Source organism: Trachypithecus francoisi, unplaced genomic scaffold (assembly GCF_009764315.1).
Source record: "Trachypithecus francoisi isolate TF-2019V2 unplaced genomic scaffold, Tfra_2.0 Lachesis_group1, whole genome shotgun sequence".
Lineage (NCBI taxonomy): Eukaryota > Metazoa > Chordata > Mammalia > Primates > Cercopithecidae > Trachypithecus > Trachypithecus francoisi.
In genome coordinates, this window is record NW_022681454.1 from 59,785,876 (window position 1) to 59,857,964 (window position 72,089).

The 72,089-nt window shown below is 36.4% G+C and overlaps 1 protein-coding gene across 2 annotated transcripts; it reads left to right on the plus strand.

Moving 5' to 3' along the window:
- Nucleotides 1-9,799: 9,799 nt before the first annotated feature.
- RASSF6 (Ras association domain family member 6) lies at nt 9,800-58,500 on the plus strand. 2 transcript variants are annotated; one of them, XM_033214462.1, is made up of 11 exons: nt 9,800-10,049; nt 18,616-18,714; nt 31,282-31,360; nt 37,377-37,519; nt 43,369-43,463; nt 45,776-45,960; nt 48,889-48,990; nt 49,311-49,362; nt 53,326-53,444; nt 53,552-53,649; nt 53,748-58,500. In XM_033214462.1, the coding sequence occupies exons 1-11, from the start codon at nt 9,988-9,990 to the stop codon at nt 53,821-53,823; spliced, it is 1,110 nt and encodes a 369-aa protein (XP_033070353.1). In that variant the 5' UTR covers nt 9,800-9,987; the 3' UTR covers nt 53,824-58,500. The 2 variants fall into 2 exon arrangements, with proteins under 2 accessions (XP_033070353.1, XP_033070354.1); XM_033214463.1 differs by having other exon boundaries at nt 9,801-10,200.
- The last annotated feature ends 13,589 nt before the right edge of the window (nt 58,501-72,089 follow it).

A 72,089-nucleotide genomic window follows, 5' to 3' on the forward strand; every position in this document is an offset into this window, starting at 1 on the left:
TGGTGGCCTGCCATTCCTGAAACAAGCTGCTTCTACACCTTATCCTGTGGGGGCAAGTTGCTGTGCCCTACCCATCTCAGTTGCTGCTGCACTCTGCCCATCAGGCAGAAATTAAGCAACATGCTCCAGAACAATCAATGAGTCAAAGAAGAATTTCTTTTAAAAAATTGAAAAATATCTTGGAACAAACATTGGAAATACAACATAACAAAACCTACGAGATACAGCAAATTAAGTTATAAGAGGAAAGTTGATAGCAATAAATACCTACATTAAAGAAGAAAGATCCCAAATAAATAGCCTAGCTTTATCCTCAAGGAGCAAGCAAACAAGGGACAAATTGAACTGAAAGTTAGTAAAAGAAAAAAAATTAAGATAAGAGCAGATATATATAGAATAAACCATCTGATCTTTGACAAACATGGTAGAAACAAGCAATGGGAAGACAATAGATGTTGGCAAGGCTGTGGAGAAATAGGAATGCTTTTACACTGTTGGTGGGAATGTAAATTAGTTCAACCATTGTGGAAGACAGTATGGCAATTCCTCAAGGATCTAGAACCAGAAATACCACTTGACCCAGCAGTCCCATTACTGGGTATATACCCAAAGGAATATAAATCATTCTACTATAAAGACACATGCACATATATGTTTACTGCAGCACTATTTACAATAGCAAAGAGATGGAACCAACCCAAATGCCCATCAATGATATACTGGGTAAAGAAAATGTGGCACATATACACCACGGAATACTATGTAGCCATAAAAAGGAATGAGATCATGTCCTTTACAAGGACATGGATGAAGCTGGAAGCCATCATCCTCAGCAAACTAACACAGGAACACAAAACCAAATACCACATGTTCTCACTCATAAGTGGGAGCTGGACATTGAGAACACTTGGACACAGAGAGGGGAACATCACACACTGGGGCCCGTTGTGGGGTGGGGGATGAGGGGAGGGAACTTAGAGGACAGGTGAATAGGTGCAGCAAACCACCATGACACACGTATACCCATGTAACAAACCTGCACATTCTGCACATGTATCCCAGTTTTTTTTAGAAGAAATAACAAAAAGAAGAAGAAAAACCATAGGAAAAAGCAAAAAAACACAAAATTGATTCCTTGAAAAAGTTAACAAAACTGACAAACCTCTAGCTAGATTGAAAGAAAAAGAGGGAGAGAGAAGACTCAAATAGATAAAATCATAAATGTAAGTGAAGGCATTATTAAACATGCCTCAGATATAAAAAAGAATCATAAGTGACTATTATGAAAAATTATATGGCAACAAATTGGATTACCTAGAGGAAATAAATAAATACCTAGACAAATATAGCCTACCAAGATTGAATGAGGAAAAAATAAGGGGCTTGGACAGACAAAGAACAAATAAAGAGATTGAAGAAGTAATTAAAAACTTTCCAACAAAGAAAAGCCCAGGGTCAGATGACTTCGTGGATCAATTCTACCAAAAATTTAAAGAATTATTAGTGGTACTTCTTAAACTCTTCCAAAAAATAAAGGTAGAGGGGATACTTCCAAACACACATTTTAAAAGGCCAGCATCATTATGATACCTAAACCAGATAAAAACACCATAAGAAATGAAACCTATAAGCCAGTATCTCTGATGAACATTGATACAAAAATCCTCAATAAAATATTGGCAAATCAAATTTAACAACACATCAAAAAGATTATACATCATAATCAAGTGGGATTGATCCCTGGCATGAAAGTTGGTTTAACATAAACAAATTAATCACTGTGATAGGTCACATTAACGGACTGAAAGATTGAAACCACAATATCATGGCAAGTGATGCAGGAAAAGCATTTGACAAAGTTATGCATCATTTCTTGATTAAAAAAAAAACTCTTAATGGTTTAGATAGGGAAAGAAAATTTCTCAACATAATAAATGCCATTAACATCATAAGTAATGGGAAACAATTGAAAGCTTTTCAACTATGATCTAGTACAAGATAGGGATGTCCACTCTCACAACTTCTATTCCTAAGTGTAGAAAACCCCAAAGAGTCTCCAAAAATCTAATAAATGAATAAATGAATTTAGTAAAGTTGCAAGATACAAAATAACATACAAAAATCAAGTAGCATCTCTACAAATAAATAATGACCAGCTGAAAAAGAAATTTTTAAAAATATTGTAAGCAATAGCATCAAAAATAAAACACGTAGGAATAAATTTAACCAAGGAAGTGAAAGATTTGTACACTGAAAACCATCAATAAAATATTAATGAAAGAAATTGAAAAACACATGAATAAATGGAAGGATATGTCATGTTCATGGATGAAAAGAATTAACATTATTTATGTCTGTACTACTCAATGCGACATACAGATTTAACACATTCCCTATCAAAATTCCAATAGTCTTCTTCACAGAAATAGAAAAAAAATTCTAAAATTTGTATGGAACCTCAAAGAATCCTGAATAGCCAAATCAATACTGAGACAAAAACAAATTGGAAGCTACATATTTCCTGATTTAAATTTATATTACAGTTATAATATTCAAAACAATATGGCACTAGCATGGAAACAGAAACACATAGATCAGCATATGGAACCCAGAAATAAATCCAAACATATAAAGTCAACTAATTTTTGATAAGGGCACCAAGAGGACACAATAGGGAAATAGTCTCTTCAATTAATGGTGCTGGGAAAACTGGGTTTCCACATGAAAAAAAAATGAAATTGGGTCCTTATCTTACACCATACACAAAAATCAACTCAAAATGGATAAAACAGCTAAATGTAAGACCTGAAACCATAACATTTTTAGAAGAAAATATAGGGGGAAACTCCTTGCCATTGGCCTTGGCAATGAGTTTTTGTGCATCACACCAAAATCCCAGGCTATAAAAGCAAAAATAAATAAATAGAATTGTATTAAACAAAGTGAAGGAAACAAATCAACAAACTGGAAAGGAAACCTATAGATTGAGAAAAAATATTTGTAAACTACATGTTTGCTAATGGATTAATATTATAAAGAACTCTTAGAATTAATAGCTGAAAAGCAACCCAATTAAAAAATGGGTCAGAAACCTGAATAGACATTTCTCCAAATAAGACATAAAAAAGGCCAACACATATACGAAAAGTTGCTCACTGTCACTAATCATCAGGGAAATGCAAATTAAAACCATTATGAGATATTACCTCACACTCATAAGGATGGCTATTACCAAAAAGACAAGAGATGTCAAATGTTGGTAAAGGTGTCAAGAAAAGGAAAGCCCAGTATATTGTTGATAGGAATACAGATTAGTAGTGCCATTAGGAAAAGCAGAATGGAGATTCTTAAAGAAATTAAAAATAGAATTACCATGTGACCCAGCAATTTCCCTTCTGGGTATATAACCAAATAAGATGAAATCACCACTCCATAAAGATATCTGTACTTCCATGTTCAATGCAGAATTATTCATTATAGCCAAGATACGGAAACAATCTAATTCCTAATTGTCCATTAATACATGAATGGACAGAGAAATTGTTACATGTATACGTGTGTGTGTGAATATTATTCAGCCTTAAAATGGATATCCTGACACTTTTATCATCATGGATGTACCTGGAGGACCTTATGCTAAGTGAAATAAGCCAGACACAGATGGAAAAATATTGCATAATCTCACTATCTCACTTATATATAGAATCTAAAAAGGAAAAAATGGTCAAAATACAAAGAGAATAAAACAGTGGTTGCCAGGGACAGGAGGGGCAGGGCAGAGGGAATGGGAAGATGTAGGTCAAATAATACAAAGCAGTAGATATGTAAGATGAATGAGTCTAGAGATCTAACGTACAATTTGAGGACCATAGTTAATAGAATTGTATTATATTTGGAATTTTTGTTAAATAAGTATATTTTAGCTGTTCTTGTCACCAAAAAAGTCCCTGTGTAGGTTTGTTAACCATAGTAACTATTTTACTATCTGTATGTATCCCATAACATCATGTTGTAAACCTCAAATATACACAATAAAATGTAATTTTTGAAAAAAGAAATCAAACATGCAATAAGAAAATCAACAAAGTTTAAAAAGTCAAAATTGATTAAGTGTCATATTTTGAAAAATGGCAATCACTGTTACATTTAATTGGATTTCTTTATGTTTTATAGACAATAACCAATTTTAAAAGGCAGTAACTGTGGGGGTGGGAAAATGATTACTGCCCATTTCATTTTTTTGAAAATTGGTCTTCACATTTAAAAAAATAATAATTTCACTTTGTACCTATTAAAGTCTATCAAAACAACATTACAATCTGGGTTTCTTTCTGTCACTGAATTTTGAAAGTATGCATGCTTTTAAATTTCTTGTCTTGAGGTTGAGGATTGTCAGCTCCTTGAGAGAGGAGATTTTTGTCTTATTTGTCTTTGTATTACCATCTCTGCATCTGCTTGGAAAAGATTAATTTTCCAAGGAATTATTCAACTAGATTATTTCCACTCTCCATTATGTTATTGCAAAACAGTCTATATTGAAGATAAGAAACTGTCTCTTAGAGTTTCTTAGATAAGAAACTTTCTTAGAGAAGAAAAAGCTTTGGAAATAAAAATTAATTTCATTAATTAATGAAAATAATTTTCATTGTTGAAGTTGTAAAAATGGCTGTGTTGCACTTATCCCCATCATCATGACAAATCATGGCCTTACTCAAAAGTCACTGTTGAACCTTTTGATATATAACTTTGGAAAGGTGAGGCTTTTAAAAAATTCGTCAACTATCCAAAAGTTTTAAAATGATTTGTACATCAGTAAGAGCACTGTTTTAATTAAAGTTCTGTGTACATTTTTAAAGGAAATTTCTCCTCTCTTACTTTTCTCAACAAAGTTTTTTTTTTTTTTTTAATTAAACTTCTTGTCTGTTTTCACAGAAAAGCAGTACATGTTCCTCAGCTGAAACAGGAAGTGATGGTTTATTCTTCAAGTTCAAGATAAATGTTGGAATTTTCCAAAAATCTTAAACTGTTACAGTTGCTGTAGTTTACTAAAATCTTTATGGCAAAATTTCCAGTTGTAAAATATATTTATTTTAAGCTTTACATATTGGAAATGTAATTAACACATTGCCTCTTTGTGAAGGCCTGGCTTCCTCTTTAAGGCAATTTTCCAGCTAGGATTTTACTGGGAGTCCCCTCATTGTTTGGGGCTACACTGCTTCTGCTTCCTTTTTTCCTTCCCTAGCACACATTCTTTATTATTATTATTATTATTATTACTATACTTTAAGTTCTAGGGTACATTAGCAAACTATCACAAGAACAGAAAACCAAACACCGCATGTTCTCACTCATAGGTGGGAACTGAACAATGAGATCACTTGGACTCGGGAAGGGGAACATCACACACTGGGGCCTATCATGGGGAGGGGGGAGGGGGGAGGGATTGCATTGGGAGTTATATCTGATATAAATGACGAATTGATGGGTGCTGACGAGTTGATGGGTGCAGCACACCAACATGGCACAAGTATACATATGTAACAAACCTGCAAGTTAGCACACATTCTTTAAGTACAGCTTCAGATATGAAATGGAGTGTAAGGCAAAAAATATGTATGCCCTCAGTGTTTGATTAAAGTGTCATTTCAAATCAAGAAACTGTGTGATCTATATTTATTTACTCAACGCTTATTTATTGTTACTATTTTTTTCATGATCCAGTGTTTCTTGACCCTCAGGGGACCACACATTGTTCTAGACACTGAGCATAGAGAAGTGAACCCACAAGTCAAGGTTCCTGATCTCTTAGAGTTTATATTTTAATGACAGGAGGCATAAAATAAAGAGGTAACCCCAAACAATACAACACAATTAGCTAATGATAATTGCCACAAATACAATAAAACAGGGTGCTATAATAGAGAAAGATTGGAAGCCTTCTTCGGATAGAGTGGTCATAGGAAGCCTTTCTAAGGAGATAATGTTTGAGGAAAAAGACATAGTAATGAAAAGAAACTACCTATGACCAGGGCAGAGTTTTCTTAACTGAATCAATGCCAAATACAAAGGCAGTGAGACAGGAAGAAGTTTAGTCTGTTCCAGAAATAAAAATTAACCAGGGCAGCAAGTTGAAAGTTAGTACCAAGGAAGCAGAGAATCAAAAAGGTCAAAGAAGCAGGGATGAACCAGTCGTGTGGGGCATTGTAGGGCATGGTAAGCAGTTCAGATTTAGATTTTATTCCAGATATACAGTGCAACCACTAGAAAGCCTTTAAATCAAGAAAAACAGAAGTGGTATTGTAGTCTGGGTATCGCTTATAAAAGATTACGCTAGCTACAGGTGGAGAATGGACTGTAGTAGGATAAGAGTGCAGGCATAAAGCCCAGTTCGGAGGTCATTTGTGGTATCCAAGCAAGAGGTGATGCTGGCCTGATATAAGGTGGTAGCAGTGGAGATACAACATCAGGACTTGCTCATTTACTGGGCATGGAAAGAGGGAAAGAAAGAAATCAAGACTGCTAGTTAAACATTTAATCTGAGCAACCATGGGTCTGCCAGTCACTGTGCTAAGCTTAGTGGTTAAAATAGAGGATAAGACAGACATGGTTCTTACCTTCATAAATTTTATAATCTGCAGTTATTTAATAAACGTGACTCAGTTAACAAACTAATAACTTAGAAAAATTAAGTTAGATCTAAATTTCATGGTGTTTAATATAATAAAGTCTAGATGGGCTGAAATATTCAATTTCATAAATAATATCTAAATCTTAGAAAAACTAGAAGAAACAATATATGTACATTTTTATATACTCTAAGGATGGGAAAGCTTTTATAAAGCTGTAATGTAACTGATAAAGAAAAATAATAGATTCAACCATCTAAATTTTTAAACTTTTGTATGTCAAAAATACCATAGACAAGACTAAAAGGTAAACAAATCACCTTGAAAATATAGTCACAGCATATATGATGGAGAGTTGATATGTTTAATATATAAAGAGAACTTATAAGTCAATAAGAAAAAAGATGAGCAAAGAATCCAATAAACAATAAAGCAAAAGTGCGAAGTCCAAAGAGCCCAAACTTGCAGGTATGATAACATATATATTTAAAATAAGACAGGGATTTTTTTACCTTTCAAATTAACGAATGTTTAAAAGAAGTATAATAACCCATGTTAGCTGCCCTGGGAGTGTAAAACTGACAACGATTATTTTAAGGAGGGAAATTCTTCAAAATGCACATTGCCTTACATCTGGCAACTTCAATTTTTGAATTGTATCTAAAAGGTATAGTCATGCTTTCGTGGAGTCATGTGTAATCATTCACTGCAGTGTTGTTTATAGCAATATAAGTTTATCATAATGATGAAATAAGTATCGGTACTTTCATTTGGTGCAATACAGAGCAGCCAGTTAAAATGTGATGAAAGCAGGCTAAAAACCAACAACCGAATGTAATAGCATTGTGATAAACATCTACAGGGAAAATAAGTCAATAAAGACATTCAACAAATTGTTTATAATGATTATACTTGAGAGATGGAATTATAGGTGATTTTTGTCCTCTACATTTCTGTGCTTTTCAGATTTTCCACATTGCACTTGTGCAATTATATACTTCTTATATTATCGAATAAAAATTACATATTTACAAACAAATAAAACACTAAAAAGCAAAAGAAGTCACTAAGCCTCTAAGTAAAGAAAACCTGTTGGAAAGCAGTAATCAGAATAAAAGTTTCAGAAAGAAAACCAGTTGAAAAGCAGACATGAGAATAAAAGTTTCCACAGCATCTGGCATTTAACAGTTTCTAAGCCTTTTTGGTGTCCTTTTGAAATTGGAGGTATCGCGGGGCGCGGTGGCTCAAGCCTGTAATCCCAGCACTTTGGGAGGCCGAGTCGGGCAGATCACAAGGTCAGGAGATCGAGACCATCCTGGCTAACCCGGTGAAACCCCGTCTCTACTAAAAAATACAAAAACAAAAAACTAGCCGGGCGAGGTGGCGGGTGGGAGGCTGCTCGGGAGGCTGAGGCAGGAGAATGGCGTAAACCCGGGAGGCGGGGCTTGCAGTGAGCTGAGATCTGGCCACTGCGCTCCAGCCTGGGCAACAGAGCGAGACTCCGTCTCAAAAAAAAAAAAAAAAAAAAAAAGAAAAGAAAAAAAAAAAGAAATTGGAGGTATTGGCAAAAGACAAAGCCCCCAAATCCAATGCTTGCAGATAAAAGATGCAAAAGAATGTTGCCATGATACTGACAATAAGCAAACGACCCACTTCAAGTGCAGACAATGGAGGTGGAGCATGGATTTGAGCAAGATATCTTGGAACCTAGAGGTGTAACCACTCCAGGTCCTGCTAGTCATCATTCAAAGGTCAGTCCATACCAGCAGGCACATATCAGAGAGTTATGGAGCCAACATGACGATCAAATTAATATCTACAAGTAATACTAAGTTACACTTGTCCTAACATAAGACTGTAAAATCTTTGATTGTGATCCAATAAAACCATTTGCTCAAAGAATGATAAATTTGATAGTTCCTGGTCTCCACACACCATAGGTTGAATAAATAAACTGCCTGATTTTTTTTCTTCTCCTTTTCTTTCTTTCTTTCTTTTTTTTTTTTTTGAGTCAGGGTCTTGCTTTGTCATCCAGGCTGGAGTTCAATGGTGCAATCTTGGCTCTCTGCAGCCTCGACTTCCCAGGCTCAAGTGATCCTTCCAGCTCAGTCTTCTGAGTAGCTGGGACTATAGGCATACCCCATAATGCTGGGCTAATTTTTTTTTTTTTTTTTTTTTGGATTTTTTGTAGAGAAAGGGTTTTGCCATGTTGTCCAGGCTGGTCTTGAATTTCTGGGCTCAAGTGGCCCACCAGCCTTGGTCTCCCAAAGTGTTGGAATTAGAGGCGTGAGTCACTGCACCTGGCCTGCCTCACCTTTTGAACATTTAGGATCCTACTTTAAGTGCTATGACAAACATGCAACCTGAACATCTAGAGTCATTCTCTTTGTCTGACATTTGAACACGAACGATACCAGAAATTAACTCTGCCTGCTGAACTGTTTGTAGGAATCAGATTGAATTTCAGGTTTACACTTGTAAAATAACCTATTATGTTTACAAAATTATGAATAGTTGCTTTACATAGGAAACCAGTAAAATAACAATGATCCTTAAAAATGTGTGTGTGTGTATATGTGTGTGTGTGTCTGAGAGTGTGTATAAATGTACTTCATATTTCCACAGCATCTGTTATTTAACAGTTTGTATGACTTTTTGGTGTCCTTTTGAAATTGGAGATACTGGCAAAAAACAAAGCCCCCAAATCCAATTCAATAGATAATGACTAAATTATAATTTATTTCCTCTGTCTTGTTTCATTATGTTCATTTTCAGACTTTGATGTCTACCAGTTCCTTCTGTGGAGCTTATAAAAAAGCGTATCCATGGCCTACTAAATCAGAGTCTCACAGGTGATGGTACCTGGGTTTAGCAGAATACATACGTGGTCCTGTTGCATCCTGAAGCGTGAAACGCTGCTCTGGGTGAAAAAAAGTGCTAGCAGGAAAATGTGTTAGAACAAGGAAAGAAAATTAACAAATCTCAAATTGGAAAAGAAAAATCTTAAAAAGAAAGACATGAATAATGGCGTTCAGTCTTGGTTGGTGTCATTTCTCACAGACCAATGACCTACATTCTGGGTGGACTGGAGAATAGAGATTAGCATCAGTCAAATCCCGTGGTTAAAGCGTTAACTAGAATGTCCATTCATTTCTCAAGAAGTGTGGCAGAGAGCAAAGGAGTGTACCTATCAGCTGTTCCTAAGAAAGAAAGTAAACACTCCCAACATGCACTGAGGCACAGGGAGTGGCTCAGGTTTCTTACACTTCCCTGCTGTGGCGAATAGAAGAAATAATTAACAGCTCCTTGGGCTCTAGGATCGCTGATCGCGTAGGGGGCACTGCACGCTCCCGGCCGAGCCATGCTCTGGGAGGAGACAGGCGCCGCCCCTGAGCCCGCGCGGGCCTGGGACCTCCCCTACAGGTGAGTGACTCGCGAAGTCCCAGCCCGGCAGAGACGGGGCACTTGTTTCCCTCTACCAGAGTTCCTGACCCAGCCAAGAACAAACCGCGGAGCAAGTTCAGCCCAACAGCGAGGGTGAAAAGGCTCCTCCTGCTCACAGTGTGAATAACAGGTGAAAATGGGGGTAGGGGAAAGAACTTTCTAATCCACTCGCTGGGGTCAGGTTGAGGGCAAGTTATTAGAAAGCAGAATCCATAGGCTGCAAAGTTAAGTGTGTGTGTGTCATAGCGGCCTGAATCGCGCACATCACTTTTCCTTTTGATTTTCTCAGAATATGCTTTCCTAACCAAGGTAAGCTTGCAGGGTGGGAGGGAGAGAGGGGAAGGAAGGGAGGGAAAGGGTGCAGAGAAGGGCTTGGAGGTAAATGTGACCACAGGACCCCTCCTCCCTTTAGTTCAATGAGCCATTTACCTATAATTGTACCTAGCAAAAATCGTGCCTTACAAAGATGCTAGACTTCTGGATGGCATCCTCCTTCCTCTGAGTATCCTTATGGTTAGAATATGGTGTTGAATCATTACACTGGAAAGATCTTAACTGAGGGTTCAGCTAAACTTTTATTTGTTTCTGCAAAGTGACAGAAAGCATGACCCCCACCCCACAAAAAAAAATAGAATTTTTAATATACGCTTTCACCAAACACTGAAAGAATAAACAAATAATTAAATGGGAGTCCATGAGTTAAGGATATGAATTCTGAAGCAGGAGAGTGGTAGGTTCAAAGCTTGGCTTTGCCACTTTATTAGTTTGCCCCTTCGAAAGTTTCTTAACCTAAGCCCCAAAAGTTTGTCTATAAAACAAGCATGATCAAAGGATCTGCCCCACAGGGCTTTCTTTGATGGGAACTGAACACTCAGCAAGTGTTCTGTAAGTGGTACCTCCTGTTAGCATTAAGAATAAGCTGCTCTGCCAAAGGGGCCATTGTTAGGGAGGGCAAGCTGAACTAGGGAGACCAGACAGCGTGTATTAGGATGCTGGAATTGAACTGGTTCCCAGAGAGTGGGTCCAAGACAGGCAAGCAGGTGACAGGTGTGCTAGGATCATATCTCTGGGCAGGAACGAAATGACCTGGCTTCTTTCCATTTTTCAGATAGAGTATGTGGTGACAAATTCACATATATTTGCTACTCAATCACTTTTCTTTTGAAAAACTCACATTTATATTAATCTGTTGTTCCTAAAAAGAAAAGAGAATTTTAGAGTAAGAGAGTTACACACAATCTCATATTGTGGAATTCATGCCATTTGGGTTTTATAAAGGAGACTGCTTTTGTATAACTTTCATCAATTTCGATCATATAATCCATGTCTTTATATTTCATCACATATTGAATTGTTTGTATTGAAGTGATGTTTTTAATTTGTGGTGATGGACAAGAGACATGAAGGAATAATACTTGTATTTGTCAGTCTCTACCTCTTAAGCTTAAATTACAGGAAAGTAGCTTTATTTTATGAAGTTTTACTTAAACAACACTTTTGTCAATGTTGTTAGTTATTAATGTTGCTAATTTTCTTGAGGGGACCAACTTAGTATCTATGACTAGTAATTTCCATTGATGTCATTTTTATCTTGTTATTTTCTTAAATAAAACAAAGAATTTGCAGTATACCCTAACTTAATATCATCAGTGTTCTAATGGATTCTTTTTTCAAATTGCAGAGTTGAAATTCTTCTGTGTATTTATAATTAGATATTGACTGGAGAATTGTGGATAGAATTCTAGAGCCAACCTAACTGAAGTTTACATGTTACTGCCCTCTGGGGTCTGATTGTGTTTAGTATGGTTTAGCTAAAAACTTATAAAGGAATCAAATTGAATTAGAATAAGTTAGGGCTCCAATATTCACTAAACACTTTCCAAAGAGGAAATATACTTTTATGCTGAATTTACATATTGTTATACATCCTTAAACCATGTTATTTGCCTTTATATTTATTAATAGGCACATGTCTAAATAAAGAATAGTAGCCCCAATTGAGATAAATTTATTTAACTATATTTGAAATTCATTTGAGATTAATCTATTTAACCATAACTGGATGTAAGTTTTCCTAGTTAAAATCTGGATGGATAGATAGATAGATAGATGTAAACTTTATATCTATACATTAGAATATTGTGTTGAGTTTACATTTATTCTACTATTTCTCACCTGTATAACATTTTATTATAAACTATTAAATATTTTGTTCAATCAGAGAGAGAGAAAGAGAGAAAAGAGTGACAGAGAGAGACCCAGCAATGATTAAGAAAAAATTAACCTTTTCAGTTATATTCACAATAGTGTAATATGTATGTAACAGTCTTTTAAGCATGTAATTAAAAGTTCTACACCTGATTCTTGTTTTAATTTCCTGAAAAAGAAACATCTTATACTTTTAACTGAAATAGAAACCCAATGCCAACAGTCCATTTGCTTATATAGATTCATTGATTACAACGTGGGTGGAGAATTCATGGTTACTAGAGATACATGGACTTCTTCATATAAAAGCTTAGATTTTTAAAATATTCAAGTATAGGCCATTTGAAAATACAACCTCTGAGAAAGGAATTCTGAATATTTTCCCTTTACACTAAAGTTAGAGAGTTGTTCTGTTGCAAAAATTAATTTGTGTCTTTAAAATTATCATCAGTTATAGTGTTTTCATCGCTTTCATAACATAATCTCAACAACCAAACTTAACTAATACCACTGCTTTTAGGAGTTGAACATGAAGTGTCTCCTATTTAAGTAATAAGGGTGTTATCTTAAAGGAAAACTTCATCATTACCCAGAGCCTAGGAAAGGAGCTTAAGAAGAGAGAGTGTCGATTCTTTTGCAGCCAACAGACAAACAGGAAAAATGAGTCGTGATCTTTGTGAAGTCAACCTAAGAATTTCTACTGGGAAGCTCAGGTGAAGCAGAAAATCCTTGAGCTCCACCACACCAGTAATTCCAGAAGATGCTGTTGGCAGACTGAGCAGCTCCTCCCAGACCCAGTGGTGGCAAGATGTCTTAAGTGCATTAATACAAATTTGCTTCTCTGACTGTTCCTGCTTTCTTTATCTCCCTGAGGGCACCTTGAGCAGAATAAAATTCATGACATTGGTACCATGTAAATATACAATAGAAGAGTAAAGGTTTGGCATTTCCAATTAGATTCCACTTGAACTGAGGGCAGTGGCATGCTCACATAGAAGTGTGTTTGATTCATATTCTGCTTAGTCCTCTCTTAGATTAAATGATTCTAGTACATTATTTCTATCTCAAAACCAACAATTGCTGACTGCAATAATATAACTTAATCAAGTGATAGTTTGTATATGCCAACTCTTGACTTTCACTGTCTCTGCAAATAAAGCACATTTTAAGAAAAAATATGGAGCCAAATGCTTCCCAGAAACCATCACTCTGTTAACTCTTCTCCTTTTTTTAGAGATCTAGATACTGGATGGAATTATAGTTGTTTTGTCTCATTTTCTTGAAGTGATGTAATTGCATATAACTCTGCTCTTCTCTACTCCAAGTTTCCAAGTCATAACTTTGGGAAAACAATTTCATGATTGCTTCTTCAAGCTGAAACAATATTTTATTAAAAAGACTCTCCATGTGTACAGCCCTTACTCAATATAGTCTTATCTCATAATTGAAATACACACTTGCTAGTCTGGTGCGATACTTTCTGTTCTTTTTTTAAGTAGCTTTTACTGGGGACGCGGGTGAGAGAGATGTAACATATATTCCTTGTATATGATTTAGAAAGTACATACAAAATTAAAAAAAGAAATAATTTTCACACATAATGTCTTAGCTCTTAATTTTACCGTTAATATTATAACGTACCTCTCTGTATGTTGGATGTATTCAATATTTTGTGTACGTTTTATCTATATGCCTGCATATATTCACTCACTTTAGTAAGAAGACACAAAAATGAAATAGCAATAATTGTGTTCTAAAGGACCTAGTAGTCAAGTTAAGTAAAATAAAATATGGTTAGAGAGAGAAAGCAATAAGTAATTAGAAAGCTACAGAAAAGTTCCTGTGAAATTTCAGAAGCAAGAGAAATTGTCTTTGGCTGGGAAATACAGGAAGTTAGCACCTGTATGTATTTACATATATATGTGTGTGTATACATATATATGTAGATATATATGTAGATATATACATACATATGTAGATATATACATACATATATGTATATAAGTTCTTTGTAAAATCATGAACATTGTGACACTTTGTGCACCTTGTGGCCTCAAAAATAAGAGGCTATAGATATAGATACACGCTATACTTTCTGTGCCTAGCATGGTAGCAAGTGCAGAGAAGGAACTCACGAAATACTTGTTGAATTTACAAATGAATGAACCAAATTTTCCACTTTTAGACATGTAACCATTTAATTAACTCATGCTTGGATAACAGGAAGTTGCTTTAAATGACTGACCCATTTGATTTAACTTGTGCTAGAGTTCACTTCCTGTCCTCTGGCCTCATTCTGGTCACAAGGCAACTGGTAAGTCCAGGCAAGCCCACCTCTAGGCAGGAATGCAGAGCCAGGGGAGGTGAACCACGTTCCAGCGTTGCTGGAAGGCTGATGCTGCCCAACACTGCCTCCTCAGGCTCCAGATCTCTTTGGTCTGCTCAGACCAATTCTACCTCTCCTAGGACTTCTAGTGCTGTTCATTTCTCCAGGACTTAATTGCTGACCTATATAATTCCCTGTCTCTCCAGGTTCGTTGTTTCTGGACACAATGAAAAAGTAAATAACCAAACTCATTAAATAATGATCTTATTGTACACACAATCTAAGTCAATAATCTTTGGCTCCAGGGCCTACATAGATTTGTAACAACCATCTTCCTCCTCAAGTTTTAGTTTATTATGTTTTACCAAAATAGCTGAACATCCCAAGTAAGTCCTCCAGGCTTTTAGACCTGTAATTTTTTCTTTCTTCATAAATTCTCTTCCTCTTTGCTATTCATGACTTCTCTGTTATTCTCCTCTTAAGTCTTTGAGAAAACTTGCTCAGATGCTTATATCTACCAAGCCTTTATAATTTAGAAGATTTTCACAAGGGCCGTAGCAGGTTTTAATTTGCTATGCATCATGGTGAATGGGAATGGGAAGATGAGCATGAAAAACTATTTGAATTCATAGATTTATGCCTTGCTTCATTGTTTTGGTTTGTTTGTTTTGTTCTTTATTTTTTCTTTTCTTTTTCTTTTTTTTGAGACAGAGTCTCACTCTATCGCCCAGGCTGGAGTGCAATGATGCAATCTTGGCTCACTGCAACCTCCGTCTCCCAGGTTTAAGCAGTTCTCAGGCCTCAGCCTCCCAAGTAGCTGGGATTACAAGTGTGTGCCAGCACACCTGGCTAACTTTTGTATTTCACTTCACTGTTAATACTAACAATAAGACTTTTACCAAATCATATTCTTACCTTTCAGATATTTAAACCATTTGAATATTTTATTTACCCAATTTTTAGATCAGAAAAGAACAATATTATTTCCTACTCAAATATTATATGCTGCCTATGAATGAAAATTTTATCCTGTTTTTACTTTCTTATGTTAAATTATATTCAACTGTCTTCCTTCCTAAAGTCTGAGAATAATGTAAGAGCCTTGGAAATCCTTTCATCACATCTTCTGAAGTCTTCTGAAGGTGGCTGTGAGTTACTTCAGCATAGATCACAAGTTTGTCACTGTAACTACATTGCAATTATTTGCCCTCTTTAATGATTTCTTTGATATTTCTTATGAATGCAAATAAAGAGTGAACCAGTTGGAAAGCCACTGCAATGATTTGATTATAAGAAGCTGCTATCAGTGGTTCTTCAGTTCCAAATAACCCCAGTGTCTGGTGAGGGGAGCAAGCTGTCTGTGTTCTTAGATGGCCTTCTTTCTATGCTCTGACATGGTGAAAGGGTCCAGGCAGCTTCTGAAGTCTCTTTTATAAGGATACTAATCACGTTCATGATCCCCACTATCATGACCTAATCACCTCCTAAAATCCTCGCCTGTTAATACTATTGCATTGGTGATTAAGTTTCAACATGTAAGTTTTGTGGGGATGCAAACATTCAGACCGCAGCAGAAGGAGGCCCTTTAGTAGACTGACACAATAATCCAGGGAAAAGATTATGGTGACTTGGCTTAGGGTAGTAGTAGTGGAAATCAAAGCTTTCGAATTTGGATTATGTTAGTGGTACATTGAATAGGACTTACTTTTGGATTGAATTCAGCTTATTGTGAAAGAGGAAAAAAATGAGACTAAATATTAGTTTTGATGCCTAGATGGGAAAGAATTGTGGAGGAGGAAATTCTAGAGCGTGGGAGAAAGTCAGTGGTTCTGTTTCAGTCATGTAGATATTGAGATGCCTGGTACCCATCTAAGTAGAGATTAGGTAGGTGGTGACATGCGCCTGGAGCTCAGCAGAGATTATGGGCTGGAGACAGATTAGATTACCTGGAAGAATGTATAGATAGACAAGAAAGGATGGCTGAGAATGGACACTCAAACAAGCCAGTATTTAGCGATCATGTAAAGGAGGAGTCAGCAAAGGAGACTAGTGTTGAGGCCTGTGAGATAGCAGGAAAATAGAGCAAGGTGATTGTTTTTCATGGTTTGTTTCAAAAGCGTCAGGAGGAAAATGTTGTAAAAGGTAGGAAAATCAATCTTGTCAAATGCTGCTAAGAAGTGAAGCAATGAGGAGAGATGTGAACTCTGGCAAGGTATAGGCTCTTGGAACATGGGTGGAGAAGTGGAGGTAGGGCTAAATTAAAGGAATATATGATGAATAATCTGGGTCCAGGAGGAAGAAGGAAGTGTTTGGGCCCCAGGGTCATCACTGGGGGATCTCATTAGGGGACATTAAAAACCCTTTTGGTGGGTTATTAGAATGACAAAATCCAGGGGCAAAACTGAAGTTTTAGAAGCTGGAGTAACCTGTGTAACCTGTATAACCGAATTGCCCAGACCAAATCCTGTGAATGAGTAACTGGGATTCACTGGGCTCATGGAGCATGTTGTGTCTGTGTCCCCAAGGCAGCATAAAATGCCCATGTGGCTTCTGACGTATAGAATTACTTTGCCCGGAGACTAAGCTTCTGTCTCTCTGGCATGAGTCCTTCAGGTGTCCTGCATGAGACCTGCCAATGATGTGCTATCAGAGTATGCCATTTCCAACTAGAGAAGCACCATTCTTTGAGCAAGAAGATAGCAATAGAAAAGAAAGTAAGGTATAAATCAATAATGACAATACAGGTAGAAAGCAGAGTGATGACAACAGTGTGGATTCAAAGGCCATGGGGAGACTTAAAGATGTCCCAGTGGGGACTAAAGGGGACCAGATATCTGGAGCTGCAGTGAGGAGGGCCCTCTGCTGCCAGGGGAATTGGTGAGAAGAGACTCAATGACATGAGATTTCGTTAGATAACAAGGCCTGGTGTTGAAGAAATGTTTCAATTTGGAGCTTGGAAAGGTAGGTTTGGGTGGAATTGAAGAAAGCCTGAAAGCCAGGTTAAGGGACTTGGGCTGTATTTATTAAGAAAGATATCAGGATGGTTTGTGACCAAATAGGTGATGGGATGATCAGAATCATAAAAGCCTAAAATGAGACTCCAGCCAAGCATTCATCCTGAAAACTGTAACAAAGGACCTAATGAGTTCAACAACATGCTGTAAGGAAAAAGATGCATCAGAGATTTTATGAGAAGAGAAGAATAGCTTTCCTGTTTTCTTTTTTTTTTTTTTTTTTCCTGGTATTCTGAAGAGTTAGGGCATAAAAATTCCTAATTTTTATTCATCTTACCCAACCCAAATAACCTGATGTGAAAGGAAAAGGAGGAAATCCACCACCCCACACACACAACTTTTTAAAAAAAAGAAAACTGAACGCTCTCTTGTCCATCTTTTTATTCTGGTTATACCCCCTAAAATCTTATAGGCTTAGAGCCATGACAACTGAATATTCAATTTTTGCAAAATAGAATGATCAGAAAAGATTATACTTTACATCTCTGGTCACACCCTAATGCCATTCATATGAACATATAAAGGAGGAGATTATTCACATCTGACCACAGTTTCCAGAGCCGGAAGGAAACTTGAATTACATCATATCTAATCAACTCTTCAAGTCAGAGCTTGATTTTAGCTGCCTAGAATTGCAGTTGTGTTCTGCTGACTGGGGCAAGGTTCAGCCAGTTTGGGTGAGTTAGTGCAAAAGAAGGAATATGATCCCTTATACAGAATTACATAAATCAATAGAGTCATATTTATTTTGCTAGAAATATATCTAAAAGAGACTTACCAAATTGTTCAGTCCATCCTTGTCTTGAGTTACTGTTTCTGTAGTTTTTCATTTACATAATACATTTTTCTGTATTTTTGCTTATATATGACATACTACTCAAAAACTTTCTAAAACATTCTTATACTCTAGAGACACAACAAAATACTCAACTTAAATCAGATACTAATTTATGAATGCATTATAGGAACAAATCATTAATATTATTCTCATGTTTAGGATATCCTCAGACCATCTCAAAAAAGAGGAAAAGATGACTATGATGGTTCATCAGTACCCCTCTTGGATCTTCATTAATGAGAGGACATTCATAACCAGGTAACCACACACCTTATATTATACATTATCCTACTCACCAGTCATTTGTGGAATATACCAAAGTTTTCTAAGCATGATGTATGATCAATAAGATTAATAACATGAATCCTCAGTAGAGATACTAGATAAGAAGTTGAAAAAGTATGTTCCTAAAGACTCCCAAATTTATTCTCTCATGGAACAATCACTAATATTTTATTTAACAGTGGTTTTATTTTATTAAAAGTGACATTACTGTTTTAATAGTTGGGATAATACTGAAGAGCAGCATTAGGTGAAAGATCTAAGGCTTCTCCTAAATGATAGTTCTAAGGAATTAACCCCAGGGCCAAAAACATTATGCCCTGTCCTAACCTCTCCCTCCCTTGCTCTTCATGACACTTTATTTTTACTGGTTCCCTCTTGACATTAGATTATGCAATATATGGCCGACATCCACAACTTTTCTTATACCCAGCAAACCGTATCTCACATTGCTTTGGGAACAATAGAGTAGGGGCTTAAAAGCTATAAGAGTAAAGATGAAAACTGAAACTGGCCAAGCTGTAGCAGAGGCTGGGGGCTGAGGGGAAATGAAATCATGCAAAACCAAGTGGTACTGAAACATGACCCAAATCTTATGGGGGATGGAAAAAAGAATAAAGCCAAATAAATGATAGAGAGAAGGGGAAGTGAATGATGCAGGGCTGGGCAGTAGAAAAGTGAAGGAAACAAGTATGATCAAATACAGAAATAAAGCCACAGCTGGAAGATAAGGATGAACTATAAGCAGTGGGAAAAAGACATGATGCAAAGGATAAAGGATCCACTGACTTATTCCTCAAACACTTATTGACTGCTCAATGTGAACAGATATTTTTTCAGACCCGAGCATTCAGTAATGAACCAAACAAAATCCTTACTTTCATGGGGTTACATCATAAAGTCGGGATACAGTCAATATGTAAGATAAATGCTGAGGAAATGGAGTAAAGAGTGCTGGAGATAGAGAGCGGAAATGGTTCTGATTGCATGTTCCTTCCTCAGTGAGGAGGAAGCATTGGAGGAAAAGCCTGCAGAAAGGGAGAAAGCAAGCCATGCAGGTTTCACAGGTATTCCAGGCAAGGGGAATGGCAACTCCGCAGCCCAAAGACAGATGCGTATTTGTAAGGGTCAGGGAGGACAGTGTGGAGAAATGGAAGTAGAAAGACAGCAGGAGAAGATGAGGCCAAATGGGCCCAGAACATGTAGGGTTTGATAGGCCATCATGAGGCTTGGTATTTCCCACTAAATAAGATGAGAAGCTGTGGAAGGATATTGAGCACGTGAGTGACCATATCAGTGTGGCTGCTGTGTTAAGAACACAGTAGAGAGGGGACAAGAGTGGAAACAGAGAAGTTACCAAGGAGCTGACAGTCCAGGGTGGAGATGAAGGTGGCTTGAACCAAGGTGGCAGCAGTAGAGGCAGAAAACAATGGTCAGATTCTGTATATATTTTGAAGACCAACACAATAGGATTATTTCCAGAAGGATTAGACATGGGGTATGAGAGAAAGAGAATAACCAAGGATCATTCTAAAAATTTTGATCTAGAAAAATAGAGTTAACATTTTGTGCAATCATGAGGAGAAGCAGGAGCTACAGGAGGAGCAGGTTTGCAGTTGAGGATCCAGAATTCAGTCCTGGACACATTACATTTGAGATGGAATAAGAAGCATTTCTTAAAAATGAGGTCCATGGACCACCTGCTTCTGAATCAGATGCCTGCTCACAGTATAGACCCTGGGCTTCACCCCAGAACGAATCATGTGATTCTAATGCATACTGAAGTCTGAGAACAAATGCTCACAGTAGGAAAGGATTAAAGTTCTGAGAACTTTTGACCTCCTAACATAAACAAAATTCCTGGAGCTGGGGGAAATCTCTGCCAGGCTATCACCAGAAATTGTAACAATGCCACTGACCAACTGTGATATCCAGCATACCACAAATGTGGCAAGCACACCTACTCATTTATTCACTTGGCAAGTAGTGTTTTAGCTCCCTCTCTATACTAGGCATTGTTGTGGTGAACAAGACAAAAATTAACAATTTATTGAGGTATTTTTATTTTCCTGCACAGAACTACATGAAAAGAATGGAAATTAATAATAAAACAGAATCTTCATAATCAGAATTTTGGCTTCAGCAAATTTCATGAGGATTACATATGATCAGTAAAATAAGAGGTCCTGATATTAATAATAGCACTGTAGGCAACATAACGTTTTTATCCCACTACTGGATGAGAATTCTGAGTTTAGAAACTTCCCTGTTCAAAGGGTATTAGCATAGGTTAGTTAGCTTTGTGCTGGAATGACGAAGCTTCCATTTGCTGTTTTATTGCCCAGAGTTGTCACTGCACACTGCTTCACATAGTGAGCTGGGTGGAAAAAATAAAATAAAATAAAATAAAGCTTTTTATGGTTACTTTCAAAGTATTTTCACTTTAAAGTCATAGGCTGAAATCTGGGCACTTTTAGAGGTGAATAAATGCTAGCCATGTATTTAAAAAAAAAAAATTAACGGGGAAGATTAAATACAGTTTTAGGATGCAGATCACATTTCACTCTCAGAAGCTATTAGACTTTTTCTGCTACTTAGGAACCTAACATAAATTTTGCAGTCTATGTCTCTTCCAACGGCAGCTCAAAAGGTACGTGTACATTCCTGTCCTTAGTAAATAAGTTTAATTAGCATGATGTAATAAATTTTAGCAGAAAGTGCATTATTCCAAACAGTTTCTTTTTCCAAGCATGTTGGCCAGCAACCTTTGTTGAAACAAAGGAACCAGCCACCTGCACTTCTAAGCACAAATTAAACACAAAGAGCCAGTGTTCCAGAGGCTGCCTCCTACCTGGCCAATAGAGCCAGAAGGCAATGTTTGCCCAGGTTTCATGTACAGGGTCTTCTCCTGATCAAAGGAAAAGGAGCAAACACTGAGTGCCCCTGTGAGTCCTGAAGGTAAGTTTCTAAGGGGAGAGTATCTTCTCCTGAAGAAGGAATACCTGTCTTTAATTAAAGTATAAGAGAGCCTGTTTTGACATATTTGTATAGAAAGCTAGAATTTTAAAATAAGCCAGAGATAGAGGATTTTAACTGCATGTTTGGAAGCATCTACTTAAAAAATTAGAATTTTTTTCCACATGGGGATTGTTTTTAAAAATTCACATTATTCATGTTTGATGATCCAGTGAAATGAAAAGCAATTATTATGAGAAACTGGGTATCACATCTGTTATTTTGTCACAAAAAGGTCAATAACGTCATCACAAGATATGTGAAAGAAGGACATTCATTAAGTATTTTTTATATCTGATATTTTTCAATAAGCATATATTGTCAACAGTCATTGAGCATATCAATATGACTCAACAATCGGTTATTCCTAGTAAAATTGATCTACTTTGTCGCTACCTATTTTATCAATTAAGGAGGTTTAAAAATAATGAGATCATTTGTCTGCCCAAGATATACTAAAAATGTTCTCATAGAAAGTCGAATGAAGTCAAAATTCAGACTCCAGAAATACATTACACATATGGAATTTATTTGAATTTCTGGATGTGTGAATTTTCTATACCGTATTCCCTAAGAGAGCATACCATGGGCAAGGAGGAGGAGGAGACGAGGGGAGGGAAGGAGAGAGGAGGGGAGCGGAGGTGGGGGGGAGGGCAGGGGAGGGGAGAAAAGAGAAGAAGAAGTAGCTGTCCTACTCATGGAGCTTGCAATCTGAAGCTGTAGCTCAAACCTAACCCTTTATCAGAAGCACCTGGAGTGTTCTTTAAAAGAAAGATTGCTAGGCTCCATCCCCAGAGTTTCTGGTTCAGGAGTTCTAGGGTGTGGTGAATATTTGCATATCTAAGTTCCCAGGTGGTACAGATGCTGCTGGTCTGGGGATCACACTCTGAGGTCCACATAGGTCTAAAGACCTGAAACAAACTGACATGTATTCTGAGGGAAGGAACCCAGTTCTGTGAAAGAATACAGCCCTAGTTTAAACAAGAGATCCAAGAAGGCTTCCCTAGAAACAACGTTTTTACAGAGATCTGAGTGAAGAGGGAGCTATCAAAGTTCAGGGGAGTGGGTGGGAGAGTGTTTCTGATGCAGGAAATCTGCCAGAAATTCTTACGGCCGTGGAGCAAAGAGTTCCCACCAATGAAAGGTGCCCAGGGTGCTGGGGTGCAGGACACGGGGAAAATGTCTCTTGAACGGAGGCTGAAGACGAAGGCAGGAGAGAGACCAAACAGGACTTAACCTGCCATAAGGATGTGGGGGTTTTATCCCAAAAGAAATGGAAAGACATTTAAGACATTTAAAGATGTTAACAAAGCAGATGATATGATTAGATACATTCTACATACTCTAGATTTAGTGTGGAGAATGTTTGGAGGATCCTCTGAATAGCAGCAAGGAGTTTGCTTATTATTATTATTATTATTATTATTATTGTGGAATGTAAAGATAACCAGTGGTGAAAGTCATGGCAGCATTACTGAAGAACAGAGTCAGAGCCAGTGAGTGTAAGAGCCTGTGTGTCATGAAGGCTCCCATTTTCAGGCTCCTGCTCATGTTGATGGCCCTGAGAATCACTGGCTCCCTGTTGTGTTTCAGACCCTCCAGTAACAATACCAAACGTCCAGGGGACCGAAAGGCATATCACTACAATAAATGAAAGACTTCATTAAATAGAATAGTTTCTCCCTCCCAAGGAAGCAAGGGGCATCAGAGTGTGAAGTCAAGGTACTCATTCTCAATAAGCACAGAAGTCCCTATCTGTTCACACACAAAGGGTGTAATTTTACAGCAAGCTTGCATCTGCTCCCATAATATTGGTGTTGTGTGGCACACCTGTGTTTACTTTTCAACTAGCTTAAAAAAAAAAAAAAAAACTGTAAGGCTTGTCTCAGAAAAACAGGAAATGGAAGGCTAAACCACAGGCAAATGGGAAGGAAGACCCAAATATGAGCTAAGTAGCAGCCTAACTGCTCCATTCCCTCATCTCTATCTTGCATGATGCTGAAGTTTGGGGTACGGATAAACCCATCATCCCAGTAGTGAGCATGGTACCCAATAGATAGTTCTTCAGCCCTCGTCCCCTTCCCTCTCTCTTGCATCTAGTGGTCCCCAGTGCCCATTGTTCCCATCTTTGTTTCCATATGTACCCAGGTTAAACTCTCACTTATAAGTGAGAACATGCAATATTTGATTTTCTAATTATCTATTAGTTAACTTAGAATAATAGCCTCCAGCTGCATGCATATTGCTGCAAAGGACATGATTTTGCACTTTTTTATGGCTGCGGAGTATTCCATGGTGTCTGGGTACCACACTGTCTTTATCCAGTCCAGCACAGATGGGCATCTGGGTTGATTCCATGTCTTTGCTATTGTTAATAGTGTTGTGATAAACATAGGGGTGCTTATGTCTTTTTGGTAGAATGTTTTATTTTCCTTTGGGTCTATATCCAGTAAAGGGATTGTTGGGTTGAAAGGTAGTTCCACTTTTAGATTTTCGAGAAATCTCCAAACTGCTTTCTGCAGTGACTGGACTAATTTACATTCCCATCAACAGTGTATAAGTGGCCAAAAGACATGGACAGACAATTCTCAAAAGAAGATATACAAGCAGCCAACAAACATGAAAAAATGCACATTGTCACTAATCAGAGAAATGCAAGTCAAAACCACAGTGAAATACTATCTTACACCAGTCAGAATGGCTTTTATAAAAAAGCCAAAAAATAATATATGTTGGTGAGGCTGCAGAAAAAAGGGAAAACTCCTCAGGTATTTGAAGTCGGAAGACTGAGACAGAATTCAGAGCTTCCTGATAATTTAGGGTTTGCCTTTTTACTTCAATCAAGATAGTCTACTTCTCCACAAATTTCTCAGTTTCCAAACTCTGGAACTCAATCCCATCATTTGCAAAGGAAATGTGAATAAACTACTTTCCTAGCTGAGGAGGATCTCTATGCAAAGAATGAAAAGCATTCTTTCTTCATCATTTGAACCAGGAGATGAAGCCAAAAGCAAAAAGACCTGGTACCATGGCTGTTTATGAAAAAGGAGCCAAAATTTGTAATTTTAATTCCAGGATTCAAATGGACAGGAATAAAGGATAAAATGGGTTTGGAAAATTCTGCTTCTGTTTGCAGACATCAGTAATATGGAATGATTATTTGTCTTGGCAAATGGCTTGATGAGAAGGCTTTATTCAATTTTCTTCTGTGTCCTCATATTTCCTGATGCCATCTTTCCAGAAACATACAAGAGTGTATATTACATTTCTATGAACCTAAAAAAATACCATGAAAGTGTCACACATTTCTTGTACAGAATTTATAGGCCAGGCATGGTGGCTCACACCTGTAATCCCAGCACTTTGGGAGGCCGAAGCAGGTGGATCACCTGAGGTCAGGAGTTGGAGACCAGCCTGGCCAACATGGTGAAACCCCATCTCTACTAAAAATACGAAAATTAGCCTGGCCTGGTGGCAGCCACCTGTAATCCCAGCTACTCAGGAGGCTGAGGCAAGAGAATCACTTGAACCCAGGAGGTGGTGGTTGCAGTGAGATGAGATCGCACCATTGCACTCCAGCCTGGGCAATAAGAGTGAAACTCTGTCTCAAAAGAAAAGAAAGAAAGAAAGAAAGAAAAGAATTTATAAGGTGTATAGAATTATAACACAGGAAATAAAAATCACAACCTTAATTCCCAGCAAATAATCAATTTGTTACCTTTACATACTTAATGTAATGTTTAATATGTTTAGCTTTAATATTTCATAGTTATTTTATAAAAATGTAACATTTTAAAATTTCATAAATTCTAAAATATAAAAATATAAAGTTCTAAATTCAGCTTTTTTAACCTGACATATGAAATTGTTACATAGCCTCACTGCTATAATTTAATATCGTGAACAAAATCAGTAGGGAAAAAGAAAGCCTGTGCAAGAGAACTAATTAGCATTATCCTTTTCTGCCTCAGTTTTTCACCCGCTGAAGTCTATTTCAAATGTTTCTGGTTCCTGCTCTTAAACATGGCAACACACACAGTGGGATGTTGTTCTAATTTTTTTTTTTTTTTTTTTTTTTTTTTTTTTGAGACGGAGTCTCGCTCCATCACCCAGGCTGGAGTACAGTGGCGAGATCTAGGCTCACTCCAACCTCCACCTCCCGGGGTTCATGCACTTCTCCTTCCTCAGCGTCTTGAGTAACTGGGATTATAGGCGCTCACCACCACATCCAGCTAATTTTTTCTATTTTTTAGTAGAGACAGGGTTTCACCATGTTAGCCAGGATGGTCTCGATCTCCTGATCTCATGATCCGCCCACCTCAGCCTCCTTAAGTGTTGGGATGGAATGTTGTTCTTAATGCTGTTGTCACTAAGCAGCTCAGTGGCTGCCTAATTGGAACCATGAACATTTTTCAGCAAGTCTCCAAGAAGCAGAAGTAACACAAACTCAGGAAGCACAGCCAAGGGCTAAATATGACTTTGGCAGCTTTGTTGAGTGTATTTTCCCCTGAGGTTCATTTGTATCACACGGAAGTCTTTCAAGTTTGTGTAGGGTGACAGCATATGACAATATTTATGCTTTGTCCTTAGTGGGTTCAAACTGTAAGAATCACTTTGTAAAGAGTAGGACAGGGTTCTTTGGTTTTTAGGGAAGGACTAAGATTGCCACTTAATTATGCTGTAAGTTATTATTAAAACAAGAGGAAAAAAATATCCTGGTACAACTAATATTTGACATCCACTCTATGGATATGAGACATAATTCACTTCCACCCATAATCCTGTCCCACATTCATGTATATTACAGTTTTATAAAGTTAAATAAAAATTGTTTCTTCCAGCCAGCCAAACACCCGATAAGATTGAGGAACTCATTTCTTACAAAGTATATTATTCATGGCAAACGTCAGAATAAGGGTAATTCCCGTCTGCTGAGCAGCTGCAATACAGGCCACAAAGTACAAAGTACACCAGAGCATTTTACAGTAAACTCTGTATTAATCATAAAACCAAGCTGGAGCCTTAAAGGAACAGGACCCTGGGATCCCCTCAGCATCCCTCCCCCTGATCTGCCTCCCACCAAGGTCAGTCTCTCCCTGGCTACCTCTCTTCCAGGGCCATGATGAAGAATCCTGGGTATTCATCAGCTTATACCAGGATTCTCTCTCCACACTGCTTGTGGCAGGGTGCCAACTTCTATCCTGGAGAAACTTATAATTTACATGTCCATTTACCTAGAAGTCCAGTTTATATGGAAGTTTGGTTTTCTTCAGTTTAGTGAAAACACCATCTGTATTATATAGTGTTTGATGATGTTTAAAAACACCCTTGTTACTATTGTGATACCATGTTTCATGTTCCAAAAACCAAGGCCTTTTCCTAGAAAATCAATTTTTTTCCACCTCACATATAAAAATGTGAGAAACTTGTGTCTGTTTCTTGGGTGTGCCTTGGACATCACAGACTTGTAAACTGGAAAACTGGACAGAGAATCAATTTCTTATCACCCATTTGAAAGTATTTTAAAGACCATCAAACAGTCTATGCTAAGCAGTCTGATCATGCTGGAAGGTGAACTTTTATGGGTTTGAGGGGGAAAGGTGCACAAATTCTTTTTGAGGGGGTCCATATGTAACACTTAGGTGGACCCTAAAAAAAATGTTAAAATTGCCACTGAGAGGCCACAGTATATATTAAATCAGTGCTCCTCTTATTGAGTAGGGACTGCCCAGATAACACTTTAATGATTGCCTTTGGGTCTTCTAAACCATACAATGCCTGTAATTATTACAGGTCTCTTCTGGACTTTAGAACCTTCCACAGACATGGGACATTTGTTCACCTTTCCAAGGAACATTAGCCTCATTTCTGCACCTCTACCGCACTAGTGTTGCAGTGATCTCATTCATCTTGCTGCCTCTATCTTGTCTCGTACTGATATCTATTTTCCACATTCTACCTAGTGATCCTTAGTATCATCATGTCTTTCCCCTGCCTAGAATCTTCAATAGCTGCCCATTGCCTGCGAAGTGAATTCCAAGTTTCTTAAAATGGTTCACGGGGCTCATTCATTGCTCAGCATTTCCCATTTTACATGTTGTATTCTTGGAATCCCAACTCTTGAGTTTTTTCTGCGAACTATAGAAATAGCTATGTCCTTGTTCGTGTTATTTCTTTGCCAGGTAAACTCTTTACACTCTTCTTTTCCTGTTTAATTCTTAGCCACCAAGGTTCACCGTAGGCAACATCTATTCCTTAAAGGTCTCACCCACCCTCTGAGCATGACTGAGGCCTCTTGACTGTGCTTACACAACAACTGTGTCATGTTGAATAAATGACCTTCTATGGGGTGGTGTAATGTGAATAGACACAGATGATCAACTTAACAGTAATTCTTCACCGTGTTGTTCCCCTAATGCCAAGTTAAATTAGAATGTTACAGACATACATTTTATTTTCCAGGTTATATTAAACATATTGTTTCGTCAGGTACATAAACTAATCATCTTCAAATGTGTCTCTGGTAAGGTACACACAACTAAAAGAAATGTTTGGACAGCATTCACCATTGCTATAGTTTGCTCAGGCAACTTCTAAATTTTCTTTTCTAATTCCTTGCTTTGTATTGCATCACTAATTTACCTAATTTTATTCCAGTACTTTAGTTTACTGAGCTCTAATCTTCAACACTCCAAAATCTTTCAAAGTCCAATTAATAATCAAAAAGATTCTGCTCACAGTGAGAAAAATACGGAAGAACTTCTATGGTATCCAACTATGCTGTATTACACAGTGGATTACAGATTGGAAGAGTTTCTTTGCAAAGAGCCGGATGATAAATGTTTCAGGCTTTGTAGGTCATATGGTTTCTGTTACAGCTACTCAACTCTGCAGTTATAACAGAAAAACAGCCACAGACAATGAGCAGACAAATTAGTGTGGTGATATTCCAATACAACTTTATTTACAAAAATGGGCAGCCTGGGACCACAGTTTGCCAACTTCTTATGTCATTTGGAGACTTATTTCAGTTGAGGATTTAGTCAGGCTCTATTCAGGTTCAGAAACATTTTCCAACTGCACATGATCCTGAGGTAAACACTTTGAAGGCTGCTCATACTCTACTATATGATGTACTTTTATCAGAAAAAGAAGTTGAGGGAATAAGATTATGTAAGGCTCCATTTACTTTCATAACAACTCTCACAGCTCAGCATATCAGGAGTTGCATCCCAAGTGTCCCTGAAATTTCTTTACCATAAAATTTCTTTATGGTGAAATTTCTTAACAGTGTTCTGGCACTAAGCAGTAAGTGCTATAAATCATGTTCATGTTCTTGGCCAGTAGTATGATTTTTAGGAAATAACCTATGACAATGATCCCAGGAGAACAAAATCAGTGTGACCACTGATGTTTAGAAGAGACGTGTTCATTAACGTTAAAAATTTAAAGTAATCCATTTGGGAAATGAACCAACAGTATGGAGGACTTCAGGAGAATCTTTTTTACGGCAATTGTGTGGAGTGTATTGATCCTTGGAAATGTACACCTTGAAAATTACAAATGAGAAAAAGCTGATAGTAACATGTATATTTACATGATTTCAAACATGTAACAGTCAGTATATATAAATTCTGTTATTCAATATTCAGTATTTATTGAAGAAGAGCCTACTGTGAGCAAGTTTCTGCTCCGAGAACCAGGAACACAGGAGTGAATAAAGTGCACCAAACTTCCTGCCCTCTCATTTTCTTATGAGACAGTGACAGATACTGAGGATCAAAGGGATTTTAGCATTTGAAATACTTGGAATTTTAATGTCATGGCTTGTTGGGTCTTTTTTTTAATATATATGAAACTGCTTATGTGAGAAAGCTTTTCTTCCTTTGTTTATTGTTGTTTAGGAAATGAGAATTTCCCCATAATTTTAATCAACCGGAATTTGTCAGGTTCCTGCTATGTACCAAGTACTCTTCCAGGCACAGGATACAGTGTGAACAAAACATATACATACCCCTGACCTGTTGGAGCTACATTCAATGGAGGAGACAGAACATAAGGAAATAAGTAAACTATATTGAAGGTGACTCACGGACAGGGGCAAAGGAGAAAATCAAGATACGAAATGCTGGGAGAAGGTGAACTTTTAGACTGGGTGGTCAGGAAGGACTTCTTGAGAAGATAACTTTTGATTAAATAATTAAAGAAGATGAATGAGCTGGCAAGGTGAAAGTTTGGGGGAAGATCTTTCTGGGTAGAGGGATCAGCAAGTGCAGAGGCCCCAAGATGAGAGTGTGTCTGGAGTGGCCAAGGAACACTAGGGAGGCTGGTGGTTGCATGGAGTGAGGGAAGGGTGGGAGGAAATGAGATGAAAGAGGTAACAGAAGACCAGTTGCATCCAGCCTTTTAAGCCATTGTAAGGATGTTGGCTTTTAATCTGAAAAACAAGAAGACATTGAAGAGTTCTGAGCAAAGAGGAGAGATGGTCAGGTTTGCATTAAAACGGTTTCTGCTGTTGAGAGTAAACAGCAGATACAGGGAGGATTTTAGGAGGCTGCTGCAATAATCCAGGTGAGAAACGATGATCATCTCAAGAAGAGCATCTCAAGACGCGGAGACACTCAGAGAAAGATAGAATAGAGGTGTGGTAAGAACCAGTGTTCCCACTGCCAGGGCCCACCTGCCACAAAGGGTGAGATAAGTCAGAAGCATTCCTTACCATAGCTGTGTTCCCAGTGGGAGACACAGGGAGGAGTTTCCAGGCAAGAAAGTGCTGAGTCACTCACCAGCACATATGGTCTCAGATCTTGATACCCAGCTGGAAGGGGCGGGAAGGAAGAGGGCTCCTCCCCTACAGGCTTTCCTGGCCAAAGCCTGCCATTGCCAGCTGTGTGGGGCAGCCCAGGAGAGGAGTGCCCCTGACACAGCAACAATGAGCCTTTGCTCACTTTTGCTTCACCCAGCCTCCTGGGATCTTTGACTTCCGTGGTTGCTTTTAATGGTCTAAACAGCCCTGGCAAATAGGGCAGATCACCTTCATTTCACAGCTGTGGAAATTCAGGGATACTAAGTGGCTTACACAAGGTAACACAGATTTGGAGAGTTGGGGCACTAGTGTCCCATCCCATGCCCTGGGCACACAGGAGGGAGTAGTATGTAGAGAGACAGTATGAGTCACATACCAGCGCTTAATTTAGGTTGGTTATAAATGTTGAAATACACAAAGGAATATGAAACCGAATTCCTGTTTTATGGCTGCCTCCTGCTACAGAACACTGTTCTCACCGTTTTTGTCCTCAGTCATTTTCCTACCTTTGGTTATTTACTTATGAATTAGCACCTCCAACATTTGCTGATATTTTAAGAGTGCTTCCACTTCCAATGACTTATGTTAAGTTAAAGTGACAGAACAGTAAAGATTCCATTAAACTATTTATTTCTATCTCATACCTTTATGAAAATACTATTATCACCTTTTACTGTTAAAAACCCTAAGACTGATTGTATTTTTTTTATTTTTATTTTTAGGGAACAACTTAATTCTTTATTGAAGACCTATAACATTTTTTATGAGAACCAGAAAAATTTGCAGATTTTATATGGAGAGGTAAGCCCATTGAAGAAAGGCAATCCAGTTTTATTCACTCACACACACACACACACACACACACACACACACACACACAATTCTGGAAGAAACAGGTGAAAGTTTAACTTGATTATGATTCTTTTAGACATGGGCTTGGAACACTTGTGACTTTCTATGCATTTTTGAGATAGAAAAGCATTTTAAAATTTTAATGACATATTTTTTTCTATTTTAAAAATAGAATATGAATATTTTAACAGCATTTCCACTGAAAATATATCACCATACTTTCTTACAAATGCATCAGAATGTATATAGAAAGATACTCATTGTGATGTCATTTGTAATGGAGAAAATTTGAAGATGTCCCTATCAATTAGGGATTATTCAAACAAATTATGATGCATCTGTAATGTAAAATTTGATCTGGGTTTTAAAATGAATGCATTAGATTCCAATAGATGTGCACTATATCAAAATAATAAAAATTTTGAAATATTAAAGAAATATTCAGGAAAGTCCTGAAGCTAGAAAGCATTTTTCCAACTTTTAAGTTCAGGGGTACAAGTGCAAGTTTGTTACATAGGTAAACATGTGTCATGGTGGTTTGCTGTACAGATTATTTCATCACTCAGCTATTGAGCCTAATACCCATTAGTTATTTTTCCTGGTCCCATCCCTCCTCCCAAATTCCACCCTCTGATAAGCCTCAGTGTCTGTAGTTCCCCTCTATGTGTCCATGTGGTCTTATCATTTAGCTCCCACTTATAAGTGAAAGCATACAGTATTAGGTTTTCTCTATCTGCATCAGTTTGCTAAGAATGATGGCCTCTAGCTCCATCCCTACAAAGGACATGATCTTGTTCTTTTCTATGGCTGCATGGTATTCCATGGTGTACATATATCACATTCTCTTTATCCAGTCTATCACTGATGGGCATTGAGGTTGATTCCATGTCTTTGCTACTGTAAATAGTGCTGCAATGAACATATGTTTGCATATGTCTTTATAATAAAATGATTTATTCTCCATTGCTGGGTCAAATGGTATTTCTGTCTTTAGGTCTTTGAGGAATCAACACACTGTCTTCCTCAATGATTAAACTAATTTACACTCCCACCAGCAGTGTATAAGGGCTCCTTTTTCTCCACAACCTCACCAGCATCTGTTATTTTTTGACTTTTTAATAATAGCCATTCTGACTGGTGTAAGATGGTATCTCATTGTGGTTTTGATTTGCATTTTTCTAATGATCAGTTATGTAGAACTTTTTCATATGATTGCTGGCCACATGTATGTCTTCTTTTAAGATGTGTTTGCTCATGCCCTTTACCCACATTTTAATGGGGTTGTTTGGTTTTTTTCTTGTAAATTTGTCTAAGTTCCTTGTAGATGCTGAGTATTAGATCTTTGTCAGATGCATAATTTGCAAAAATATTCTCTCATGCTGTTGATAGTTTCTTTTGCTGTACAGAGCTCTTTAGTTTAATTAGATCTAGTTTAATTTGCCAATTTTTAGTTTCATTGCAATTAGATCTAGTTTAATTTACAATTTTTCATTGTAATTAGATCTAGTTTAATTTAGCAATTTTAGTTTCATTGCAATTGCTTTTGGCATCTTCATCATGAAATCTTTGCCCATGCCTATGTCCTGGATGGTATTACCTAGTTATCGTCGAGTGTTTTTATAGTTTTAGGTTTCACATTTAGATCATTAGTCCATCTTGAGTTAATTTTTGAATATGGTGTAAAGAAGGGGTCCAGCTTCAATTTTCTATATATGGCTAGTCAGTTATCCCAGCACCATTTATTGACTAGGGAATCCTTTCCCCTCTGCTTGTTTTTGTCAGATTTGTTGAAGATCAGATATTTGTAGATATGCAGTCTCATTTCTGGGTTCTCTATTCTGTTCCATCAGTCTGTGTGTCTGTTCTTGTACCAGCACCATGCTGTTTTGGTTACTATAGCCCAGTAATATACTTTGAAGTCAAGTAGTGTGATGCCTCCAGCTTTGTTCTTTTGCTTAGGATTGCCTTGGCTGTTCAGTCTCTTTTGGATTCATATGAATTTTAAAATAGTTTTTTCTAGTTCTGTGAAGGATGTCAATGGTGGTTTAATGGGAATAGCATTGAATCTGTAAATTGCTTTGGGCAATATTGCCATCTTAACAATACTGATTCTTCCTACCCATGAGCATGCAATGATTTTCCATTTGTTTGTGTCATCTCTGATTTCTTTGAGCAGTGACTTACAGTTATCTTTGTAAATGTCTTTCACTTCCCTTGTTAGCTGTATTCCTAGGTATTTTATTCTTTCTGTGGGAGTTTGTTTGGAATTTGGCTTTCGGTTTGACTGTTGTTGGTATATAGGAATGCTAGCAATTTTTGCACTTCGATTTTTGTATCCTGAGACTTTGCTGAAGTTGCTTATCAGCTTAAGAAGCTTTTGGGCTGGAACGATGGGATTTTCTTGATATAAGATTATGTCATCTGCAAACAGGCAAAGTTTGACTTCCTCTCTTGCTATTTGAATGCTCTTTATTTCTTCAAAAGCATTTTTAGGAGTGCCACTGGCAGGTTACTGTACAAAGTGGCCTTATGTTTACTTTTTTTCTTTTTATTTAATTTCAGTGCTTCATTCTCCATAGGTCTCTTCACTCAGCCTTATATTCTGATGGGGTTCACTTTACATATTTACAATATCTTCCTGGCCAAAGGGGAGATTAGAATTTTCTACTCCTGATTTAATTTCATGGCACAGCATGGACTTTAGGTGACCATGGTTTGGCTTAAATCTACAGTTTGGACAGAAGGAAATTTACAAAGCGCTCTGACCTTTCCTATTAAACCTGAATGATTTAGTTCAGTTGGGTATTTCAATTACTTTCCCAAATTCAATAATATACTGAATGAAATAACTAATCCCTTTATAAAGAAGTGGGCCTAATTTTAAGTTATGTCAACAGTGTCCTGTATCTTAAATCTTCCATATACATAATTATAAAAATATAAAATTTAGGAAAAGATTAAAACTAGGAAAATGATTATTTATACTTTAATTCAAGAGTTTCCACAAAATTCATGATGTTAAGTTTGTTTCCTTTAGGTAAATGTTTGAGTTTTGGTGTTATGAACATTTAAGTTGAGGCATATTCTTTCCAATTCTGTACATCAGTGCTCCATTTATAACACAAAAGTTATTTAGGTCAGGCGTGGTGGCTCATGCCTGTAATCCCAGCACTTTGGGAGGCCAACATCAGTGGATCACCTGAGGTCAGGAATTCGAGACCACTCTGGTCAACATAGCAAAACCCTGTCTCTACTGAAAAAACATACAAAAATTATCCAGGCATGGTGGTGCATGCCTGTTATCCCAGCTACTCGGGAGGCTGAGACAGGAGAATCACCTGAACCGAGGAGGTGGGGATTGCAGTAAGCCAAGATCACACCACTGTACTCCAGCCTGGGCGACAGAGTGAGACTCTGTCTCAAAAAAAAAAAAAAGTTATTTAATTTTTTAAAATAGGTTCATGTTTTATATGATTTTTTTATAACTGTATGAAATGAAGTATATGGTGAGGCTACAAGACTTTTCAATCTTAACACACTGATCAATAAAGCCATCATTCAGAATTTTTCAAATCTTCTGACACTGTTTAAAAGGGGCAGTACTTGGATGACAATATGTGACTTTATTCATCTTTAATGAATAAATTAATTTATTTATTCAATTAATTAATTAATCAATTAATTAAATACTTATTGAGTGTCTAGCATGTACCAGACACCATTTTAAAAGCTGGAGATATAGCAATGAAGAATTAACAACCTCAGCAGAGTAGTGTTTTTTTTTTATTTTCAGAGATTCTATGAGTTTTTGATATGAAGGCTTAATTGAGTTCGAGTTAGGCAGAGAAAGAATGCTATGAGAAACGCAAATCAAGACCACAATGAGATACCACCTCACACCAGTTAGAATGGCAATCATTAAAAAGTCAGGAAGCAACGGTGCTAGAGAGGATGTGGAGAAATAGGAACAGTTTACGCTGTTGGTGGGACTGTAAACTAGTTCAACCATTATGGAAAACAGTGTGGCCATTCCTCAAGGATCTAGAACTAGAAATACCATTTGACCCAGCCATCCCATTACTGGGCATATACCCAAAGGATTATAAATCATGCTGCTATAAAGACACATGCACACATATGTTTATTGCAGCACTATTCACAACAGCAAAGACTTGGAATCAACCCAAATGTCCACCAGTGACAGACTGGATTAAGAAAATGTGGCACATATACATTATGGAATACTATGCAGCCATAAAAAAGGATGAGTTCGTGCCCTTTGTAGGGACATGGATGCAGTTGGAAACCATCATTCTCAGCAAACTATCGCAAGAACAGAAAACCAAACACCGCATGTTCTCCCAATAGGTGGGAATTGAACAATGAGATCACTTGGACACAGGAAGGGAAACATCACACACAGGGGCCTATTTTGGGGAGGGGGGTGGGGGGAGGGATAGCATTAGGAGATATACCTAATGTAAACGACGAGTTAATGGGTGCAGCACACCAACATGGCACATGTATCCATATGTAACAAACCTGCACGTTGTGCCCATGTACCCTAGAACCTAAAGTATAATAAAATAAAAATAAAAGTAGAAAATAAATGGAATTAACATGGATTTAAAAAGTAAATAAATGTTTGAAAGCGTTCATGCTCGCACAAAAATATACAGGGAAGGAGCATCTAAGGACTTTTTCTCTTTCTTATATTTACAGACCATGTTAATAAAATATTCATGTGTTCATTGATTTAACCAAAAAAAAAAAAAAAAGAATGCTATCCACCATTAACTATATAATCTATATCATATACAGTCATTTCAAGGAATAAATTGTGTTTGATTGTTGAAAACAACTGATTGGTAACCTGACCTCTTAGTAATCTGAAATGTAAAGTCACAAGTAGAAGAAGTGTAAAACTTTGTTTCAGGAGTGATTCCAAAGCAAGTTTACCAGCCAAAGAAATAACGAACAGTAACATAGAGCACCTATTGAATGCCAGGTGCTATGAATATCTGTTTTTCACATGAGGAAGTCCAAATTTAAAGGTAGCCAACAACTTGTCCAAGGCCACAACTAGGAAGTGGCAGAGCCAGGGTTTGAGCACAGGTCTGACTGATTCCAGAGTATGGAGTTTTCATCATGCTCTCAAATAAGAATTGAGTTATTAAATGTTGTCTAACAATTGATTCTTCATAATATCAATAATAGCTAATGAATGTTAAAATAGGTATTGGGTGGCTGGCATATGACTTTTGTTAGTTTCTATATTTTCCAAAGTTTCTATAATAGAAAACATTACTTTAACATTGGAAAAGGACTTTTGTATACATAATGATGATTTATACTTTAATTCAAAAGTTTCCACAAAATTCATAATGTTAAGCTTGTCTCCTTCTTTTGTTATATTTCTAATTTTAAAGAAATTCTTCAAATGCTATTGTTTTGCAAAATATATCTATAATGTTTTGAATTTTTACAACGTGTTTTCACATGTATTATTTTACTTGTTTTGCATAACTTTGTGAGTTAAATATTTTGCTGTTCAGCAATGAGGAAATAGCTGCTAAATATTTAAATATATTTTTTTCTACCTTCTAGTTCAGTATAATTTTTAAATCTGCTTTGATTTTAAATTAAACAAAATTAGAGAATTAAAATTCCACTTAATTGAAGAAATCGGAGTTCAGAAAGCATTTTGACATACTGTGCCCTCTGGTGGACATGCCATTACCATTATGATTTACTCACTTTGCTGGGTATAGCTGTTTTCAAAAATAAAAGAATGTTTTAAAAATAGAATTGCTTTGTAGATAAATTGGAAAGCCAAATCATAACCCTGGGATTTATTTTTAACCTATTAAGGTTTCTTACACACAATTTCTACATCTTCAGTTAAAACATTTACCATCTATAGATAATACAAAGCCAATTGGGGGATTATTCATTTCTTCCTTAGACAGAAGATGGCAAACTAATTGTTGAAGGAATGCTGGACATTTTCTGGGGAGTAAAACGACCTATACAGCTAAAAATACAAGATGAGAAGCCATTCTCTTCTTTTACTAGTATGAAGTCATCAGATGTCTTCTCCAGCAAAGGGTAAGCTATCTTTCATGTTTTTAATTACTCAGACAATCGTCATACTTGGTTTCATTGTGTGCACTCTTAAGGAGGGAAACTTAGGCTTGTGTGAAACTGATTATACACAATCTCATTTAATTTCTCAGCAACGGCTGGGCACAGTGGCTCACCCCTGTAATCCCAGCACTTTGGGAGGCCGAGGCAGGTGGACCACCTGAGGTCAGGAGTTCGAGACCAGCCTGGCCAACATGGTGAAACCCAATCTCCACTAAAAATACAAAAATTAGCTGGGCGTGGTGGCAGCCACCTGTAATTCCAGCTACTTGGGAGGCTGAGGTAGGAGAATCACTTTAATCCAGGAGGCGGACGTTGCGGTGGGCCAAGATCGCGCCATTGCACCCCAGCCTGGGTGATAGAGCGAGACTTTGTCTCAAAAAAAAAAAAAAAAAAAAATCCCAGCAACTCAATGAAGCAGGTGTTCAGAAATCAGGGCCCTTCAAGATTAGCTAATTTGTGCAAGATCCCCAATTGCGATGTAGCAGAACTGGACTGGGCCTTACTTCTGTCTATGCTCCACAGCCTGTGCTCTCAACTCCTCTGCTCTGTTACTTCTTTCCTGGAGACTGCATTCCTTCATTGGAAAAGACAAAATGTAAAGGCAGAATTTGATTTACCCTGGCCTGGTCTCCAAAATAAGAGGATAAAATCTAAATGTCTTATTTCCTTGGAACAAAGGGCTCATCGTGCTTTCTACCAGGGAAACTTAATGATGCTCCGTCTGATTGTCCCAATCCTGTTCAACAGAGCACCCTGAAATGCATTTGAAGTTAAATAAATGCACAAAACAGTCCCCTGTGTGGGTTTATGCAAGTGTCCCTTGGATATCCAGGTTGGGCTGATTTTTTCCTTATCCCTTTACAAGTTTTAGAAAAATTAATAAATATTCTGAGCAAGAAACATACCTGTATAAAGGTTCCTTTCATCCTTTTTTTCCATCCCTTCTTGCTTTTTAGTCCTTATCTCTCCAGCTCAAACCACTGTGTATATATATTGAGATACTAAGTCTTCTCTTCATAACATTCATCCTCCCATCCATTGTTAGATGAGCAGGCATTCTATCAGAGGAGGCAATGGAGAAGGAGCTGCCAGGACAATTTGTCCAATGTGATATTTGGCCACAACTAAGAAAAATTAATTATCACCTTGACAAAAGTCTGCTTTTCCTTTGGAAAAAAATATTTAAGCCAGACTATGATTTTCGCCATGCCAATATTTCTCAAAAATTATGCTACCACTAGCTGAATGTTTTGTAATTCCTTACACATTTCATGCAATTTCTAATTTTCCTGACTCTGCCTAGAAGTTCACCTGCTGCTCCACATTCATTCGCCCGACTCTCTTCCACCAATCCTTTAAGACACAGATGAGGTAACATGTTCTCCAGAAAGCCATTTCTGACCTCTCAGTCTATACTAGGTTCACTGAAAACTTTTCTTTTTTTTTTTTTTTTTTTTTTTTGAGACGGAGTCTCGCTCTGTCGCCTGGGCTGGAGTGCAGTGGCCGGATCTCAGCTCACTGCAAGCTCCGCCTCCCGGGTTTACGCCATTCTCCTGCCTCAGCCTCCCGAGTAGCTGGGACTACAGGCGCCCACCACCTCGCCTGGCTAGTTTTTTGTATTTTTTAGTAGAGACGGGGTTTCACCATGTTAGCCAGGATGGTCTCGATCTCCTGACCTTGTGATCCGCCCGCCTCGGCCTCCCAAAGTGCTGGGATTACAGGCTTGAGCCACCGCGCCCGGCCCACTGAAAACTTTTCTATACCACTTAACACACATGCAGTCAATAGTATTTTTGTATACTTATCTCCTTGTCTATAATGCAAGCTTCTCAGTGGTCGGGAATGTGCTTTATTCATCTTTGCTTTATTTGCTTTATTCATCCCAGTGCCCAACTGTGTCCCTGACACAAAGAGGAGATTCAAAACATAGTATAGAGCAAAATCCCCAGAAGCCTGTGGTTAAATTACCTCTGCTTTGTTGTGACTACTTGGTCCCTCTATCTATCTCTTGTCTCCCATCCAAGCTAAGGATTGCCAATGAGCTTAGGGCTCAGTGCCTACGGAAGAACAGAAGGGAGGCAGTAGCCTCAGGCAGCCTGAGAGAGCCCCACAGTTCTCACTCCAGGTACCTGATGACTGATGAGGCTGATGACTCTAAATGACAAGGAGCAACATTTAAAAGGAAAAATTACTCATGGGTTCTGCTTTCAGAAAACTGTACAGTATGAATTTACAAAATTAACTACTACCATACTTCATATGACCTAAGACCTCATTGCAAAGTTCTCTGAGGAGTCACATCTATTTGATGCATTTTAATTTTTTAATTTATGAAAATGTAATAAATATCAAACATTAAAGGAAAATGTCAGAGAGATGAAGTAAGGTAATTGTAGTATCACCTTAAACCATCATTATTTTATATGGCTTTACCAAGATATGTTTTAAGTTTTATTTAATTTTTAACAAATAATTCTATAAATTTATGGGATACAACATGTTTTTATGCATATGTACATTGTAGAATTAACAAACCAGGCTAATTAACATATCAGTCATCTCAAATATTTATCTTTTTTAGAATAGAGAACATAAAAAATTCTGTTCTTTAACTCTTTTGAAATACATAATATATTATTATTATGATTATTACAAGATATGCTTTAACTTCTCAAATTTAAAACATTTGTTCCTAGCAATTCTGAATTTTTGGATGAGTTTCAAGAGCCCAGGTCTACAAGGTAATATGCCTCTCCATAGACTGCCACAGGTTCTAAAATAATATCCTCATGATACACCTGCTATAGGATCCATTTACATTTTGCATTGTTTATTGTAGTAAATTGCTGTGAAGCAAACAGGAATTGGCTCTTTTGTTTAAAATTGAGGAAAATTACCTAGAAACCTTCACCGGCTTGTCCTTTTCCAGTAACAAGACTAACTGTAGAACATTTGGCAGAAAAATATCCCATTCCTTTTACATACATACAGAGCCACATGCACACAAGAGCCAGATTAGATTTGGATGTCATTAATTAGCCAAGAGTACTTTCTGGGAGCCAGCTGAACACTCAGGCAGGAAGGCACAGCACAATTTGAAATGGGTTTTCTCTGGTTTCTGGTTCATTGATGGGGTGCATAGCCACCTAAGGTATCATTTTTGTTTTTTCAATCCAATTCTAGACACCCTCCCTCTGGTTGTCTCTTTTAAGGTAACATCCATTTAAATGCTCAGCCTTTAATTGTGAAAAGAAATTGACTATTTTCTTACTCTTAAACTTCTCCTGTTTTCTTTTTCCCATATTGGGCATCTCTGGGCAAAACTTACACCTCTGCTCTTGCAGGATGACAGATTTTATATCTGCAGTGGGTAAACATGCGGTAAATGACATGGAACTTCAGCTGCAGGAAGGGCTCTGATCTTGTGTCTTTCAGTTCACTCTTTGACAGAATCATTGGTCTTGTCACGTTAGTTTGTTTTAATTATGTTTAAAACGAGTCACACAGAGGAAGCATCAGCTTAATTGGAGTGAAGAAGCTTTTAAAAAATCAGTTTATTTGAGCTCTGACCACTTGTTCTTCTTTATGGAAACGATTCTATGGACAGTACTTTGATCTCTCATATGTGGCACAAGCGTTTTGGAAATCTTTCATAACAAAAGAAAATAACACCCTTGTTAAGGTTGTATTTGCTTACACTATTTTTCACTTCTGTTTTTAATATCTTTCCAAACTCAGCTTTTGCATATATTGGATGAGTCATGACGGAATAACATAAAGATCACAAACTGGACAGGTGTACATTTGAATAACGTCAGTGGTGTTTTTTTCTTACAATATGGGTAGGAAAGTGACCATATTCTATTTGTCTATCAAATTTCTACCTCCTTTTTATTTTTAAACTCCTTAGAAAACCTCCCCACAGTTTAAATTTGCAAATGATATACACCCTGAACTTTAGTCAGAGCAACAGAAGTCCCATGTTTGGACAAGTTAAACTATTTGATATTACATAAAGTGCCAATCAGTTTTCTCTTGAAAACTCTGGATAACTGCCCTGAAGCTTAGTCATGTGCACAGTTGGATGGGGTGATGCTTCAAATTACACAATCCAGAGCTGAAAACTGGTGTTTTCTGCTGTAGATGATAGAAAAAAATAAGGGGCCAAACATGGCATATATTGGACCACTTTTGGCCTCCTATATTTGTGTGACAACACTAAGCTGTCACGTCTGCCAGGGTCACCAAGAATTTGACTAGCATCCTAGGGATTCTTATCTTTAGCCCTATGAGATAGCGTCAGGTTACTTTGCATTTTTAGTTTCTGGTTTTCATTGGTATTGACTTTTCCATTCCTAACCCTCCTTCTATGATAATTATGTCTGCCATTTTCTGATTATTCAGCTGCTATAGATTGGGGGAAATGGATTATTTTATCTGCCATAAGACTAATTAGATTCTGAGTCAGGACCTGGTAGTTTTCCTTCGGGTTAAAGTTACTACCTATAGTTGGGCTTTATGACTTTTGTTTTGATTGGCTGTATTCTGAACAGTACAGCTTGCTGGAAAATTAACAAATATGTTAGGATTACCTTCTCTACCTCATAAGGCTATTGTAAGACTCAAATGATATAGTAGCCATAAAACAGGCTTCAAAAGAATCCAAAAGTAAAGAGGATAAGGGGTGATTTTTTTTCATATTCACTACCATTAGTTTTAATAAATATTTTTTGTTACCACCAATGAAATTTGGGTAGAGTCAATGCTGCAAATTCCCTATAAGTGGAATATATTTTAGTCATAAGGAAAACAGACATTATTGAAGAGATTCTTAGGTAATAGCATCCATTTGCCTAGAGAGATCCAGGAACACCTTTGGTCTCTAATGGTTCCCGGCCCATCAGGAATGAAATGGATACAGATGCTGATGATGATGATAATGATGATGATGATAATGATGATGACAATGGAGATGAGGATAATTATAATTATTGTTAATCTATATTGAATGCTTACTATTTTCAGGGCACTGTTTCAATAGTTTTATACAAATTCACTCTTTTAATCCTCAAAACAACCCTATCCTACCTCATACTATCATCATTTTCATTTTACAGATGAGGACACAGGCACAGAGAGGATAAGAAACTTAAGACCAGATAAATAAAATAAAATTGAGTTTTGACCTGCTGTAAAAATAAACATTTGTCAGTTTTTATTTATTATGAGCATTAGAATGCACTTAAAATTGTTAGTTTCTTTATGAAATCATAATTTTCTGGCAAAAAAACTCATATATTTTCCTTCTTTGTAAACTGCATTCTTCATGGTAGTCAAGTGCCTTAGAAGATAGGCACCACATTTTATTATTTTAGAGCCACTCTACTTAACAATGTTTTGAATGCAAAAGGTACAATACATATTGACAGGATATATAAAGAACACTTTTATACCTAAACTCTCCTAAGAGTACTGTGAAATATCTTTATAACAATTGATCATCTTGGTTTTTACTAATTCAATTTGGACATATGTATTACAGAACTTATATAACTTGTGTTTCAGTATGTAACTGAATTATTATGTCAAGAAGATAGCTCCATAAAAGTACAGGAAGTATTTAAAACATATGTTGACCACTTTGGTATGAATATAATTTTAATAGTATCATAAAATTGTTATAACTTTGGATGATATATCCACCTACAGAGGCCCACGGTATTACTATATTAATACTGTAAATCTGGAAACCATCATAGGCTTCAATATGGATGGAACTGATGTTACAGACAAGATTTATTACTTTTTAGAATGACACGCTGGGGGGAATTTGATGATCTCTATCGTATTAGTGAGCTGGACAGGACCCAGATTCCAATGTCTGAAACCAGGAATTCCCAGCAAGGTCAGTATCAAAATCTTACTGATTGGGAGACTTAATTTTTAATTAATGTAAAGCATGACCCCATATGTTTCCCTGAAATCTAACCTTTTTCTTACTACTACACAATAAACTCTTGTTTTATATGTATATATATTTTTAATATCTTAGGAACATAGTGACTTAAGTCACTATAGTATTTGTATGACATTTAAGAGCCTTACTTTTGTATATAAAATACAATTTTAAAAAAATTATATTACATCACTCAGATTTATTAGAATAGGAAGAGCTAATAGTTTTAATAAAGTGTGTATTCATAAAATTGTTCAATATCTTCCCCAAAGATTAGAGTCATTTGAGTCATTTATTATTCTCAATAGCTTTATATGTTAGGCCAAGCCCATCAGACCTAATTCTGTATCTTTTTAGAAGTTGAACATTTTAGTTAGTTAATAGGTATTTCAATAACATTACTTCTCAGAAACATGCAGATATGCTGGAGTCAATTTTATATTTGATGGAGTTATTTCAAAGATCTTTTTAAAAGAGAAATATACTTAAGGATCAAATGGATCCGTACTGAACTTGGCAAACCAATGGGAAATGCCAGCTCCGGGGATGTGTGAAATTAGTAGTTGTAATCATAATGGTGATGATGTAAGAGTAATAACAATGCTATTGATAGCTGTAATCTGTTGAGACTCTACTAAGTATCAGGCATAATATTTTGTATTTTATATGAATTTTTTCAAGTAATTCTCACATACACATAAGATTCAAAGAGTAGCAGATGCTGATGACTGAAGCTAGAATGAGGGGTGGTGGACAGGGTTCATGTGCCTGAAATGGGGCTGTGATTTACAAAATCGGTTCAGTGTGAACAAGAGTATCCTACTAGCATTAACTTCACAAGCCTACCAGCAACTTGAAATGTTTGTTTTCTTTTTCTTTTTTCAAATCATTCTCAATTTCACCTCCTCTGTTACTACACAAGAACCCAGATGCTATGACAAACATGATGTTCTTTCCAGGGTTCCCTTATCTTTATCCCATGGGATCTTTACATCTTGTTAAATATGGGCCCTTCCAATTATCCTTTTAAAAATATATATTAAACCCAAGGAAATCCCAGTATCTTGGCATCAAAGACATCATAAAAATCTATTTGTATTTTAAACAGCAGTGCTGGAGAAGGAAGAAATATCTCATGCCTATTTGATGATGTTCTAATTACAATAGAAAATTATTTAAAATCCTAAAGTAAAATAAAACACAAATGCCACCTAATGGCCTTATTCTTACATATGAATATGCATAGTAGAGGACATTGAGAAAGGCACTATCAACTGGATACAAGCAGAAAGAGGGGCAGAAGGCAGGTTTGAATCTTCTGCATCTTAGGCTAGTAACACATTGTAGCTCCATTCAATTCCATTTAAACACCTTCTGCCTACTCAATAGATACTAGAGCTGTTCAACACTACACTATAATTTTATACTCTAAAATCTGCTATAAAAATTGTAATAATTCAATAACCAAATTTTGACTAATAAATCATGAATCATTGTTAAATATACATGACTCGATGAGAAGAAATAATAGGATAGTGGGCAACTAAGTGAAGAAGTCATTCATACCATACTTCTGGAATGTTCTAAAAAGAATATAATGTGAATTACCTTTGTGATATATTACAAATAGTAGGACTAGTCCAAAGCATACCATTCCTTTTGCTTTTATAAAAGATGGGAACAAAATCTTTCAATGCTCCACATACCATATAAATGGCTTCTCAAAGAGCTTTCTGTAGTTTTATAGGAAAACTAAGGCCCAGTGTTTATTTTTTAGGGAAAGCTCCAATGAACTCAGGCCAACATATAATAAGGATCCAGACCTGATTCTATCATTTATGAGTACCATGTCCATAGGAAAGCCACTTCAACTCACTGTACTTTTTCTTACCTATAAGAGATCAAACCTGATAAAGTATCGGGTTTATTCCAGCTCTAACATTCTGAAATGCCATAAAATTCACTCCCCAATAAATTAAGAATAAAGGAATGCCCAAACTCCAAACATGATCATTGTGATCATTTCTTATGAAACATAAGAATAAGACATAAGAATTTTCTATGAGATACTGGCAGAATTTGCTGAGTCAGTCTCAGGCAACATTTAATAAGTAAATATGCAGCTAAGCAGTGGACTATAATGCTTTTACACAGCCAGAAAATAGCAATATTCCTAAAATTATGAAAGCATACACAAATCCACTCAGGATGCTAGGAGACAGGCAGCTAAATGATATGAGCTTATAATCTATTCTTCCCAGACTATTTATCTTATCACAGCAACACCCTGAAGTCACATGCAGAGGATGAACCAGACTCCCCAGTGCTCTATAGAACCATGAGTGAAGCAGCCCTGGTGAGAAAAAGGATGAAGCCTCTGATGATGGACAGAAAAGAAAGACAGAAAAATAGAGCCTCTATTAATGGACACTTCTATAACCATGAAGTAAGTGGGTTACAATTCCATTAATGTAATATAAAATAAGGTTTCCTGTTTCACTAACAATACCACTCAATTCAATTCACAATTTAAAGTCATAATAATAATAGTAGCATATCTAATGTTTTGGGGGCACTCTCTATGTGCTAGGTATTAAAGTAAATGTGTTTTAAATAGATTTTTACTGAATAATCCTATTAATCACTAAAACAATCCTATAAAATAGATACCATTATTTTCTTTACTTGACATATAAGCTAATTAGGGTCATGGAGATTAAGCAATTTGTCTTAGATTATGCTACTTTTAAGTAATAACTCTCAACCTGAACCTAGCTTTGTCTGACTCCAGAACACAAGTTTTTAACCACCATGATGGATGAACTCTAAGTGGCAGATACTCTGCCAAGCATTAAAAACATGCAGATGAGGCAAATGATGTCTCAGCCAGCATGAAGCTCAGGGACTGAGCAGGGAAACCAACATACCAACAACAATATAGGAATAATGTAAGTGCCACAAAGAGGTTGGATCAAAGGACATTTGAACACGAGCATTTAAATAAAAGCAAAAAGCCACAGGCCAATGTATTCCAATAAATCGAACTTCTCATGTTGCCATGTTCCAGGTCTTTTACCTATACACATACCCTTTTTATGTAAGTGTAGTTGTAGTTTAGATACAATTCACATTCCGCTTTTTCATTTATTATGTGTTAAATTTATATGTGCCTTTCCATAGTGCTTGTAAGACATTACATTCTGCTGAAGGTAGGAAATACATCATCATTTTTTCCAGAACTCAAATATTTTTCATGTGATGTACCTTAGCAATCATTTGTCACTCCATCTCATAAATACTTAGTACTCACACTGTGCCAGGTATCTTCTGAGGCCTTTAAGAAGAAACAGGAACTCATTGCTTTGTAGGCTTTTTCCTGTAAATATTTCTACTTTATTTCTTCTTCTTCTACTCTTGAGAGGTATCAATCAGTGTGTCTTTGGAGCCTTCTGGGGAGAAACCTCTCTTCTCAATTCTTTATTCATATCAGAATTTTAGGGTTCCAGAATCATCCTCATAGGTATAAAGTAGCATCGATAGTCCCCCACAGAGAGGCAGCTACCAATTGTCTTGGTTCCCTCTTCTCAGAAATTGTGTTATATGTCATTATCTTGTGGGGTAATTTGTGTTGAAGAAGGAAAGCCACATTGCTCCAAGCAAGTGACTTTCAGATTGGATCACTTGTGCTGAAAATGAAATTGACACTAGGTTGGCAGCACAGAATGGTGGTAAAATGCTAGGGCCCTGGAGTTTGACAGCCTTGTTTTACATTCTTGCTGAGCAAGTTTAAAACCTTCTCAATCTCTTGATCTTAGTTCCTTCATTCTTCTTACTTTACAAGGTTGTTGATTGGATGGAATGAAATGAGGTAAGTTAAACATAAGAATAGTACCTAGCACAAAAGAAGAACTCAGTTTACATCAGCTTATGTTGTTGCTGTTGATTGAATGAGCTCAAGCTGGGACTATAGATATTTTACACAAATGTCATTCACTGTAATTTAATAACTAGTGGAAAACAATACAAACAAAAAAGAAAAAATAAAGCATTCTATCAATAATTATACGGTGATGGGCATATAGGAATTGTAGTGGATATATTTCTTAAGTTGCTGTGTGTCGTAAGATATGTTTTTATACTATGAAGCCCCTTGTTAATGCCAATATAGTTAAGCTATAAATAATGCACATATTAAAGGCTTAGATTGTCTTATCTGGAGATTAGTTGTGGTGAATATAACTTCACCAGTGGTATATTTCTCTCCATGCAATACTAAATGATAACAGGTTTCATTATATGTTTTGGCCAACACAACTGATATAAAGACTGTGGATTTAAAATATTGCTCTGAAAAACAAATTCACTATATGTTGACATTTTAGAATGACTCTTAGAGATTATTTAGTCTTACTCTCATTTTATAAATGAAGTCATTTATCAAATATATGTTAAGTGAGTCAATAAAGATGTTAAGTGAGTTGACAAAGTTGGAGTTTGTGGGCAGTTAGTGGGCACTAAAATCTAGGTCTCCTGAATGGTAATCTATGTTATTGTCATACTGCATGAAGCTTCTTCACATAAACAACATCAAACCACATGTACAACATATTCTCAACTTAGTGTGGGATGAACATGTGGTTTTTCAGGGCTCCATAGAAATCGTAAATGTCACAGAATAACTTATCAATGCTCTAAAATGTCTACAAATAATGAATTTTCTCATACTTACAAAAATGTATCCTAGACATTCTCTATACGTCTTCTCAGAAAACTTATTTACGTATCCATATTTTTACTCACACAAATGCCGTGTGTGTGTTACATGTGTGGATGTTATATACCTGTGTGTTTGTATACTTTGATGCCAATTTGCTGATATCTCAAATCTCTCAATATAAGACTTACCTTTTTAACATTCCACTGAGCCACCCCAAAACCCACCCATCTCCACGTCTGCTGAACCCACCCTCTACAGAGCCTTGGAATACTTAGAGATTGTGCATATAAATAAAATATATGGAAATAAATCCTTCCTTAATATCTCTTTCCATTTTTAAATACACATCTGGTGACATTCTTTCTTATTTTGAAATCTTAAACTGCACTAAAGAGGGGTGTAATTGTCCAGTGAAAATGTTATAAGCATCCTCAAATGGTGTTTTACCTAATTTACTCTAGAAACAATATAAAGCTGCTTAAAAGAACACATAATATTCAAAAACAACAAAGAAAAGCAAACAAACAAAAACAAAACAAAATTTTTAAATGGATAATCTTGGATTATTTTTTACCCTATAAGAAGACTATGTTCAAGATATTGACTACCCTTAATATAATATAATTTTAAAGACTCATATGACAATTCTTTTTCTAGACATCAATTTTCATTCCAGCCTTTGGATCAGAAACTAAGGTCAGAGTAAACAGTAACATGAGAACTGAAGAAGTAATAAAGCAACTTCTCCAAAAATTTAAGGTAACCTTTATCACTTAACTGAGCTATAAACATATTATATGTAATTCAACTGTAAACACATAAATCCACTCTTCTGAAAAAGATCTATGAACGTGTAAATCTAAATTGTATGTTGAATACTGAAAGATTCTTTCCTGTGTATAACACCTTTTAGTAACTATCCCTTGAAAAATTATATAATTCCCATAAGAGCAGAGAAGATTTTATGTCTAAAAGTGAAAAATGGAAGAGAGAAAACAGACATGATTTGGGTCTGGTCGGGTTAGAAAACATCATATAACAACAAAGAATTTATATTTGTTCATTTTTTCCATTGACAGATTGAAAATAGTCCCCAGGATTTTGCTCTTCACGTTATTTTTGCAACAGGAGGTGAGAAAGCTTGATCACACTTTGTACCTGACTCTAGAGTGTTACAGTTTGCTGCCCAGAGGGAAGGCAGAAGAGCAGTTTACCTCCTTCTGTGGAGAAAGGGGAGGAATGGGCAGGATGAAAGGAAGGCATAGTCTTTAGAACACTATCTATAGTCCACAATTTTAAAGAAAGATAACATAAGAATAAGGTATCCCTGAAGGGTTTATTATGTGAAACAGTTTGCTTGTTGGCCAGACATTAAATTATCTGAATGGAGATCAGAACCCTCGGGAATTCTTATGCACTTTTGTCTTTGCTCATCTCTGTAACTTTCTTTTCGGCTTTCCTTTCTGAGTGTCACTCTTAGAGGAGTCACGATTGCATACCTGTTCTCTCTGACATTGATATTGCCTCTTTTTTAGCACAGGGTCTGACACATTGCGGGAGTGCTATCTCTTCCTCAGTAGAGATGCATATTCAGAACTTTGTGATAAGGGGGTAAAAGGTTAGAAGTAGAACTTTGGGAAGGCACTATATATAAGTGGGATGCTAGGAGCATGGTAGAGAGATTAGAGAAAACTTAAAGTGATACTGAAATTAAAGTTTTTAAAACTTCACAAATGAAAAATTTTATGTCAATTTGTAGAAAAAAACTCATGCTATAATTTAAGTGTCAGAATTTTGAGCCAGAAATTTATTAGAATAAAATAATACATTTTGATGCCAGAACAACCTTAAGAAAATGGAAGCTGTATCTCCAAACATATATAAAATTAAAGTTCTTATAAATAGAAAGCTTAAAGATAAGATCTATTTTTTGGAAAATTCTAAGGGCACGTATATATTCATATTCTCTTTGTTTAGGAAAGAAAGAAAACCAAAAGATATAAAATAAACGGTAGCAATATTGGACTGTGTAATAATTTAAAAGATACAAATAGTAGATTACAAAGAACATTGTCAATGTACTCTGAAGATTAATAAATATAATACCAATAATTTCCTACAAAATGGTAACAAAAAGACAAACAATCCAACAAAAATAGAAAAAAAGCATGAAAATACAATTCAAAGAAAAAGCTATAATAACCAATTAAATGGTTTCAGAAAAGTCTTAAACTCAGTGAAATGCAATAGCTAAGGAAATGCAAGCTCAAGCCACACTGTAATATTATCTTGCACTTCTCAGATTGGCAAAGTGCTTTAAAATGATTCTACCTGTGGCTGACATGCATCGGGGTAAAAAGATATTTTTATGCAACACTTGTGAAAATATGACTTTCTCTTTTGTGGAAATTATTCTTGCAATAGTTATTAAAATTTATAGTATATATGTCCTTTAACTCGACCATTCCACTTGTGAGAATCTATCCCGCAAAAATGTAAGCCCTAGTGCCTACAGATTTATGTGCAAGGCTGTTTATGAGGACAAAAAGCTAAAGACAAAGTTACTCATACTAGGGAAATGATTAAATAAGTGATTATTACACTGCCATTGAATGGAATGAGTTAGATTTATGCCAATAGAATGGAGGGAACTCCATAATATTTTTTAAGTGAAAAATGCAAGATGTCTAAAAGTATATATAAAAGATCCCATTTTTTTAACAAACAGTTACAAGCTCCCATTTAAATATGTGGTATATGTGGTCATATGACCAGGGAGAAAGGTATGGAGTGATAAATACAAAACCATTGAGATAGATTACCTGGTGGGGAATTGGGGAGATGCAGATGAGAGGATGACAAGGGGAGTGGTGGGCACGGTGGCTCACGCCTTTAATCCCAGCACTTTGGCAGGTTGAGGTGGGTGGATCATTTGAGGTCAGGAGTTTGAGACCAGCCTGACTAACATGGTGAAACCCCGTCTCTACTAAAAATACAAAAATAATTAGCCAGGTCTGATGGTGCACACCTGTAATCCCAGCTACTCAGGAGGCTGGGACAGGAGAATCGCTTGAACTCAGGAGGCAGAGGTTGCAGTGAGTCGAGATTGCGCCATTGCACTCCAGCCTGGGCGACCGAGGGAAACTGTCTAAAATAGAAAGAAAAAAAATGATTTTTTAAAAGGCATATACAATAAAAATAGCAAGCACGATATGATTACCTTTATGTATTATGCGTTTGTGTATGTGCATAGAGTTGCGTGAAGGGGACACTCAAAGGGTAATGCAGAGTATCTTAGGGCTCGGAAATTCCAGCTGTGCTTTACCTCCTGCTTTATACTTTTCTCGTTTGTTCCAATTACAATAGCATGCATGTATGGGGAAGGGAATTTTTTTTAAGGTTTAAAAAAAGCAGTTTTATTAAGAAGTCTTAAATGATTGTGTGATACCTTGAACAGCTAGGTTGTACAAGATTTGAAAATTCCCTCTTTGATGTTCTCCAAGACTTGGATTCCATTCACATGTACCTCGTTCTTTCCTCACACCTCTAACTTTAGCCTGCAGCTGAGCAGAAATATGGCTTAGTTTTCTTCCAGTCATTCTTGGGCTCCACACAAGGTGCTGGACCTATGAACGAACAAGTGTGTTGCTTCTATAAGAAAAAAAAAGTCTATTTTCATTATAAAAGATGTAGTTCTTTATAATTTCACCTATAAAAATCCCATTTTCTTTTATATTATGTGTCAAAATTTTGTATATATCCATAACTGAGGATAATAATAACTAGGACCCTTTAGGGACCAGAAGCAGAGAAAAGAAGAGAGCATGTAGCATGTGGCTCCTGTTTGGACAGTAATCTGGAAAACAGAGATAGTGGGTTTTAACTTTATAGCTACAAGGCCCATTACAGTGTATCTCACGTTGTAGTTCATTTCAGATTACCTATAAAGTTCATTTAAAATACAGATTCCTAAGCCCTTCCAGATCAGGGGACAACTCTAAGAATCTGTATTTCTAATAATCATCATCCCAGGTGATCATAAAGCAGAATCAGGAAGCAAGAGGATACTAAACCAACTTAACATTGAACCTGAAGATCAAAAGAGGGTTCTGGTGGGTGGGTGAGAGGAGCTAAATTGTCAAGGCTCCCAACTGCTTCAGAAATGGCAGAGGAATTAGAACAGTAAACACTGGCACTGTGTAAATAGGAATGGGTAATGTCACTTTAATTGTGAGGAGGCTGAGCTTTTGAGTTCTAGACTCTCTCTTGACTTTTCCTGGGATAAGTCCAGCTCAGGGAATGAAAACACTTCTCACTGTTCTGAAGAAAGTAAGCAAGGTGAGGGAGAGAATGAGGAAATAAGAAGAATATAAGGACACTATGTTTTGTTCATGCTTCATTCTGATAAAAATGAAATCCCATATGTGAAACTACTTTGCCAGAAAGCTATAAGTACTTTTGTAGTGGGAGTATTTATATTATAACTTTTGGAAATTTGAAGTTCTGGAAACACGCCAGATTGGAAGGTATTTTCCTTCTCTATCTCATTTTCGTGGCTGAATGGATTAAGCCCACAGATGAATAAATAATAAGAATATTACTGATCTCAAAAACCTCATGAATATATTTTTAAAGATGAGCCAAGGATTGGGTGTGGAGTGAGACAAAGGAAGAATTGAAAATAATTACACAGTTTCGGACTTGAACAACTGGAAAGATGAAATTACATCAACTGAACTTGGAAAGAACCAATAAATATTTGTTGTATAGATGAAGGAATGATGGAATGAAACCTAAATAAGTACTGAGGCATGTTGCTTTATAAAAGGCCTATCAGACTGGAGATTTGTTTGAACACTCTAACCAAAGGAAGGTTGAGTTCTTTGAGATATTAAGTCAAACCTTGAGATATAGCAAGAGAAATAAGTTCATTTAAGTTTTAATTTCAATTTGCTTTTTTGAATAATTGCCTCCTGTTGCAGGTGTTATTTTTTTCACAGTGAGTTAAGTAAGAAAAATAAATTGGAAAATTATCTTCCTTCTTTTCCTCCAGCATGAACTTCTGATTGTGGTTGATTCTTGTTTTCACTGCAGAACAGAGACGACTAAAGAAGACAGACATTCCACTACTGCAGAGGCTCCTACAGGGACCTTCTGAAAAGAATGCTCGCATTTTCCTCATGGATAAAGATGCAGAAGAAATTAGCAGTGATGTATGAATACTATCACTCTGAATCTGTTTTTTGCTTCCCTCCTGACTCAGCACCTTTTGCATAATTGTTCTGCTTTTTGTTTTCTTCTTCTTCTTCTTCTTTCTTAGGTGGCTCAGTACATTAACTTTCACTTTTCTTTCTTGGAATCCATTCTTCAAAAATTAAATGAAGAAGAGAAAAGAGAGATTCAAAGAATAGTAACAAAGTAAGTCAAGAACATGCATGTTGGATACTTGGTTCTTTAATAAGTCCAATGCACAAAATATGTCAATTTTTAATAGTCTGTCTTCTTCTCATTTTCAGATTCAATAAAGAAAAGGCTATTATACTGAAATGTCTTCAAAATAAACTAGTAATAAAAACAGAGACAACAGTTTAGCAGTACAGGCTGCTGTTGCTAAAACACTTCAAAAAAACTCAGAGATATTACTATTTGATGAATGCGTAAGTTCTGTACTTGCATTTATATGAATATATATGAGACTTGAATCTGTAGAAAATTGAATGTCAAAAAAGCTAATTTCTTTTTGAAGTGATGAGGTTAACTAGGGTTCACAGTTGGACAAAATGAGCTTCAGTTTAGTTTCAGTAACTGAAATAAGCTTGAATACTGCGTATTCCAAATAGCTTTTATAGTAAAACATGCAATGAACTCAAATTTAAATGGTGTCTTCAGATAACCAGTTTAAACTTCATTTAGCTTGGACTCTCAAGAGAACTGAAACATAATCAATGAATTCAGAAATGACTCAGATAACAGAAGTTGCCAGTTCTTGCAATGAAAAAGAAATACAGTGTCTTACACCATCAAGGATCTACTTAATAGTGACAGTGTTTCATAGCTTCTTGAAAACTCTGGCATTTTCATAAAATCTAGGACTATCTTAAATGGCCTGTTGACTTCTGGCTATCTGTAACATTAGAGCTGTCTGGCCTTTGGAGAGGAAAAGATTATAGACTATTTTAAGCAATCCTAATTTAAGTTTTCTGAACCTCCCCCTAGTCCTTTTTTTCTCTCTCTGTTCTACTGATGAAAGAACTTTCATCAGTTCAAGACTTTTCTTAAGCTCTTTTTTAAGTGAGTTGAACTTTTTCTTTATTTATTTTTCAAAAACTATGTATGTCACATAGACATATTATATCAGCTAAAGCAAGACTTGGCCCACAAATACCCATTTGTTGCTGAATGAATACAATGGATAAAGCAAGGCTGTTGTAGCTGAAGTTAGGTAGGGAATCCCAAACTCTGCCCTCTTAGCATCTTATTCTACAGGACAACTCTCAGGGTACTTAGAGATCTGCTTAACCCACTTGAAAAAAAACACTAAAAATGAAGAAATGCTATAAGTATAGTCTATGATTTTATTTATAAATTCTATATTAAAATTGAGTTATACACAACATTCATTCTGTAAACTAATTATATTTGCATTCCTCATAAGCATTCTAGTAAATTGTTTGATCATATTACAAGTTCTAAGGAATGAGATTATATGCAATAAACCCAATTGGAAGATTAACTAACAATATTAAAATACAAAACATGTTTAAGATAAAGGCATTCTTCTCAGTATTATCACACCTAAACTGGATGAAGGTGAAAGTGTGCTATGACCTTTTCAAGCCTAAGAAGTCTCTCTTACTGAATAAACCAGAGGCTTGCATCATAATTCTTTCACCTGTCAATTAATAAGAAAATAGTCTCATCTCACTTAAATGAGGCAAATGTAATAGTTAAAATTCAACATACTTATAAAAAAAAAGTAGTGTCATGTACCTGCCATGAACATGATAAAAGATTAATCTTTAATAGACTGAAATGTATAAGAGAAGAACCAAGTCTTACACAGAAAAAAAAGGTAGATATGAAAAGGAATATCACAGAAGAGAAAATGTAAATGGCTACCAAGTATGTGAAAAAAGTCATATCTTCTGTGATCAACTGTGTTAGTCTGTATCAATCACAATACAGAAACAAGGCAATAATTTAAACAGGGAAAGTTTAATATAAAGAATAATTAAGCTATGCTAGAAGAATATTAATAAAGATGAAAAGAGAAGGTATCCTCAGGCTGAGCGAAGGAATCCTAACAAGGAAAAGCAAGAATGAGGGTTTCAGAATTCACTGGAGAAGGTGTGGTTGCAGCCCACTGGAGAGAAGTTTGCTGGCTTGCCCAGGCCAGAGCAGGACCACAGATACCGGACAAGCAGGTACAACCAACCCTCTGGGTGTAGACCAGCTGAGGCACGTGGTGAGATACACAGAGGGATTTGGGGCTTTGCCAAAGCGTAAGCACAAAGAAGGAGTCAGGGGTTCTGTTCGAGGCCCTGTTGGGACTAGGAGCTGGAGGGGCCTACTTTGCAGGAACCTAGCATAAATTTGTATGTGACCAGACTGCACAAGACAAAGCTCAGGCAAGTGGCTCAGTAGCTGCCTAGCCCATCAGAGTCCTCTATATGAGTGTGCACCCAGCTGAAGAGAAGATATGGAGAACAGCAATTGGAGCTTCAGTACAGGCTTGCACTGTGGCTCCAGGTTATACCACCACTGCCCAAAGCAAAAGCTGGAGAAGCAAGTGGAGAAATGTTGGAGGAAGCTACACCCTACAGGCAACCAGCACTGGAGAAACCACTCCAGGCAAATAGTGAAGGGAAAAAGCCTGCTCTGCAGGAGCCTGGCCTGCCAGCCCAGAGCAATCAGGAAAGACCCCTTCCTCTTGCAGTGTGTCTCCAGCGCCCTCTACTGACAAAGCGTGCCATCGTGCAAACCGCAAAGGAAACATTTAAAGGGCCTGTATCTATTTTCACGGAGCAGGCAACCAACAGTGAATGTGGAGCTGAGAGATAGTAAAATAATAACTGACATGCCACCGAAGTACAAAGTAAAATAAATAAATAAATACACATTTTGGCCTATTAGCAAAGATAAAGAAATGATAACATTAAATACTCAATAAATCACCATGAGATGGGAACTCAAACTTCTGGTAAAAATACAAATGGATATAATTTTTCCTGAAGGCAATTTAGTAGTCCGTTTATCCTACAATCTACTTGTAAGATCCTATCATATGAAAATAACCAGAGATACAAAGACATTCTGCAAAGATATGTTTTATATTGTTATGTATTGTGACAAAAGGAAAAAAGCCTAAATGTTCAGAAAATTATTTTAAAAGATGAAAGAGGGAAATAGGCCATGGACGGTGGCTCACGCCTGTAATCCCAGCACTTTGGGAGGCCAAGGCAGGAGGATCACTTGAGGTCGGGATTTTGAGACCAGCCTGGCCAACATGGTGAAACCCTGCCTCTACTAAAAATACAAAAAATTAGTCAAGTGCGATGGCAGGCGCCTATAATCCCAGCTACTTGGGAGGCTGAGGCAAGAGAATCGCTTCTACCCGAGAGGCAGAGGTTGCAGCGAGCAGAGATGGCACCACTGCTCTCCAGCCTGGGCGACAGAGCAAGACTCCGTCTCAAAAAAAAAAAGAGAAATAAACATTTATTTGTATAATGTTATGTAGCCATTAAAATTATGTTTCCAAATAATTTTAATTACAGGGGTAAATTCTTACATATCTAAATAAGAATATACACATACACATATTCCAAAATATTTATTATATACTTAAGGCATATATATTATATATGTATGTGTATATATATATTTTTATGTGTGAACACTAATATTTGCATATATACACACAAGAAACAAAAACATGTTAAAAGTGGCTATATCTGCACTGTAGAATTATGAGTGATTCATGTTTTTCTAATTTCCCTATATGTATTAAGTGTTCTATACTTAATATTTGTTACTTTTTAAATCAGGAAATAGTAAAGTTATTATTTAAAACTTATGAGCAAAATAGTAACAAGCACATGTAAGCACAAAGTTCTACCAAATGCAAAACAATTCAAATCAATTATTCAAATGAGACATTAACATCACTTCTGTTATATATCCATAAAGTCTGATTCTCCTCCTTTGAAGAGATGGAGCCTAATCCTCCTCACCTTGCAAATGGGCTGGACTTAGTGACTTACTTCGTTTTATTTTATTTTTAATTGACAAATAATAATTTATGTATTTATGGGGTACAATATTATATTATGATATATGTACACATTGTGGAATTATTAAATCAAGTGAATTAACATATCCATAACCTCATATACTTACATTTCTTTGTGGTGAGAACATTTAAAAATGTACTCTTTTAACAATTAGGGACTTCTAACAAATATAGGAAAATGGTAGAGACTGTGAGACTTTGAAGTAGGTCATAAAAGTCACTGTGGCTTCCTCCTTGCTGTGTCTTGGATCACTTGCTCTGGGGGAAGTCAACTGCCATGTCCTAAACAGCCCTGGAAAGACCTACATGATGAAGAACTGAGACCTTCCATCAAATGCCATCAGGGAATTGAGGCCTCCTGTCAACAGCCATTTTAGAAATGAATCTTCCAGCTTCAGTCAAGCCTTCAGACAACTGCAGCCCTGTCTAATAGCTTGACCGTAACTTCATGATAAACCTTCAGTCAGAAAACCCAAGGAAACCATTCTGGATTCCTCATCCTCAGAAACTGTATGAGATAAGAAGTGTTTGTTGTATTATGCTGCTAACTTTGGGGTAATTTGTTACATAGCAATATATAACTCATACAATTTCTGGGAAAAAATAGTTTATTTTAGAATCATTTTTGCATAATGTAAGAATATAAACTTGTCACAGAATCATTTATCCTTGTTTTAGGTGGTCCAAATATTTCATTGTCAGTTACATATTAACTCAAATTAAATTTTAGATAATATATATTATTATTAATGGTAAAGAATGTGTCACATTTATCTTTATATGCTTTTCTGTACCTAATATTGTGTCTTATGCATAGGATGTACTCAATAAAAATTGATTGAATATATAAGTGAATGAAAGAATAAATGAATGAGTGAAAGAATTATCTGAAATATTTTTATAAAATTCCCCATATATATGTATTACTTAGTACAAGTCTGTACTGTACCCATAGCTGAAATATTAAATATTATATATATGGTTTTCCTTGATATAGTGGTGTATTTTATTATCCTTTGGCTCTACTATGAAATATTCAGTTAGGTGTCATTACTGTTTAATTTGGTTTAGGGCTATTTAGATTGGTTTTTGAAACTGAAGGGGAAAGAAGCCCCTTGCAATGCAATTGATGAAGCGATAGAGATAGCAGGTATAACTATTGGGTGGAGGTATATATATGGGAAAGAACGAGAAATAAGATGTAGTTACAGAGGGCAAAACCTTTCAATGACATTCTAATACTAAATTAATAACATCTAATACCTATTAAATTGAGCCATTTGAAATTGCCAGTATTTGACTACAAAGGCAATGATTTCATATGGTTCAAACTAATAACAACTTATTTGCTGGGCACTATGTTTAATACTCATTACATTTCCACAAGGAAATTACTCTTTCAACCTCATGTTACAGATAAAGAAAGTAAGCCATGGAGCAATTAGGAGATTTGCCAAGGTTTTTAGTAGAAGAAATAGGTAGGATTTAAACCTGTGGCTCCAAAAGTCATACAGTTAACCACCATAATCTGTGGCTTCCTCCTAAACTATGCTTCCTGAATCTGCCATTCTAAAATGTGTCCTCATTTTTAAGTGGAATAATAATACCTACTTTATTGGACAATTGGGGGAGTTATAAGAACAGCACATGTAAATCCTGGCACTTTGCACATAAGAATGTGATAAATATTAGCTATGTTATAATTAAATTTCAGTATATCCCCCAACCACCATTGTAGCCTTATCTTCTATTAAGTCTTACTGCCCACAACTACCTCATTTTTGTCTTAAAGCCAGCCAAACTAAATCACTCAACCTTCCCTGAAACACTGCACACTTTAGCACCTCTCTTTCTGTTGATACATTCCCATTTTCTAGTCCCTGGTTAGGGTCACTTCTTCCAAGACCTTTCCTGGTCTCTGTAACAGTGTGATCTGAAGCTCCTGTGTACCACAGTTTCAGTTAGCTCTGCTCTTGTGACACCAGAATTTTGAAATTTGCCTTTTATTATAATTCTTTATGTGCTCACATCTTGTATAAATGCATTAGTGATCTGGTGTAATCATATTCATGTTTGTATTATTCCCTGTAGTATCTAGCACAGTGTATTGAATGCATTAGGTACTCAGCAAATGTTTATTGGTTTAATTCACTAATGCCTATGAACATGTTGAAGTCACTGAAGTGAGGAAAAATAATTACTTAAACTCAAGGAAAGGGTATTATAATGATAATTAATTTTTTCTATATTTCTCTAATCAAAATAATTCATTTATTTAAGCACTTATTTTTATCTCCTATACAAAAATACCTGGAAAAATAAAAACAAATCCAAATGATACACATCAATTCCTTATGTCATTTTCAGAAAGATTTCCAAGGAAAAAAAGTGCTGTTACAAACCATCGCTTCAAGCTCAAATTAATTTAAGTGCATTATATTGTATTGGTGCCAATATAGCATCACATATTTAGGGTAAAGATTAAAGGTGAAACCATTACGAAGGTAACGTTATTATGAAGTTTATTTCATTCAGTTTGCCAATAAACATTTTCAGTATCGCCACAGACAAAAACTCCAACTTGCTTTTAGGGTTTTGTTCACTGTGGAAACTTGACAGACAATTCCCAGCTTGGTGTGGCAGCCCATCACATCTACCAGAGCCCTTTGAAAGTGGTTTGGTTTCATGTTTCTGTTTCTGCTCTTGAGAAGCAGAAAGCTTGTTGTTGAGAGAGATGGGTAATTACGGTGTGTTTTCTGAGGCTTACAATAACTAGATTTCTCTGCTGGGTAAGAAAGGACAATTTCAGTGTAGACTGGCCAGTGTTCTTGAGCAACTTTGTGAGCACCTGAAAATTTATTTTGTTGATTCTTATTTTGAATATTAGACATGTTTCATGATTTATAAAAATAAATGTAGATCTCATCAAAGATCCTACATTGACATTTTCTGGGATCATTTAACCTCCCCATAGACCCTAGTACTTTTTTATCTGTTTGGACCCTTAGGAAAAGCAAACAACAAATAAGTACATTTGTGAGAAAAAAAAAAAAAAAAGGAGAGAGAGAGAAAGAAAGAAAGTAAAAACCTAAATAGATATGATCGCAAAATAGAAAAATCTCTAAGACTTAGCTGGGAAGGGCAGAGCAAGATGGCCAAATAGAAGGCTCCACTAATGATTCTTCTACACCAATGATTCTTCTCCACCAGTCAAACAGGAACACCAAATTTAACAGTGATTTACACACACACACACACACACACACACACACACACACACACACACACACACACACACACAGAGAGAAAAAGAAAAGAAAAACAAAAAAAGAAAAAAACCTTCATAACAACCAAAAATCAGACAAGCAATCAAAATGCCTGGTTTTAATTTCATAGCACTGAAAGAGGCATTAAGAGGGTAGGAAAGACAGTCTTGAATTGCAGAAACCACCCTTCCTCCATCCCCCAGCAGCCGCATGGTGTGGAGAATCTGTGCATTTAGGGGAAGGAGAGCACAAGGATTATGAGATTTTACATTTAACTCAGTGCTGCCTTGTCACAGTAGAAAGCAGAACCAGACGGAATTCATCCAATTTCCATCCATGGCAGGAGTATTTAGACAAGCCCTAGCCACAGGGAAATTGCCTGTCTCGGTCATTGGAATTTGAGTTGCAGCAAGCCTCATAACTGTGGGCTAAAGTTTTCTGGGACGCTAAATGAACATGAAATGCAGTCTAGACCACAAGGATTGCAACTTCTAGGCAAGCCCTAGTGCTGTGCTGAGGTCAGAGGCAGTGGATTTAAGCAGCACACAACCTTGTGAGACACCAACCAGGGTGGCTAAAGGAGTGCTTGCACACTCTTCTCTCAACCATAGGCAGCACAGCTTGCAACAACTAAAGTGACTCCTTCCTTGTGCTTGAGGAGGGGAGAGGGAAGAATCAAGAGAATTTTGACTTGCATCTTGGATACTAGCTCACCCACAGTAGTATAGAGCACCAGGCAGGGTCATGAGACCCCCATTCCAGGCCCTAAACCCTGATGACATTTCTAGACACACCCTGGGCCAGAAGTGAACCCACTGCCTAGAAGAGAAGGACCCAGTCATGGCAGGATTCATCACCTGCTAACTAAAGGATCCCTGGGCCCTGAATAACCAGCAATGATACTCAAGTAGTATGCTGTGGGTTTGGTTGAGACTCTGAAATGTGTTAGCTTCAGGTGAGATTCAGTACGTTCCCAGCTACGGTGGCTATGGTGAGAGACTCCTTCTGCATGAGAAAAGCAGAAGGAATAGTAAAGCGGACTCTGTTTTGTACTAGTTTGGCCACAGTGGAGTAGAACATCAAGCAGGCTTGTGGGGTCCCCAGTTTTAGGTCTCAACACTTGGACAGCATTTCTGGACTGGTCCTGGGCCAGAGGGGAGTCTACCACCCTGAATGGTTACCACAAGCTGACATAAGAGGCCTTGGGCCTTCAATGAACATCAGTGGCAGGCTGGCATTAGTCCTCGTAGGCCTGTGGTGATGGTGACCACAGAGAGATACTCCTTTGCCTGTGGAAAGGGGAAGGAGGAGAGGCATGGACACTATCTCATTATTTGAATGCCAGCTTAGCTAGCTACGGAATGAAAAGCATCAGGTAGATTTCTAAGGTTTTTGACCCCAGGCGTTGGCTCCTGGACAGCATCTCTGGACTCACCCAGGGCCTGGGGCAGCATGCCACCATGAAGGGAAGGACACAAGCCTGACTGGCTTCGCCATCTGCTGATTATACAGCCCTAGGGCATTGAGTGAACATAAGCAGCAGCCAGGTGGTAACTACCATGGGCTTTGGGTGAGACCCAGTGCTCTGCTGGCTTCAAGTCTGATGTAGTGCAATCAAGTAGTGGTGGCCACAGGGGTGCTTGTGTCATTCTGCCCCAAGCTCCAGGCACCTCAGCACAGAGAGAGAGAGACTATGTTTATTTAGGGAAAAGTAAGGGAAGAGAACAAGAGCCTATGCCTGGTAATCCAAAGAATTCTGGATTTATTCCAAGACCACCAAAGCAATACTTCTATAGGTCAGCAAGAACCACAATATTGCCAGACTTAGGGTATCCCCTAATGCAGATTGGCTTAAATCACAACACTCAAATCCCTTTGAATACCTGGCAAGCCTTCTCAAGAAGGATAGGTACAAATATGCCCAGACTTTAAAGACTACAATAAATATCCAACTCTTCAATGTCCAGACACTGACAAACACACACAAGCATCAAGCCTAGCCAGGAAAACATAGGGAAAACATGACCTCCCCAAATGAAATAAATAAGGGACCAGGGACAAATCGTGGAGAAACAGAGATATGTGACCTTTCAGACAGAGAATGCAAAATAGTTGTTTTGAAGAAATTCAAAGAAATTCAAGATAACACAGAGAAGGAATTCAGAATTTTATCAGATAAATCTAACAAAGAGATTGAAATAATTGAAAACAATCCAACAGAAATTCTGGAGATCAAAAATGCAACTGACATACTGCAGAATGCATTAGAGTGTCTTAACAGCTGAATTGATAAAGCAGAAGAAAAAAATGAAACACAGCTACAGATCTAGAAAAATAAGCACAAAAGGGAAAATCTAAGAGTTGTTGTCCTTAAAGAGGATGAAGAGAACGAGATGGGATCGAAAGTTTATTCAACAGGGTAATAATGGAGAAATTCCCAAACCTAGAGAAAGATATCAATATCCATGTACAAGGAGATTATAGAACACCAGGCAGATTTAACCCAAAGAAGACTACCTCAAAAGATTTAATAATCAGACTCCCAAAGGTTAAGGATAAAGAAAGGATTCTAAAAGCAGCAAGGTAAAAGAAACAAATAACATAAAATGAAGCTCTATCCGGCAGCAGATTTTTCAGTGGAAACCCTACAGGCCAGGAGTAAGTGGCATTACATATTTAAAGTGCTGAAGGAAAATACTGTTACCCTAGAATAGTATATCTAGTAATAATATCCTTCAAACATGAAGAAAAAATAAACACTTTCCCAGACAGACAAAAGCTGAGGGATTTTATTAGTGTCACATCTCTCCTACAAGAAATGCTAAAGGGAGTTCTTCAAACCAGAAGATAAAGAATACTAATCAATATTAAAAATCTTCTGAAGGTACAAAACTCACTGGTGATAGTAAGTACACAGAAAAAAATAGAATATTATAACACTATAATTGTGTTAAGTAAACTCTTAAGTAAAGAGATTAAAAGATGAACCAATCAAAAATAAAAACTACAATAAATTTTCAAGACATAGTACAATGAGACATAAAGAAAAACAACAAAAGGTTTAAAAGCGAGGGAATACATTTAAAATATAGGGATTTTATTAGTTTTCTTTTTGTTTATGTAATCAGTATTAAGTTGTCATAAGTTTAAAATAATACGTTAAAAGATAATGTTCGCAAGCAACATAGAATCTCAAATTAAAAAACAAACAATGGATACATAAAGAAACAAAAAGCAAGAAATTTAATCATACTACCAGAGAAAATCATCTTCACTAAAGAAAGATAGGATGCAGGATGGAAGGAAAGGTGGAAGAGAACACCACAAAAGGACCAGAAAGCAAACAACAAAATGACAAGAGTAAGTCCTAACTTATCAAAAAAAAAAAAAAAAAAAAACATTGAATACAGATGGATTGAACTCTCCAATCAAAAGACATAGTGTGGCTGAATGGGAAAAAAAAAAGAAAAACAAGATGCAATGATCTGTTCCCTACCAAAAAAATACATTTCACCTATAAAGGCACATTTACATTCAAAATAAAGGGATGGAAATATGTTCCATGCCAATGAAAAGCATAAAAGAGCTGACATAGCTATACTTACAGCAGAAAAAAACTTATTTTGAGAAAAAAACTGTAAGAAGAGAAAAAGAAGTTCACTATGTATAATGAAGGGGTTAATTCTGCAAGAGAATATAATGATTGTAAACAGATATGCAACCAACGCTGGAGCACCCAGACATATAAAGCAAATATTATCAGACCTAAAGAGAGAGATAGGCCATGATACAATAATAACTGGAAATTTCAACACCCCACTTTCAGCATTAGATGGATTACCCTGACAAAATCAACAAAGAAACATCAGATTTAATGTGCAATACAGACCAAATGTACCTAAAAGAGACTTACAAAAAAATTAATCCAATAGCTACAGAATGCACATTCTGCTCAGCACATAAATCATTCTCAAGACAGACCATGTGTTAGGTCACAAAACAAATAGAAAAATATGCAAAAAATGAAATAACATCAAGAAACTTCTCTAATAATAGAATAAAACTAGAAATCATAACAAGAGTAATTTTGAAAACTGTACAAGCACATGGAAATTAAACAACATATTCCTGAATGACCAGTGGGTCAATGAAGAAATGAAGAAGGAAGCTGAAAATTTTCTTGAAACGAATGATAATGGAAACACAACACATCAAAACCTATGGGATACAGTGAAAGCAGGACTAAGAGTGGTAATTATAGATATAAGCACCTACATCAAAAAAAGAAAAAGAAACTTCCAAAAAATAACCTAACAATGCATCTTAAAGAACTAAAAAACAAGAACAACCAATCCCAAAATTAGGAAAGAAAAGAAATAATAAAAATTAGAGGAGAAATAAATAAAATTAAAACTAAGAAAACAAAACAAAAGACGAATTAAACAAAGTTTGTGTTTTTGAAAGATAGATAAAATTGACAAACCTTACCCAGACTAATAAAAAAAGAGAGATGACCAAAAATAAATAAAATCAGAGATGAAAAAGGAGACATTAAAACCAATACCACAGAAATTCAAAGGGTCATAGATGGCTACTCTGAGCAACCACATGCTAGCAAATTGGAAAATCTAGAAGGAATGGATAAGTTCCCAGACATATACAACCTACCAAGGTTGAACCATGAAGAAATACAAAACCTGAGCAAAACAATAGCAAGTAATAAGACCGAAGCTGTAATAAAAGTTTTGCAGCAAAGAAAAGCATAGGACCCAATGATTTCGCTGCCAAATCTCCCAAACATTTAAATAACTAATAGCAATCCTACTCAAACTATTCTGAAAAATAAAGGAGGAGAGGATACTTTTAAACTCATTCTATAGGGCCATTATTACTCTGATACCAAAACCAGACAAGACATATCAAAAACAACAACAACAACAACAACACTACAGGCCTATATCCCTGATGAATATTGATGTAAAAATCCTCCACAAAATACTAGCAAATGAAATTCATCAACACATTAAAGAGATCACTTATCATGACCAAGCAGGATTTATTACAGAGATGCAACAATGATTCAACATATGCAAATCAATCAATGTGATACTTCATATCAACAGAATGAAGAACGAAAACCGAAGATCTTTTCAATTGATACTGAAAGAGTATTTGATAAAATTCAATATCCCTTCATGATAAAAACTCTCCAAAAACTGAATGTAGAAGGAACTTACCTCAACATAATAAAAACCATGTATGACAGATTCACAGCTAGGATCATACTGAATGGAGAAAAACTTAAAGCCTTTCCCCTAAGATGTGGAACAAAACAAGGATGCTCATTTTATCACTGTTATTCAACATAGTACTGGAAGTCCTAGCTAGAGCAATTAGACAAGAGAAAGAAATAAAGGACACCCAGTTTGGAAAGGAAGAAGTCAAATTATCCATCTTTCAGATGATATGATCTTATATTTGGAAAAACCTAAAGATTCCACCAAAAAACTATCAGAACTGATAAACAAATTCAGTAAAGTTGCAAACTACAAATCAACATACAAAAGTCAGTAACATTTCTGTATGTTGACAGTGAACAATTTGAAAAATAAATCAAGAAAATAATTTCATTTATAATAACTACAAATAAAATAAAATACCTAGGAATTAACAAAATAAGTGAAAGTTCTCTGCAATGAAATCCATAATATACTGATGCAATAAATTGAAAAGCACACCAAAAAATGGAACAATATTCCATGTTCATAAATTGGAAGAATGAGTATTGTTAAAATGTCCATACTACCCAAAGCAATCTATAGATTCAACACAATCCTTATCAAAATACATAAAATATTTTTCACAAAAATAGAAAAAACAATCTAAAATGTATATGGAACCATAAAAGACCCAGAATAGCCAAAACTATCATAACCAAAAAGAAGAAAACTGGAGGAATCACAATTACCTGACTTCAAATTGTTCTACAGAGGTATAGTAACCAGAACGGCATAGTACTGGCATAAAAACAGACATATAAATCAGTGGAACAGAATAGAGAATGCAGAAAGAAATCCACACATCTACAGTGATCTCATTTTTGACAAAGGTGCCAAGAACATCAACTGGGGAAAGGACAGTCTCTTTAATAAATGATGCTGGGAAAACTAGACATTCACATGCAAAAAATGAAACTAGATTCCTAACTCTCACCATATACAAACATCAGATCAAAATGGATTAAGACGTAAATCTGAGACCTCAAACTGTGAAACTACTACAAAGAAACTGAGGAAGCTCTCTAGGACATTGAACTAGATAAAGATTTTTTGAGTAATGCTTCATAAGCATAGGTGATGAGAGCAAAAGTGGATAAATGGAATGACATCAAGTCACTTCTGCACAGCAAAGGAAACAATCAACAAAGTGAAGAGACAAACTACAGAATGGAAGAAAATATTTGAAAACTACCTATCTGACAAGAGATTAACAACAAGAATATATAAGGAGCTCAAACAACTATCATAATCTGATTCAAAATGGTCAAAAGATCTAAATACATATTTCTCAAAAGAAAACCTACAAATGGCAAACAGGTATATGACAAAGTACTCAACATCACTGATCATCAGAGAAATGCAAAACAAAGCTATAATGAGATACCATCTCACCCATACAATACGGCTTTTATCCAAAAGACAGGCAGTAACAAATGCTGGTGGAGGTTGTGGAGAAAAGGGAAACTTTGTACACAGTTGATGGGAATGTACATTAGTACAGCCACTATGGAGAACATTTGGAAGTTCTTCAAAAAACTAAACACAGAGCTACCATCCAATCCACCAATCCCACTCCTAAAAGAAAGGAAATATACCATCCGAGTGAACAGGCAACCTACAGGATGGGAGAAAATTTTTGCAATCTGCTCATCTGACAAAGGGCTATTATCCAGAACCTACAAAGAACTCAATCAAGTTTACAAGAAAAAACAAACAATTCCATCAAAAAGTGGGCAAAGGATATGAACAGACACTTCTCAAAAGAAGACATTCATACAGCCAACAGACATGAAAAAATGCTCATCATCACTGGTCATCAGAGAAATGCAAATCAAAACCACAATGGATACCATCTCACACCAGTTAGAATGGCAATCATTAAAAAATCAGGAAACAACAGGTGCTGGAGAGGATGTGAAGAAATAGGAACACTTTTACACTGTTGGTGAGACTGTAAACTAGTTCAACCGTTGTGGAAAACAGTGTGGCCATTCCTTAAGGATCTAGAACTAGAAATACCATTTGACCCAGCCATCCCATTACTGGGTATATACCCAAAGGATTATAAGTCATGCTGCTATAAAGACACATGCACACATATGTTTATTGTGGCACTATTCACAATAGCAAAGACTTGGAATCAACCCAAATGGCCATCAGTGACAGACTGGATTAAGAAAATGTGGCACATATACACCATGGAATACTATGCAGCCATAAAAAAAGGATGAGTTCGTGTCCTTTTTTGGACATGATGCATGCAGCTGGAAATCATCATTCTCAGCAAACTATTGCAAGAGCAGAAAACCAAATACCACATGTTCTCACTCATAGGTGGGAACTGAACAACGAGATCACTTGGACACAGGAAGGGGAACATCACACACCAGGTCCTATTGTGGGGAGGGGGTAGCAGGGAGGGATAGTATTAGGAGATATACCTGATGTAAATGACGAGTTAATGGGTGCAGCACACCAACATGGCACATGTATACATATGTAACAAATCTGCACGTTGTGCACATGTGCCCTGGAACTTAAAGTATAATAAAAAGAAAAAAGAAAGGAAATCATTATATTGAAGAGATATCTGCACTCCTATGTTTATTGCAGCACTTTTCGCAATAGCCAAGATTTGGAATTAGCCTAAAAGGCCAAAACCAGATGAATGGATAAAGAAAATGTGGTATGGAGTTCTATTCAGTGATTAAAAAAAGAATGAGATCCAGTCATTTGCAACAACATGGATGGAATTGAAGGTTATTTTGTTAAGTGAAATAAGACAAGCATAGAAAGACAAACATCGCATGTTCCCAGTTATTTGTGGGAGCTAAAATTAAAACAACTGACCTCATGGAAACAGAGATTATAAAGCTGTTACCAAAGACTAGGAAGGGTAGTGGAAGAAATGGGGGACAAGTTGTGATGGTTAATGGATACAAAAATAGAGTTAGAAAGAATGAATAAGACTTTATATTTGCTAGCACAACAGCGTGACTATAGTCAAAAATGATTTAATTGTATATTTAAAAATAATGAAATAAATATAATTTGATTGTTTGAAACACAAAAGATAATACTTGAGGTGATGGATACTCCCCAACACTTGGCAAGAAGACTTACTATCACAGCCTGAGATGGGTTCTAATGTACCCTTTGATCAAGGTCTTAGGCGTTCCCATAGTGCTAGTCCTTTAGCTTAAAGGCTTAATGAACTGAAATTCCTCTTCTACTTTCAGGACTTCAATTATAAAAAATATAAATTTGCTTTCCTCCTCCCAAAAATGTGAGATTGGGCCAGGTACAGTGGCTCGCACCTGTAATTGCAGCACTTTGGGAGGCCGTGGCCAGCAGATCACCTGAGGTCAGGAGTTCAAGACCAGCCTGGCAATCTTGGTGAAACCCGGTCTCTACTAAAAATACAAAAAATTAGCTGGGTGTGGTGGCACGGCCTGTAGTCCCAGCTACTCAGGAGGCTGAGGCACGAGAATTGTTTGAACCTGGGAGGTGGGGGTCACAATGAGCCGAGATCATGCCACTGCACTCCAGCCTGGATGACAGAGCAAGACTCTGTCTCAAAAAAAAAAAAAAAAAAAAAAAAAAACGGTGAGAGTGTTTTCCTAAAGGGTAAAAAAAGGCCATCAACATCAGCATCTCATTGAATTTTCAACTATTCTAGGCTATTCCCATGTGTCACTACATAGTTAGGTATAAGAACTCAAGAGGAACAAAACTGCTAGCATGAATCAGAGCATCTCTAAGCCTCTATGTATATATTGTTATAGTCTTCTATATTAAGCTCAGAAGTTTTCTCCAGTTTTTACTTGTATTTCTTCAAATAAAAATCATTTGTGAAGGCCTAGACAGACAGACAAAAGTGAGATTTTCATTAGCTAAAGTTTGGATGAGACTCATAGAATGCCACTGTTAAGGTATACACACACACACACACACACACACACACACACACACATCCATCATGGGGAATAGCTGACTTGCACTCCCATGAGCCCCTAGGATCCTGTGAAAAATTGCTAGAAATCTGTTATTTTAATCCTTCCTCCCACTTTCAAACAGTACCACAGTAAATTATTCAGACAGATTATAACCTATTTAAGCTTGGTTTTTTAAACACCTCTGGAGTTTAAGGTATCCTTGCTTCTTTGGAAATACATGACTTTTAAAATCAATCATCTTGGGAAATTTCCCCTTAAGCTTAACCCACGATATTTATATTTAATCTTGCCTGTTTTATCTGAACCTAACAATAGCAATGAAAGTCGTCTTTCTCTATATTTGTCCTTCCTGACTTCATTTATTCTACAGTTTCTTGATAAATCTCTAATTGTTATAACAAATGCTGCAGAAAAAAATACTTGTGGCTAAGGTAAGGTAGGAGGAAGGCCTCTTAAAAGAGTGCATTAATAAATGAGGAATTCCCTGCATTAAATATAAACAGGAATAATCACTTCCCAGTCAGAAATAAGGCCCATGCCAGATTTTGTTATGTAAAACATTGACTCATATGATGGAATGTAGAGAATAGAGAAAAGAAAGGACAGATCTTCCTTATGCTGAGTCCAAATTTTCCACTATTCGATTTCCTAGAATTCTGGGCCTGTTGGGAGACTGCTAACATGTCACCCATCCTAAGACTTTGTAATAAACATTAGCAGCCTAGCCCTTCGTGTCCCTGGTAACATAATTTTCAGTCCCTTTTCCGTTCTGAATGCTCTCTGGACATAACAATTTTCCAACATACTCTTAAAATACGTTGTCTCTCATCTCTTCTGAAATCTCAATGCAATAATGGCAAAAAGATACAAAAAGAGAATAAAGCCTGGACAGTGCTTTTAAAAAAGCACCATCAGTGTAAGAGATGTTGATGGACTTCTGGGGGGGAAAACGGAGAAAGCAATTTGAGATGATATTGACCAATATATCAAAGTGAAGAAATAGGAGCTCAGAATAGTAACATAAAAAGATATATCAGCAGTAAAAGACCAGAAAGGCATTGATTTCTGAGCTGCTTTGATTCTTGTCTAGTGCCTAGCACTTTTCAAATTTCCCATAGATTCCTGAAGCCACCAATATCGTTTCAATATATTCATATTTATTTAGGTTAGCCAGAATTTAATTCCATTATTTATAATTAAAGAACCCCAACTGACATACCAGCAAAAAAATACTGTGCAAATAAATGAACAAAATAATCAGTATAGTGGTCCAAATATATGGACAAAATAATATTTTAAAATGCAATGAACCAAAAAGTTTATCTCCCAGTTGCCTATTTTGAAAAAAACACATGTGTACATATATAACTTAAGAATGTAGTTCAGCAAAACTTAAAAGAATCCAAGAATACAACACAGGATAATAGAAATAGTCAAATTTACTAAGGATTACACTGAAAATAAACCCTATGTAAATGGTCACTAATCTGACCTAAAAATAACAGGATCCAAACTGAAAGATAAATCAAAAGACACTTTGAAATACAACCTTAAGAAGATAGAATATTCTATTACAGAAATTACATAATTAAGAACTTGAACTATGTTCGTGGTATAATGAAAATAAGTGCTTTGTGCTTTATTTGTCAACATGGAAAAAGAAAGGCAAGTAAAAACTCAAAAAAAAAAAGAAGGATACACTAGAAAATCATGTTCAAATTGCAAAAGTAAATACATATGGCATGGTTGCCATAGTCGGTAGTAGGTAGAGACTTTATTTAAACTTGACATCTGTGATGTTGTCTTATGAGAGATGCAGGACCAGTCATTGACCCATAGGTTAATCCGTTTATAGAACCTCTGTAAATAATATTCCAGGTAAACACCCTATTGAGTCTACTATTAAATGGTGTCTACTTTTTAGCAGCCAGCCATTAATAACAAACTATAGAAATGATCACTGAAAGTATAGTCTTAGGAGCCACCTATTAATAAAGCACATAGATATTATATTTACAAAGCAAGATGTATAAATTTAAATAATGTGAAAGTAATGGTATAGCTAGAA

Bases quoted from the DNA above. Each gene is read 5' to 3' on its own strand.
- RASSF6 (XM_033214462.1), top strand. From the start codon at position 9,988: ATGCTCTGGGAGGAGACAGGCGCCGCCCCTGAGCCCGCGCGGGCCTGG. The intron at 37,520-43,368 runs GTAAGCTATCTT...ATTACTTTTTAG, and splicing joins GATGTCTTCTCCAGCAAAGG to AATGACACGCTGGGGGGAAT. The intron at 48,991-49,310 runs GTAACCTTTATC...TTCCATTGACAG, and splicing joins AACTTCTCCAAAAATTTAAG to ATTGAAAATAGTCCCCAGGA.